The following is a 72,089-nucleotide window of genomic DNA, read 5'->3' on the forward strand; positions in this document are numbered from 1 at the left end:
AGCTGATGTCGACGCTTAAAATATTGACAGTTCTATCTATAGTTACACTTGTACTCAATGTATAATGATAGCGTAAAAGCTTGCTTCAAGTGTGCGAGTTATATTGATAATGGTGTTTTATTATTACAAATAAATTCTGCTACACACACTCCCATCTGTTTGCCATACTCCAATCCCAAGAAGAAGTTTGAGGTACTAAAACTAAACCTACTAATATGTTTTTTTTATTATTTATTTATTCTACATAACTTAACATTTACCAGTTATACAAGGATGTTAATACAAAATCAGTATCTGTATGGGTTAGTAGTAGTTTTTTGTAAACACCTCACTAGAAGAACCTGTGTTCGCATGTTTTAGGAAAAGTGTTATTATGCCGTCATATTATCTTTTATTTATATCAACAGGAGACAGCGTCATGCAGCAAGTATTATGCGGTTTCAGATTAATTCTGCACTTCATTCAATTAAAAAGTTTTAGACTGAGGTAGGTTTGCTTTAATGTCGCTTAAAGAAGAAGCTCAAATAATTGTCACACTGCGCACTTCACCAAGGAGACCATTCACAAAAGTAGGTATTTTTGTACGCTTTTATCATATTTCATTTCTATTTGTACAATAGACTTATTGTCGTAAGAAAATTGAAAGTTTTAAGAATACTTGGTTTAATTTCTTTTATTTTTGTTAAAAGACAAGGCGATTGCTTTTTTAAGAAATTGAAAGTTGTGTGTTATGTAATGTTTCATTTTTCAGAAAGCCAATTCCAATTACATGTTGAAGACGACGGTATGTGAAGAGACGAAAAAATAATGCACCTGGAGCACACCAAGAAGATGGAGTGTACATTCAGGTTGATGGAGGACGAGTCCAGGGCCAAAAGGAGTCAAAGACCAAAACAAGGTTGCTTTAGGAAGAGTCCAGAGACAGTATTCAACCAAAGGAACTGGAGTCACAATCTGAAATAAGGTTGATGGAGGAGGAGCATAATATTATAATGTTGATGCTAAAAGATGGAAGGAGCATTAAATAAAATTTATTTGTAAATAAATCAAGTTGTGTGTTCATTATAATTTTGTACTTTATTCATCTGTTATTGTTTAATATGTATTTGTATCAACAGGTACATTATATTGAAAAAATACGTTTTTTTAAACAGAATAATACAGATGGCAAATTAAAAGATATAGATTCACATTTATGATAGAAAACAGAACAAGCGTGAGGGTACAATCATGTCAGTATAATCTATATACAGTAGGTAAAGGAGTACATAAAACTTAATTTGGAGATGATTTAATTTAATGTTGACATGCAGTACCGTGTACTGTACAGTAAAGTGTATACGTAGAGTCCAAATACTAATACTGTCGTATTACGGCCGGTATACGCAGCAAGCATGCGTGTGATTATGACGCTAATTTTTTCTACTAACCCGGTCTAATCCCCCCGTATTATCTATTATGAGTAAGACGGTTAAAGTATATTGCTCGTGTGAGACTAGCTTAAAGCTAAATAAGTGTCCTTCACAATGAATCTAAATAATAAATATAATAATATTACACTTCCACAATGGCTAGAGATAATTTTACTATATATTTATTTATTTTTATTTTTTTTAAAAGAAAGACAAACATTCCCGGGTTACGAATAACCTGACAATATTTAAAAATCTCCTACTACCACCACAGTAAGCTGAAAATGTTGCTTGTGTTGTGATGGAGGACTTAGCCAGCCAAGAAATTGAACACACTACGCCTGGGTGGGACCCAAACACGATGCCAACTCGGCCACCGACCGTTCAAATATGTTGGCAAGTCAAAATGACAGGATTGAATACTATTTATTTACCAAGTGAATAAAACATATTTTAGTATGCTAAGAACATTTTTTAAGGTATCAAATCCCACAACTTGAAAGTAAATTTTAACCACGCCATTGGGCAATTCCGGCGCAGAAGTGGATTAACACAGTAATTTTTAGAAAACATTGTCAAAAATCTAAATAAATTGTACTAAATATACATTTACGTAATTATAAGAAAAAAGAAAACACAATATCTGGATAAATTTTTGATATATTATACCTTGAAACATTTTTATATACATATAAAAGGTACCTTTAACAATTTACAATTATTTAATAAAATGCATATGCAGTATTTAGTGTAATATATATTCTTATCCCATTAAAAAATAATACATATATGTACAAATTTATCTTTTACATGGGTTTTTCATAATGTAATGAAAATATCACTTACATAATTATTACAAAATTACACTTAAAATTCGGAGATATGTAATAAATAAACGTAAATTAGGTAAACTGTTGAAGTCAACAAGATACATATCTGTGAAGTTTGGAGATTTCTTAGTGACTTATACTAATAACACAACCTGGTGATTTAGTAAAAACTAAATTTTGTTAGTTTGTTATTTTATATAATTTTAAAATAATCTTTTATTAGTTTCTGTCGCAAATCTTCAAAAGTTTCTGGTGAAAATCTCCTACTATCAATGTTGCTTATGTCGTGATGGAGGACTTAGTCAACTGCGGAATTCAACTTACGACAGCTAGGTGAGAACCAGATGCGATGCCATTACAGCCAATGACCGGTTTAAATACTTCAAAAGGTTATTAATATTCAGATGAAAAATGTTAGCATACCAAATACATTTGATTACCGCACAGCACTAATAAGGATTTTAATTTTAATTTAGTTTTTTTATTGTTTTTAAGATGGAAGGGTACTTCCAAAACCGGTAAATAAATATTTATGCAGTAAAAATATTAATGTAGTTTAAAATAAATATATGTTACCTACATAAAATTGAGTTGTTTAGGCCTTAACAGGTTTCAGTATCGATATTGATTGTAAATTAAAAATCTTTACAAAAATTATAAAATAAGATAATACATTAAATTTTATAAAGATAAAGTCCATCCGCTCACAGCGCAGCTGAAAAAAAAACCAGTTGGCAACTCAACTTGGTATCCTGTGTATTTCAATGGCGTCAGTTGTCAACGGAGGTTCAGTTGCAAGTTGCCAATAGATATGTCAGTTTTCAAGAAATTTGCGATTTGTCCATGCCTCTGTCAGATTACGGTATGTCCGAGCAGGAAAACATTAAATTTGTTCAGGAAAAAATTCACATGTATTTACAACTATAGGCTTCCTGATTATCTAAGAAAAGAAAATAAAAAAATTGCAGCTTCATCATCACTTGATTCTGCAAACATTTTTTAACAAAATATGATAGTGAAAAATGACAGCTGAAGTGTTCTTCTTCGTTCTAAGGTTAAACAAACTTAGATAAATTGTGAAATCGTAATCTTGAGTTGCGCCGTGAGAGAAGCTCGATTGCCAACCAGTTTGGTACCGGCAGTTGCCAACCAGTGTCAGTTTAGTTTCAGTTGCCCTGTGAGCGGATGGACTTAGTACATACAGATAATTGTGACTGGTGATTGTAAATTTATATCAATTAAAAAATTGAGAAACCAATAGGTTTTTAAACATTAAAAAACTTTTACAGCTTTCGTCCTATCGTAACATTTCAATAGTGGAAATACATCCATTATACAATTACATCTATTATTTTTGACAAAAAATTATAAATTGATATGATGACGATATTATGTCAATATTATGACAATTGTTATGTCTTCTTGTAATGTCGGTGTACAATTCATCACATCGGGGTTTTTTTACTTCAATTGACTTGGTTATTGTCTTATTTTAAAGAATGCCCTCTATCGACTAGAGTACAACAGTAAGTTGTATAATATATTTGCCCTTAACCTCTTGTTCGCCAGTGTATCCTTAAAGATACTACCAATAAATCATTTCTCTGAATATAACTACATAGCTATTCTGGGTAAAATACTTATGGTAGATTATATACAATTTATATAAATATATAAACACATTATCAGGTAATACAGCACAATTTAAAAAAAGATGATTTTACAAAAAACATCATTATGGCGAAATCACAGGGCGAAAATTCAGCATTGGCTATCAAGAGTAAAAAATTCATTATAAATCACAATATTACTTTTAGGGAAATCACCTATTCAAAATTAGAGTTATAATTATGGTAGAACTATTATATAGAATATTTTGAACAAATTTACTAACTTGGGCGTTTCGAAAAAAAAGAAAAATATTGAGTGACTATTAAGTACGTTTGACTTAATGGATTTGTATTATTTTTTAATAAGAGTTTAAATGAATATTTAGCACCATTGGTTTCATCAAAATACGATTTATGTTAACTTTGTAAATATATTAAGAAAGTTATTTTTATTGAGTATCACAATTAATAATGCAATTCTTAAAATTTAAATTAAATCGGTGAGTAATCATAAAAATTCACTGAAAAATTACCATCATTACATTGCATGATTTTGTCTTTTATAATTTGTACAATACCCCACAACGGAAGGTAGATATCAGACTAGTGCAAATAATATAGTACTGTTTTTGAGTATATGATAATCAAGTTAAAATTTTGATATCAAATATGCATATAATTACAAAAACAGTAGGATGTTTAGTTATTATGCGAGTGTTCCTAAACAAACAAACAAAAATGTTGGTTGAACCAGAAAATTGTTTGTTAGTTTTTTTTAATAATAAAGGAAAATTATGATTTATTTTACTGTTGGCTTTTTATTTATTTTGTTATTATTATATTCTGATATCTTGTCTTAATATTTGTGGACATCTTCAGTTACCACCTGAATAATAACTCCATTAAATAATGGTGTTACCTGACTTGCCATGAGCAATTATTTGTTTTTGAAATAAATGTTATATATATATATTTTTTATATATTGTCTTATTAGAGGTAAAATCCCAAGGCAGAAATACATAATTAGTTAATTTTTGATAAAAATAAAAAATAAATTGATAAAATGTAAACCGTTGATTTCCCGAAAGATAATAAATCAATAAATTATGCATGGGGTCAACGCTGAGTAACAATATACCTATATGTACAAAAATATTATGTAGCTCCAAAATCTCAGACAAATCTAACTGAAAATCAAAGTTTCACACATTATGTTTTTTTATAAAAATAAACTATAAACCCTATGATTTATAGTACCAACCTTTTCACTAAGCATAACTTGTATTTAAAAGGGAGAAAGGCAGTACCCACTACAAGTATTAAACTCTATCTGTCCGCTAGCTGAGCTTCCTAACCACAGCGCCGTTGGTCATTCGTAACTGCAACTCCATATATAGAAGAGATTTCTCGTATATATATCTGTCCTAACGTTTGGTTGCAAAATGACATTGTGGTTATTATTCATATGTATTAGGTGAAAGAGCACAAAAATATATCCCTTATAACATCACATACTGGATAATGCTGTGGCATTCCAGTGGCTCCATTTTCTTACAACTGAGAACAGCTGTTTGGGGTCTCCCTTGAAGTTCCGCCCAAGGAGCGTGTAGTTGGGGGACAGCTTCTGCCGCCAAATACACTCGTCCAAGAATGATTTGATCTCCTGCAACTGCCGAGATGACGGCTCCACGCCTGAAAAGTTTCCTGAAAAAAAACAGTGATGTTTTAATTTGTTTTTGAACCTTAATTTTATGAAATGAAATGCATTTTTTGTCTTTTCTAACCATCGTGTTAACACAGGTAGGTAGTGAAATCTGGTGTTTCTCTTCATCTGGTGTGATAGTGCAGATTTTTTGAAGGGGCCTGACGCGGCAAATAAGCACTTCAGTGCTAACGTAAAAGCATGAATGTAATGTCGCTATTGGTTACCTGTTAACCAATTGGAAAGAAACGCAATGAACCTCCTACGAGCCTATCATGAATACATAGTGTGTCCATGTGCTTGGGTTTAATCCTTATACCACTTTCAATGTTTGACATAGAACGTATTATCAAATTTATTTTTTTGTTTGGCCTAAAATAAAAGATAATACTAACCTATTGCAGCAACACTAATAGCGTTTGAATTGAGATTTGAATCCAAATCACCTGCCACATCCCAACCTCGTCCTTCGTAGGTCAAACCATCCCCACTGATCATAAAATTAAATGGCAGGTCTGTCAGATTGTATTGTGGGCTTTGGTACAAATCCTGGAACAAAATTAGTTTATATTGTAAAGTAAAAATTAAGGACAAAATTTAGACAGGTGGAAAGGATTGCAGATTTGTCTAATAGCAGACAATTTGAACTCGATTGGTCCGACCCTTTTGAGTTTCCTCAACTAAGCCAATGGCCTGTTAAATATAGGCATTTCTTGTCATGTCAATCGCATTTATTGTCCAGTTCCCTTTCTTTTATAATAATTAAAACACAAGGACGCTTATGTCACAAGCTATTTAGAGTACAGTTCGAAAATTTTGAAGAGAAATAATGCATCATAAAAACAAAAGAATAATGGTTACTACGGTAAAGGAGAAATCTACTAATGTTGCTCTGGTAACAAATGGAAGAAACTAGTTACTGTGGTAAAGAAGGAATCCACTATTCTTGTTATAATGATAAATTAAAAGCTGAAGAGGCATCTATTGACATTATTATATCGACTTCTAGAGATTTCTGTCTACAACTCTGTCAAGGCATCATCAATCCCTTCAGATTAAATATCAAATGACTCTATTCAAAACTTATAACCATGATCACCAAAAACTTACAAGGTGATACATAATTAAATCCCATCGATCAATAATAATGTCTTACATTATATCAGCATACCTTAAAAAAGATCTAGAACAGTTCCCCTAGTCACCGGGAGTCCAGTGGATGTTAAGTGGCCCAACTTTAGTGGGTCACATACATGATTACTAGAAGTCATGATTTTGATGTTCTATATGGTCACTATCAACGTCCATGATACAATAACAGTCTATTAACCCTTTTTAAGCTTTCTGATTGTTTTACCAGCAGAAATATATACAGTGAAACCTCTATCTATTGGTTTTAAAGGGACCTATCGAAATAAACGATGAATGCGGGAAAACAATAAATGCGGGATTAAGAGGACAAAACACAAGGAGATACGATCCAGTAAAGATACCGTCCTCCCAATCTGCATAACCGTTGGTAGATTAAAATTATAAGAAGAAAATAAGTTTTAGATGTAAATAAATGTATTTATTTAAAAAAAAATACAAAGCTAAACAGAACCAAGTTTATTGCATTGTAAATACATAATCTTTCATGGACATTTGTTTTTTTACTGTTTTATTTCCGCAAGTCAACAGTATATTTTCAGCTTTGCAAATGATATTCTTTTCGGCATCAGTTATTGAGTGTGCGTAGTAGAAAGTTTTCAATCTTTCAAAGAGGGTGCATGCTTCTAAAAATGAAGGTACAGGCAGCGGCTCCTCTTCATCAATATCGACCTCTTTTGTTGTCTCCGTCAATCTTGCGTCACACAAGCTTTCGATAGTTTTTATCCCACAAGTTGGGATATTGTCGTCGAAAGTAACAAAATTGTTAAAATTTGTCAAATTTGGTACCAAGAGATAAGAATTTTCTCCAGTTCGCTAAACTTTGATTCTTTACTGGTTTTTCTAGTTTTCGAAGATTTTCCGCACTTTTGAATTTGCTCCTGAATTTCGATTTTTTTCAAGAAAATAGAATTTATCGTGGATGCCGCGATTCCTAAACGCTTGGCTATATCGATGCGTTTTTCAGCGGGGTTTTTTTCCACCTCTTCGATAATTTTCAATATTTCTTGAAGAGTACGTACTTTTTTCATCAAACGGCTCATTTCGAAAATAGTTTAAAATCTCAAAAAGGATAACTGCAAACACTCCACTAAGTTCGGGTATCTAGCGACAACTGACGACAACTAGCGACTGATGGCGGCGACAAACTGTTATTCTTTCTCTTTCTCTCTCAAAAGTTTCGCGCATCGTAACGAGTGCCGTCTGGCGCCGTTTAAACATAGACAAAAAATATCAAATACGCGACGTAATTCCTACGATGAATGCGGGAAAATGGTGGACATAGAAACGATCAATGCGATCTATTTTTGTATGAAATGAATTCGGACTAGAAGAAATAAATGATACATCCGGGAAAACGATTATTCGAGGAACGATAGATAGAGGTTTCACTGTAATCTCCAGACTGCTTTATAAAAAGTGCAATTTTTTAATGTTTTGAAACATTAGATGATAATGGGAATAGTGCAGTTCCACTGAGCTGCTCCAGGAATAAGGAAATGGGGTATAGCGGACAACGCACAACCATTAACTATGCATAATGGTCCAATATTATTAAGACTGTGACAGTTGAGCTGGGTAGGCATTTTAGCATCCTTGGATGGCCATGAAATATGCTTCGATATAATAAGTTCGCATTATGAAGGAGTATTAGGAAGGAAACCTAAACTAAGGAGACGGCAAGAGATCAGTGTGAATCAGATGAATCATTCCCCGATAACCATTTTTATGTAATGCAGTGGCAGTTTATGGGGATGAAATGTGGGGATGCTCAAACATAAAACAAACACCCACCACTGATTTACATAAGAAACCACCATTGCATTACATAAAATATAATATATACACACTAACAAACCACGTTAGTGGAAGATCAAATCATTGCGATGATCTTTCATAGCAGCAAAATAATCGGTGATCTAAGTAATCCGACCGCCACAACATGGGCTTGTGCCAAGTTTTGTGTTTGAAAAATGCAATAAATAATATATTTTGGAAGTATGGGTATCTTTTTCCTCTATTTTTTTTAAAGTAGGTACTGCCCCACCTGCGTCATTGCACAAACCACCACTGATGTAATGAGATCGTCTTATAAATTAACAGAATACCATATTTTATACCTGCAGTCCCTTAACAACGCCGATGCACGTTGTATCATCATAGCATGGTAAAGAACCCGTGTGCGTCAGTATAACATTGGATACTGGTTTGTGGTCCGTTGGATGGAGCGGCCGCTGGGGCGCCTTGGCCCCCCATTGGACCCTCGATACCATCTCAAATGGCAAGTTCACGGGCCATTGTCTATCTGTAATTCAAAATACAACACATTGTAATACATCATAATAGATGGAAGATAATCTCGGTCTGTCATTACGCAGTACTTTTCACTAGGTAATTAGAGTTGATACAAAGCTTAAATTGCTTGAAATTGGTAAGTTTTGTAACTAGATCTAAATATGTATCCGTGTAGGTAATCCCCTAATATTGAAAGTGTCACCAACCCAATGACTACATGACCAAAAAAATAAACACAAAAAAAAGTTATATTATAATGCCAGAACTACGCGTTCAGCCAGACTTTTTCTGCAGCGAGGGATTGCTACCTCTTCACTCTCGTATAATGCAGTAGTTGCTGGATTACTACTGGCTGTGTAGTTACTGCATTACTCCGTTAGCGGTAGCTGAATCACATTATTAATTCCCTTCATAGTAATGGTTTATCTTGTTTCTTTGGACATTCAAAAACCTACACTGAACATAACGCAGGTGTCCGCGAACTCTTGCTCTGGCAACAGTGGGATAATCTAACTGAAAGTGGGGAGTAGGCATAAGAGTTTATAATATACCATCCTATGTCTGCAAATAAGTATTGTTCAATTGATGTTTACCATAACGAATAATAGGAAAGAGAACATAATAGAAAATTTTGCCAAAATTGTAAAATATAATGGTAAAATTTTATTGTATTTCTAACTTATATGCTTCGTAATGATGTCAAAAACAAAGAATTTTTACCATTGATAATAATATTGTGCGTATACATATGTTCATGATAACACAGCAATATACCTATGAATACGCCTCAACTCACAGGCCAGCAATTAATCATTGAAATAATATGTGAGTATGTAAAGTGGTTTTCCCTAAAATTCATACAGATTTACCACTTCCAGAACAGATAAAACAATAGCATTTAAATGACCATACTCTGTTTACTATAACCTAATAGGTATCACAAATTAGAATTCCCAGTTTACAAAGTATAATATTATTTATTTATTTATGCATTTACTAATGTCAGTTTTTTTACTTAAAACAAGTGAAAATTAATTAAATTACATAGTGCATTCAAATTAACTTAATTATAATAAATAAATAATAATATTTTTATTCCCAGCTACATGAATGGGATTTGCAATTCAAATATGTATGGCAAAAAAAAGAATATAAAAAAACAAGACAGGAATAAAATGAAATAGTGTAATACACATCAATACAAAACAGAGAGAAAGAAGAGAAAAAAAGAAAATTAGTTAATATGTTTATTACAAAGCTTTGATATAAACAAACATCTTTCAAAAGAGATTTTGTGATGTTCATGGTGATGAGCATACCATCAAGTAAAATCACCAAATTTCACTGAAGGAGTGGCGCAAGTCACTTAGATTGTGATTTTGGATTAATCACATCGTTCGACTCCAGATCAACGGATGTACTTGTGCGAAGATATAGAATAGGCCGACCACCATAGGACATAAAGTGGCTAACAATGATGACAATGCTTTTTTAGCACTTGTGCATATACAGTACCCCATTGCGAAACCAGATTAGCCCAAAGACATATTAATTTTATTGGCCCTGAAATTTACAAATTACTACTTGTCTCACATCATTTGAAGAGACCGTGTTCAAAACATAACTTGAAAATTTACTGAAATAGATATAATTATAGTCATCATTTATAATTATTATCTATATGTATTTACTCCTGAACAGAATTTTATTTTTAATCTATTATTTAAATTTTATCTCACTTATAACTCAATTTTGTATATTTTTTTAGAGAAAACTAAGACTTTGTTTAATATTTTATGTATATTTTGAAATCCTAAATCATAGAAAAATGTTAAAAATATATATTGTAATAACAATGCCTTTGTGGGATTTTTTTGTTCTTTGTATTTTTAATTTATTTTTTTTGTATTTTTATATTATTACCCTTTATTTTATAACAGTTCCAATATAACTAAAATATACAAAAAAAAATCAAGTAATAGTTGTGTCATGTAAATACACTACCTTGTTCCATGAGAAGAAATAGGCTCACTACAATGCCGAACACGAGAATTGCGAGCATCATTGATACAAGTATTGTCGTAATGGTGGATCTTCTTCGGAGGGGGTAGTGGCGCAGAAGCGGAGTATACTCCTGGGGCTCGCTGGGCGTGTCTCCCTCATAGTCGTGGTTTCTCGATTCATGATCTAAAAATATAAAATCACAAGTCAGGCATACCGACAACCATCGCATTAATACAATTAATTAATACAAACGAATCAGCAAACGCTTCACATGTCATTAACGCAAATCAGTAAGAAATTTATAGATACATTTGGGACAGTCAAACGCAAATTATTACCACAATGATAAAATTTTGATTAATCAATGCCAGAAATTTAAGTCAAGGGAAATAGAACAATAATATATTAGTGATTAATAATTATGAATTATTAAAAATCAGAGTATCACAAATCTTATCCACACAATCTGAATACTTTCAAGGTTCTGTTATGACAGATATTGATAAGATCACCAAATAAATACGAAAAATCCACAAAACTCTTTCAATATTATATTACAACAGTAAATCAATTTCAAATTTTTGTAAAAAGAATTAAATGAATTTTCACTGCTATTTTCATTGTACAATAAGAATGTCAATTGAATGCCAACGAGGTAAGAATACTTTTTACCGATGTTAATTTTCTCTGTTGAACACATTGTACTTCAAATGTCAATTAAGTCACCAGTTAATAATTAAAAGTGTATTTTTATTATTCGTTAAAGCAATCTAAGCAACAAGTCTTCATCACTTCAAAGCAGAAAGATAATATAGGTAAATATAACTATGTATAATAATTTCTTTCTACACATGTCACATCACAAACATACATATCTTCACAAATTACAACACTGAAATAAATGCAAAAGCCAAATTCAAATTGAATATTGTTTCCAATTTTGTAAATGATTTGTGTTGGTTTATGAATTAGCACCTTGCACTTTGGCTCGTAAGGAACATCATTAATTAAACAAATATTTAACTAATACTGAAACTTGGGGACAATTGTATATTATTAAGAAAATGGTAATTACTTAATAATGCAAGATCAACAAACATCGTGATATAAATGCAAATGTTGATGTACACTGTTAGCAAACAACGCATGTTTTGTTAGTGTTTGACTGATATGGCACCAAGCTAGAACGTTATATGACTGGACAGTCATCAATATAGAATAGAGCGGACTTTGCTGCACAGTGAATGACACCAAATGAGTCAGTCTGATAAGTATGGCGACAGGACTATTACCACTGAATAGACAATCCCAAGAATTCTGATCTTAACCGATTTTTTTGTGGGGCATTTGAATTGGCCTTGCGTGGGCATGATCAGACAAAGGAAGCTGCAAACCCAGGAATCTTTCGTGGATGGATCAATTTCCATTGACGTCGGTAGAGAGTGAAAGATTATTTTTTTTTTTTTAAATACAGTTAGTCAAGATAGACTCAATTCATTATCAGTGCTAAGCATTGAAAAACGCCTAATTCAATCTATACCGGACTTCAACTTTAGGATCCCCAACGTCTTTGCCACTCAGAGAAAATGGGGGATCATCCTAATCTACAAATAGGTAGAAGTAATTTATTTTAATTATAGTAGGTAGATGAATACGTCCTAGATTTTTAGCGCACCACCCATTTTTGTGAGCACCAACCACTACCGCTCGTAGGCTCCAGACAGAGCAATGAAATTGATAATTTATTGACGAAAGAAGTTTGATTATTTAAAATATTTGAACGATTTCGCAATACTCTATCGAATTATCCACACTGTACTCTAGCATCACAGACTCCTAAGTAAACACAGAGAGCGGTCATTAAATTAAAAAATAAACTAAAGCATGCTGATAATTGTAATATTTATTCATAATTTTATTGATGGTCGCCATTCAGGCATAAGTCACCAAACCACAATATAAATTTTTGCGATGCTACAAATTTGAAAACTATATACGGTTGTAAAGTATATGTAACAGAAAATTTTAAAGTTTTGTTTACTCGCATAATGGTATAAAAAGTTAAAAGCATTCAAATAAGAGTTATAAATCTGTATATTTAATAATGTGTAAGGTATACAAGTCTCAGACACCCGCAGGAAACATGAATCACATAATTATTTGTGTTAAAATGAGACATGAGGGATGAACCAAGAAAGAGGTGTAAGGAGAATGTACGACTTGTAAGTGAATGGTTAAAGAAGTCGAGGACGCCCGTGGAAGACATGACACAATCAATTGAAACAAATACTTACTGCAGTACAATAATATTATTTTCAAAATGCATCAGTTGTCGGGTACACTAGAAATTCCCCAAGCAACGCCGAGTACACGTCAGCTGGCATATTATAAATAAACATTCAAATTCGGATATCTTAAAACTTGTGCAAGTCTTTTGGTGACTTTCTTTTGCTGAAGAAATAGGAATGCAACATTTTAATATTTTAGGCAGTTGACCAAGTTTTTTTTTGAGGTTTGATTTTCACATTTGTACGAGGGTGGTCTGAAAAGTTTCCGACCTCAACGCAAAGATGGCGGTACTCGTCAATAAAAGCTAGTGAATATAGTTGTGCATCTTTCGACAGTTACTCACCAAAGTTTCGGCCATTTTGAGTTTGATGACAGTCGTTTGAGTGTGTGTTTGTTTTTATGAAAAAGAAAAATTGAGTATCGAGCTGTTATTAATTTTTTTTTATTTTTGAAATGCGATACGCCTACGCAAATCAAAGATATGTTGGACTCTGTATATGGGGACTCTGAACCATCATTTACCACAGTGAAATTTTGGGCTGTTGAATTTAAACGTGGCTGTAGGAGCTTGGGAGACGATGAACGTTCGGGACGTCCAAAAACTGCAACTACTGACGATAACATTGCTAAACTTCACCAAATAGTGTTAGGCGACCGCCGAATTAAAGTGAGAGAGATAGCAGAGGTTATGAAAATGTCCAAAGAACGTGTCTGTCACATATTAAATCAAGATTTAGACATGAAAAAGCTGTCCGCGCGTTGGGTGCCGCGTTTGCTGACGTTAGACCAAAAACGTGTTCGAATGAACATTTCCAACGCTCTGTTGGCGCAGTTTAGGCGCAATAAATACGAGTTTTGGCGCCGATTAATTACTGTAAATGAAACTTGGATACACAATTATACACCCGAAACAAAAATATAGTCAAAACAGTGGACTTCAAAGGGGGAAACGGCTCCAAAAAAAGCAAAAACTGTTTTCTCGACTGGGAAAGTGATGGCGACTGTTTTTTGGGATAGTCATGGAGTTATCCTAATTGATTATCTTCAAAAAGGAAAAACTATAACACAAGCATACTACGCATCATTACTTGACAAGCTGAAGGCAGAAATTGCGGAAAAACGGCCATATTTGCAGAAAAAGAAAAACCTGTTTTACCAAGACAATGCGCCGTCTCACACCTCAGCGGTTGCCATGGCAGAAATCCATGAATTACGGCTTGAACTGCTTGACCATCCGTCTTACTCACCAGATCTAGCCCCAAGTGATTTCGTTTTGTTTCCTAATCTAAAAACTGCGCTCGGAAGACAGAGATTTTAGTCAAATGGGGAGGCAATCTCTTGATACTTATATTTATTTATCTTTATATTTATCTTAGAAAAACGCCGAGTACTATTTGGATGGGTTAGAGAGATGGGAGCATCGCTGGGAGAAGAGTGTAGAGTCACAAGAAGACTATGTAGAAAAATAAATAAAAAAACTTGTTTCATTGTTAGGTCGGAAACTTTTCAGACCACCCTCGTATGTATGTATGTATGTATAACCAAAAATTATGTTAGTACAACCAGGTATGGTATTTTCATTTGCCAAAGATAAGAATCAAATAAAAAAAATAACAGTTTTGCGGCTACAAAATTATTTTCCATTTCCTAATGGCGTGCCGTGTGAGGTGCATCTAGTTTTCCTTGGTCAATGCTTAAAGCGCATAACCTATGAAGTACATATTATATTATAAACAATGTTTGAGGTGATTAAATGACAATCTGATTTTACACTGAAATAAATTAAATGAATCGATTAATAATCCAATTAATTAAGTTAATTATATCTTTTCCATTAACATGAGGTGAAGTGGTCTGCTGCCTCACTAACGGTGCTAATTGCTAAGGAGACAATTTTTCAATGGAAAAGACCAATAATTATTGTGAGTTTGAATTAATTTTAACTATACATTGCTAATGTGTATTATACTATTTGACAATATGCACTATGTTTACCGGATGGAAACCATTTTAAAAACGAAGTAAACAGTCATAAAGTGTTTGTAATGTTGAGTGAAGAATACTGCACTTAAAATACAAATTTCGATTCCAGGAGTAACCTCGATACATGCTTAGTCCTAGTGAGGTTGATTTTTATGAGAAAAAACAGGATTTATGTATAGTGAGATGCAATAAATAAATAAATAACTCAAAATAATGACAATTCAACAAACCTTTAAAAAGAGATATAAAGTCATTAAAAGCATTGAAAAAAAAAACTAACATTTAAATATGACATATTTAACCTAGTTTTTGTTTCATCACTTTTCATGACTTATATCACTTTTCAAAGGTGTGTTGAATTGTCATTTTGACGAGTTATCTGGTCACCACAAATTTCAAATGCCAATGACAATAATTATAAAGACGTTCAATTGAATACTTTTAAGGGGACTGGGAAAAATTTGAAACAAGAGAAACAGAACAATATGCTTATTGTCTGAGTGTGACGGGAACAATGTTCGCAGACTCTCCAAAAAAATAGAAGGTCTTGGACTTAACAACCATAATTTATACGCATTCGTTTTTGTTATATGTGCATACTCCTACAGTTAAATTATTTTATTTTTACGGTAAATTGTTTCCTTAGAGACAAACAGTTTTACAGTTTATAGACAGCCAAACAGTTTGCTTAATGGACTACGCTCACAATACAAATTCAAGAGTCAATAACATAAGCTCAGTGTGAATCATTGCCCTGTAAATCACAAAAAAATATAAAAGTTGTGGATTTTATGAAATCAGAGAACACTGGAAATTTGTGATAATACTTCATCATTAATAACACCAAGGTTTACGCGCGAAACTCATATTCAAATCCTGTAAAAAATTTCTGTAATGTGCGTACAACTCTTCTTCTTCTTCTTCAATGGCGCTACAGCCCATTTCGAGCCTTGGCCTCCTTTAACATGAGCCTCCACCGCCCTCTGTCCTCGGCCGTCGTCTTCCAATCTGCAACATGGAGTAGTCCTCTGGCATCTTTCCTGACATCGTCCTCCCATCTCAGCCTAGGTCTGCCCGCCTTTCGTTTGCCTCCCGGGTGTCCTGTTAGAACCTTCTTTGGTACACGTGTGCTTGGCATTCGGTGCACATGTCCGGCCCATCTTAGTCTTTGGAGCCGTAAATGAGTAGAGAGTCTGGGAGCTTGGTAGATGTCATATAGCTCCTTATTGTGGCGGATTCTCCATGCCTCTCCCTCTCGCACCGCTCCTAAGATTCTTCGAAGTACCTTTCTTTCGAAGGTGTCCAGCCGTTCCGCAGACTTTGCTGTCAGTGTTCCCGCCTCACATCCATAGGCCAAGACCGTTCTAATAATTGTTTTATAAAGGGTTATTTTGGTTTTCCTATGGACGTTTCGGGATTTGAACACTGGCAGCAACGCGAAGTAAGTGTTGTTAGCGGCTGTGATGCGCTTTCTTACTTCTACTGGGTCTTCGTTGTCCTGCGTTATGATGGAGCCCAGGTAGGCAAACTCTTCGACCACTTCAAAGTTATAGGAGTTTTTAAAATTCACTTTATCTTTTATTCTGCGGTGTGGGGTTCTGGTTTGCATCATGATTTTAGTTTTGTTCTCATTGATTTGCAAGCCCACCTCTCTTGCTGCAGTCTCCAAAGGGTCAAACACCTCTCTTACAGCCTGTAAGGATCTTCCAACAATGTCAAGGTCGTCTGCATATCCAACTATTTGATTGCTTTTGTAGCAAATGTTTGAGTCGGTAGCAATCATTGTCTTCCTCACGACGTGCTCCAGAACTATATTGAAGAGAGTGGGAGCTAAGCCATCACCTTGTTTCAGCCCCTGGGAGACGTTAAAATCCTCCGTTGTTTCACCTCCTATCCTTACTCGACATCGTGATCCAACCATCGTTGCTTTTACAAGCTTGACTATTTTGGGCGGTATACCAAAATTTAGGAGTATTTCATATATTTTCTCCCTATCTATACTTTTTTCAACTGTGTGCGTACAACTCAAATTTGAGTAATTATTTTTCATATTCTTTTTTTATATATTTACATTTAATAAAATATCGATATATTCTTATATTATTGAGTACATTATGGATGTTTTAATTATGGCAAGTAGCGCACGCCTAGGGTTAAAAGACTCTTACCATAAAATGCAAATAATCTGAAATCATTCTTCCAGATGAAAACTATAAATTGTCAGAGTTAAGTGGCATTTCATGAATAACATTGACACAAGGAGATGGAAACGCAAACAATAATGAAATATAATGTACAAATGAAATACACAAGAATGAAATATAATGGTCTTGGCAACATCAGAAATGATATCTGAAGTCTGGTAAGTATGTAAATGAGTATAATAATAGTGATGGAAACATCATTCGCCTCTGGTAATTATATTACTGTCGAAAATCATTAACTAAATACATATTGTAGTTTTAAGAACAGTCAAAAGTCAATATAAAATAATAAATAGACAACCAAGACCTGCTTTTCTTGTCAAAAACAACTTTTAAAAGTAGTAATTAATGGGCACCATTGTTGCTATGCCTGTTGTCATTGGGTAGAGAAAGATGCAGGGAACCTTTTTATTCAATACAAAGTTTCTAGAGATATACAAATATATGTCTAGATGATTGATTTATTTTTATTACACAGCATTTACAAATGACAAGTGTTCATGGCTAATATTACAGACAACCACAACAAAGCATTAAACAAAAGGAACTTGCTATGAAATAAATAAAAGTAGCTCACCAACGGGAGAGATTAATGGCTGCATTATGAAACCTTTCCACGACGATTTAAAACAAAAATAACTTCTCTGAAATATGAGTATCACTGAAATCAGTATCAATAAATTACGTTCTGGCTTACATCAGTTCTCGATATGAACGAACTACATAACGATTGTTTACCAAAGAACAATACATTGAAATTGTCGGACTGTGGACACCCGCGGGAAATGTGATATGTGTGTTCCTTGTAACTGTCTAATTTACCCCATACCATAATATATGTTTATTTAAACAACTACGAAAACAAAGTTAGAAAGTTACACTCGAAATAATACTGATAATTTTCGAACATGCGCAGTGACAGATTGACGACTGACAGATGATCATAAACAAACCTGACACCAGATGATGGAAAAGTAGCATAGATAATCATTTCAGAAACAAAATGTTAAGAACTTACGATAGGTGCCGCATGACTTAAGCTTTTGCTTCGCTTAGAGAATATTGAATGACCGCAACTTTAGTTCCTTTCAAAATGGTAAGAAAGCCACATCATCCTTTTTATTATTTCTGTTTACAGTACACGAATCTTTTGCGATAATATTTCTACAATACTTTTTTACCTTTAAACCAGTGATGCAAACCATAATATCTAATACCTGAACCATTTTAGCCGAGGGCCAATTTATCAATTTTCAACATGTCTGCCGACTACAGTTAGAGTACGTACAGCGTGACTTGTTAATTTTTCAGCAGGGTCGTCGGTTTTTGTTGATTTCGTACCTTTACCAAGCCAGTGGGACGAAGAGCTTACTCTTGAAATGCCCCGACTCGGGTATTGCTGTACCTAGGTATTTTTGAATTATTTGTGATTGATATAGATATATTCTGCCGTCGCACACTGGGGCCAAATACCAGAAGTTGATACAATAAACAAAAAAAATCAATAATACAATGTCGCTTCATTTCTTTCGAGGTACCTTGATAGTTGTAGAATTATTATATAGCAGGTAGAAACCCTTGACCATACCCTTCTACCTGTGACACCGCTCAGTACAGAACGAACACTCGAGCAGATAATACGCCATTTACAAGTGGCAGCATAAACCTCAAGTTCAAGTACTTATTTCGGAAACCACCTATTACCAATCCCAAAAGTGAGTATGGAACCACCATGTTCAGGTATTTATCTTATTTTTTCACATTACAATTTTAACATTATTAATTATTTTAATAAATAAAATTGTATATCAAATATATACAAAAATTTTGTCGTGGTTTTTAAAAAATTGATATTCTTTTAGAGATTAGTTGAGCTCCGGGCACCTCCCGGCTATCATTCAAACACTTTTAGGACCAGTAACTATTGTTATTTACGAATCACTTTTAAAATCTTGCACATATGTACACTTTTTTGAGTAATTAATTATTTTAATGTGATCGGTAGCTATAATTAAAATGAACAGTTTTTTTAAAAACTTGGGATCAGACAATTTAATATCACGTTAGTTACAAAACCTATCAGAATAGAGATTTATTTCAAAATAATCTTTACCGACATTCAATTTCCATTTTTTGGACTTAAGGTGGTAAAGTTTAACTCAAAGATAAAACTTCATGGTCTCCCTTCCTAAAACTGTTTATATCACATATCTGGTAATAATATAGACAGATATAGCACAATGAAATTTAGCGGTTTTTTATGCTTCGTGAAAAATTCAGCACTGCGTGAACCGAGCGGAGAAATTTATTCATTTTCTTTTATTCACACAGGTTCGAATTCTGATACCTTATTCATGACAAGACGACAATTATTCACAATAATGAAAAACTCTGGACACGTACACATTCCAGATCAGCTAAATTCGCTGCAAAAGGAAATTGAGTTGAGGACAGGATGCATCGGTGATCCCAGAAAACATATTTCGAGAAGGATAAATCGCTTCAAATCGGAACACTATTCACGATGGGTACAGCGCACCGGATTGAAATAAGATTTCTGGAGAAAAATAAAACATTTCTGGATTCATCAATTTATTTTCCTAATCTTACACTAAAACGCAGTGGTCCCGGTCGCCCGAAAATTACATTTGATCAGAGTACAAAACGAATGAAACGACAAAAGACTCTGGATTTGAGAAAGTCTACTCCTCTAGCTGAATTAGTTTATGCCACACATATGGAACTTAAAGCTACAGGACAGACAGAGGCGTCTATAGCAATCACTGATATTTTATCGGATTCATCAAGTCCCAGTAAATATTTAAAAGCTTATAGAAATTCTCTTGAAACAGTTACTATGTCAGGAGAGAATGCTGTAGCACTCGTAGTAGAAGCGGGATTATCTCGACACCAATACAATGTAATAAGATCAAATGCTCCAAAACTATACCCGTCTTATAAAATTGTACAGGCCGCATAAAAGGAATGTTACCCAGTGACTGCAAAAATCAATGTTACTTCAGTTCATGTTGATTTGCAGACAATCTTACCATTAAGCGTTTGGTCTTCCCTCATACACTAAATTCTAAGGAATTATAAAATATGTTTTCAATTTTTTGTTTTTGTCATCAGATCCTCTGCGAGCAAAAGGAAACAGCCAAAAAAAAAAAGTTAACCACACTCCCCATAGAAGCGGTAGAACTGCTAATGGCTCCATCATTACAGCCGACAGGTGAAAATTATTCAAGTACTCAGGATGATGATGATAGTGACGATTACGATTATTATGATGATCGTGATGATGGTAGTGTTGATGATGGTGATGATGATAGTGATTTTGACTCAAACAAGTCGGATAAAGAGAATTGATTTTTTTTGTTATTTATTTATTTAAATCGTCTATATATAATATGTATATAATAAAGTTTACATATATTATGTATTTAAATTTTTTGTTTTTTTTATAATCTTCCTTTCCACATTCAAATTTTCCCTTAAAAACTTCCCTGTGAATAAAGGGCGTTTTTCATCACTCTTGCCCCAGTGTGCGTCGTAAGTAAAAAGGCAGCTAGGTGTTCGCAAAGATACATCCTAATGTACTTTTTATTATAATAGGTTTCATATATCAGAATGTGACTTTTCTAAATTCCTTTTTTCATTTTGGCTTATGAGGGCAGTATTATCTACTATGTTAGACTGTAAGAAGAATGGATTTTTTTGACATCGATTAAAATAATCTTAGTCCGTCGTCCATTGGGTCGGTAAGGGTAAGGAATTGACAATGGCTGCTCTGCAAACCGTCTTCGGTTTTCGGTTTATGAAGATTCCTTACCTTACTGACTTAGCTATGGAATATTAGAGTATGTTATGCCATGCTGGCCAGTGGCTAAGCTTGTCTCTAAGTAACTCAAACTTTATGTTTGATATTTATATGATTACAAATGTCATATATTTGTTAATTTGATCTATTCTGAACAATCTTTCTATGAGGTAGAAACCGACTTCATCTATATCTAAGTTCAAACGACTTCATCTATGAAATAAATGGAAGAATGGATAAGTAAGGTGGGAACTCAGCAATAGTCATTAGCTGCTGTTCTAAAAGACGAAAAAATAAAGAAATAATGTTTATGAAAAACGACCCGAGGCAGAGATTAAATAGGATTTAGGATAGAGGAGCCGGGGAGGAATAGAGAGGCCTTCCCTAGTGACTGGTGAGCACTGTGAACAGGTAATTAGGTAATAGGTTATTTCAAAATTACGCATTCGAAATTATACTGTGACTTCCATTTCAATATGTTAATTGCTTGTGTAATGTTTATAAAGATCTGTTATTTTTCTCTAAAATAAAATAATTACAATTTGTTAAAACATGTTTTTATTCTTAATATATTAAGCCAAAGTTTTCTTTATTAAAATCTAACACGTGTACATTGATTTCGATTATTAAAAAAATATTATAATTACATATTTATAAACATAAAATGAGATGATAACCTCACTGGGATCTATTGTGCTGAGGATTTATTTACATTATATTATAATATATTTTTATGAATAATATGTAGTTGCTGAATGATTTATATGTGTTTAGTCCAGATGTGTGTTCAGTTCCACTCCATGTTGGATGTAAGTATGTGGTATTAAGGGTTGCAGTCTGGAAGTTAACCTAATGAAGATTGTTTTTATTTTCTAATTTTGTTATTTCTGGATAGATATTCAAGGGCAAGTTTTTAAAAAACCATTTATATATTAATAATTGTACATTATTTCCTATTCATTCATTCCGTCTTACGTATTTCATAATTGCAATCTTGTGAATATATCATAATAATAATATGGTAAATCGCGTAAGCTGTAGGCAATGATGATAGAGTTCCAGACAATTTTCAAACGACCCTCACTTCTTCCATCTCTCGATATAGTTCTTCATACTGCTTCCATGAGATTTTAAGGGTATATAAAGGAATAATGATGCGGGGGGTGGGGGGGGGGTTAGTAAGTTCCCCCCCCCCACCCCATCGGACTCAATATTGTTTAAGAAAAGTAAAGAAATGTACACATTGATTACATTCCTAGAAAATACAACAATATTAATTGAACCATCGCTTTTATCAATATGAAAATAATAAATGGTGTTGGAAAGAGGTCCCAAAAAACATCCTAATAAATTTTCTACCCTCCCTCTTCTCTCTGGCCCCCACTTCTTTATTAGTTGTTTTATTTTTCAATCAGCAATCACCCCGTACGATCAAACTACCGATTCTTTATCAGACTTTTAACGTAATAAGTATAATACGAGTATATTTATATGTAATTTTAAAATAAAGGGAAATGAAGAAAATACCCAACGGACCAGCCTCAAGATTAATATAATTTTCTGATTTAAATTTATTTTAATTTTAACTGTAAATTAATAATACTGTATTTTCTATTCGCGACCATGTTTAAGCAGTATACAAATCCATATAATTTTGGACTCAAAGAAATCACATCTAATCCTATGACGATCTCTCTCAAATTGGATGTACGAATATCTATAGAAATCTGACCGATAATCTTTATAAATGAAGCCAAGGTCAAGTACTTATTCTAGTGACCTTCCTGATAAACTGGGAATATTTTTAATCACTTATCACAGATAAATGCAGAACTAGGTAGGTGCAATATTTTACGATTTATTACCGCTAGTAATAGCAATAATTGGTAAATTAACCTTATAATATAAGTACTTAATTAAATGTTATCATAATTATTATACTTCCGCAGGTACTTACAAACTTACTGGTATCATATTTCATTATTCCATTTATAATCTAAGAAGGTACATCTAACATTCATTTTTCAATCTTTCACCGCTCTATGAACTTCAATCCACTTCCAGCTTTCTGAAGCTTCCGGGTAAACTATAATAGTTATTCTTGCTGGCGTTGTTGTTTTCGTCTGAGCCATTCTGGGCGACCAAACAGTTGGGGTTGATGATGTCCATTTCGTCGAGAGAAGTGATCACCGACCTCTTGCCTAAAAGCTCCCTCTTCCAGCTAGCGATCATCTCATCCAAGGGCATGGTCCCACCGTACTCCTTAGGAAGGCAAGAAGGACTTATCACCTTGTCAAGCGATGAGATTGTGCTGTGGATCTGAAAATCAAATAAATGTGATTAGTGTCGACCGAACGTCGTATTTTGTTATACTAGCACAGACCGGCACATTTCTGGTTCCATTTTTTTTACCTACAGTTAATTTAATTTGACCGCCAACACGCCCAACTATCTAACACCGAGAGATCGGAAACTACCGAATCTGGTTATAATTTGTGGAACACAAATGAGGAGAAAAGATGTTTCGATGAAGTCTACTGAGACTATCCCCTGATTGTTCATAGGTCTGTACTTACTAGTAATAATAATAATAATATATTTTAATATTGACTATTTATTTATATTTTTTAATCTTTTAATTCTTGAAGTTTAGTGTAACGGCGATTTAAACTTTACACAGGTCACATACATTAAAATTCGCCAATGAAGTAGGTGATGTAAAGTAACCCCTCCCAGGAATTACTTTCAACACTTTTATAAATTTAAAAATGTCAGCGAAGTACAAAAAAAATTAACGATGCGGATTCATTCCTGTACTATTTTTTATATATGAAATTTTACAAACAAACAAAAAACCCTATAATTTCTCCTCGAAAACAAAAAAAAGTTAGACTAATTTAACCTTATATTTCGATACTAAATATTTATTTGACGATATGAAAATAAAACCTTTAGGAAGCCATGGCATTTAGATTATGATGGTGCTGTAGAGTCTGCCCTACGCGGGCGCAATTGGAGCAGTCCGCTTCGGGCGTTCAATTGTTAAGGCGCTAAGGCTGTGATAATATCTAACACAACTAAATACATGGCTCTTGAGAATATTATTGATTACAGTGATCACCTACCTACGCTTCTAATCTATAATGGGCGACAAAAGTTTTTTTTTTCTTTTTTATGTGACACCTCACAAGAGCGTCCCTGCCTGTGCAGTGTACAGACAGGAAAACTATGTCACCACCCGGTTGGGCGGCGTTGTGAGGCGGAATAAGGTAGGGGCTGTAGGAAGGGATTTATAGTAACTCCAAGCATTTCAATGGAGTCTTTATTGGGGAGAGTGCTCCCATCAAATTGCACCAGACAGTCATTGATCTCTCTCTTTGCCGAAATCAGACACGCTTGGGTTTTTGTGACGTTGAAACTGACCAAGTTGGCCTTACCCCAGGGACAAACAACAACACCTCCCACCCCCTTTATCAACTCCTTAAAGCTATATTTTGATACTTGAGGAAATTTTGCCTCTTTCATGTTAAAAATAACAGGAAAATTTCGGTATATCACATTGTTTCCCAAACTACGGGTCGGGACCCGGCACCGATCCATGAAAGGAAAAATGTCGGGTGGCATAGGTTCTGTCACGAACGACTAACGAAAACCTGCTGATATCCAATAAACACTTCATTCTGAACTTAGAAATATTTTTTAACGGTTTTTTTCCGAGACTGCAGAATGAGATTCGTTATATTAAAAAAAACGACCGACCTAGACTTCAGGAGTTTTAATTTAAAAAAATATATTAATTATTTCAGTGTTAACATTTTAGGACTAACAACCACATTATACCACAAAAAATCTGTTATATATAATATGTACTCCTCATTCCCCAGAATACTAATGCAGGGAAATAATAATGCCGAGACAGTGGACTTCTTCATATGTTGCTGGGGCAGTTCAGTAATGTTTTAAAATAAAATTGAAAATGTGTAATTTTACTATTCATAGAGCCCCTACAAAGGCGTTAATAATAATATAATAACTAATTTATTAAATCAAATACCTATGGGCACAATTTTGGACGACTTTCATCTTTAATCTGCCCCAACTGGAGTTGCTTGACATATGTATCTCGGGCGTTTCGCAGTTGAGAGATTTCATTCAAATAACCTTCTAATAATTAATTGCAAGAATTTATTCATTCAAATGAATTAGGAACCTTGCGATATGTTTCTACATTAATCGCTTATGATTAAATTGATTGTTGAATTGTTAATCGTTTATATTTTGACTATATTTTTCTATCTCATACCTTATTTTTTGTTGTTGTGTTACTTATGTGTTAGGTATGTTTTTTTTATGTGTATAAGGGGTATGTTAAGTTTTTATAAGTAAGATGTTATAAGTAGTCCTTGGAAGGGAATTACCGACAAGGATGTCGATGAGGTTCGCTATCCATCACATCGCCAACCCTTCGGTGACGCAAAGAGGAGGACGGAACGTGATCAATGTCTAATTGGTACATGGAATATTAGAGGAGCAATGGAAAGAAAGATAAATGAACTGTGTGATACAATGATGGGGAAATGTTTGGACTTACTTTGTATAACAGAGAGTATGAAAAAGGGAGTGGTACAATGCAGCATAATGATAGGCTCGTCATTTGGTTTGGGAGACCAGATACGGAGAGGGCTTGTCAGGGTTAATGTCTCCCAAAATGGTTGAATTTATGTTGCAGTATGAATATGTAAGTCCGAGAATAATGTGGATCAGATTTGAAATCGGTTTGACAAGGGTGTTTATGTTATTTGCTACGCCCCTGTTAATTCTGAAAGCGATGAAGACTTTAGTGAAAGATGATTTTTGGACTGGTGTGAATGATCTAATGAGACTAAAAAATATGAACGAATGGATTATAATGACAGGTGATTTGAATGGGTGGGTGGGAATTAGTCGTGACGGATTTGATTCGATCTCAAGTATGTTTGGGGATAAAATAACGAATGACAACGGGAACAGAATATTTGAAGTATGTTTAGAGTGGAACCTGTTTGTGTCGAATACTTTCTTAGACCATAAAGGTATCAACCAATATACGTGGGAAATGAGATTATTGATTTTGTAGTAATTGACTCTAGGTTGAGAGCCGTTACCTTTTTCAGAGGGGCTGAGATTTAAACTGACCACTTTCTGGTAGTGTCGAGAGTAAAACTCTTTTCGCGGTTGGCGCTCTAAAGTAAAAACGGTACTAACTCCAACATGATTCAAAATAGGAAAAACTGCAAAACGATAATGTGAGAAGTAAGTATGAGAATTGTGCAGAGATGAGATTGAATTAGAAGGAAATGGACGGTCTAAGCATAGACAACACCGACTAAACATATAAAAGTGAGTCTTTGTGAATTGTGAAGTAATTCCAGCGGCGAATCAGATATGAATTATGATGGAGTGAATGTTACCGAAATCAGCATGCATGAGATAGAAAGATCGATTAAATGTATGAAGAATGGTAAAGCTGTCGGTTTCGACAATATTTCCGCTGAATATTTTAAAGGAGATAGCCTTATAATTCACACATGATTGTGCAATCGTTTTATCCAATGTTTAAATGAGGGTTACACGCCTTTAGATTAAAGGTAAAGGGTCACGTATGGAATATGGGAATCATAGGTATTTAGCCTGCTAAGTTCAGTTGGCAAGCTATATGGTAGAATTTTGATTGAAAGGGTTAGAAAGGAAACAAAGGATAAAATATGGGATATGCATTGTACAAGGCGTTTTTATGAGTAGAAGGGGGACCAGATCTTCTCATTGCGTATGCTAACTGGGAAGTTTCTGGCAAAAAACCAAAAACTTTTCTGTACCTTTGTAGATCTACAAAAAGCATATAACCGAGTCGACAGGAAAAAGCTATGAAAGGTGTTGTCCAAGTATGGAGTTAATACGAATCTGACTCAGGCAATTGCGTCTCTGTATGAGGGAAGTGTTGCATATGTTAGGGTGAACGGTGGTTTTACGGGATGGCTTGATATCACAAAAGGTGTTAAACAAGGCTGCCTAATGTCTGCGTAATGTCACCGTGGTTATTTAATCTATACATGGATAACTGTATGCAAGAATTGAAAGAGGTGGGATTGGACGCGAATTTGAGTAATCTGAAAGTATGTTGCCTTTTGTATGCTGATGATGCGGTGATGATTGCTAATAGTATGGAGGATCTGCAGTCTCTCGTGTCTAGGATGAACGAAGTATGCATAAAGAATGAGTTAACGATGAATGTAAGTAAGTCTAAAGTAATGGTGTTTGAAAGAGAGAGTGCCAAAACAGTGTGCAATATAGTTGTGAATGAGGAATACTTGGAGCTGGTAGATGAGTTTGTGTATTTAGGAAGTGTGTTTACTAGAGATGGGAAGGCTGACAGGACATATTTAAAGAAGGGTAAATGCAGGTAACTCCATTAATGTAGGACTGAACGCAGTTACCCTAAAAAAATGTCCAAAGAAGCGAAGTTAGAAGTACACAATGGAGTGCTGGTACCTACCCTGATGTATAAGTGAGGCATGGAACTGGCTGAGAAAGGATGAAAGTAGATTGAATGCAGTTGAAATGAGATCCCTAAGGCGTATGTGTGGTAAAACCATGTATGATCGTGTGATAAATGAGGAGTTCCGCAAAGTGTGCAAGGCTGATGTCAGCGTAATGAGTAAGATTAAGAAAGGGACGCTTAGATGGTTTGGGCATTTAGAGCGAATGGGCGTAGAAAGAGTGTAAGGAGGATATACGATGCAAATGTGAATGGTAGCAGAAGTCGGGGACGCCCGAGGAAGACATGGCACGATCAGAAACTCGAGTCGGGCCAGAAAAATAGAAGAGCATGTACGAGGCGATGTATGAATGTGAATGAGGCAAGAAGTGTGTGCCAAGACCTTGTTTGGCGGTCCGTCCTCTCTTGCCTAATCCTGCGGGGAAACGGCGTGATGGTTAGTTAGTTAGTTAGTTAGTTAGTTAGGTGTGTTACTTCTGATTTCTTCCATTTCCTTTTACACCAAATTGGAAGTGGAACTCTTGTATGATTCCATTAATTAAAAAAAAAAACATTTCATGCACATTATGCAATCGTGATTCGTCCAGATCATCAAGGAGATTCGCAGAGAAAACAATAACAAATTTCTGTTTTGGCTCTTTCCATAAATCCCGTTCAATGAACCCTAGATCTTTTGCATTGAATACATGCAATTTCATTTTCCAAATAGAAAGTATTTGTTTAGAGAATTCAATAAAGTACCTAGGCACCAATTGAAATAATATTTTTGACTGAAATTATTATTGCCATTCTCAAAAAATGAATATTAAAAAAAAGTTATTTTTTTAGAATGTAGACTATCGAATTTAGATGAAACATGTGAGGAATAATTTGTCACAGGTAATCCATTTAAAAAAAAAATTATCAGTACAATTGCCTAATTGCTCCCAAGCGCCAGCCAGTGATACTATGGTATCCCGATTTGTGAGGAGTGAATGAGATGGGGGAGATGAAGTGGGGAAGTGACAAAAGACATATAATAAGTAGTAATGGAAAATAAAAATTGCAATTCATAATTCATTAAGATTTATACATAATCTGGGACGGCTCTACTGGGCACTGGGCAGGGTGTGAAAGGAAGCAGGCCACTAAAGATACATTCTCATTTTATACTAATAATAATATCTTACTAATAAACGTGTTAAAAATTTTACACATCTGAGATAAACTACCATTAATGTATAGTCAATTGTTGTTTACCAGTGTAAATCTTTAAAAAAATTATTAGTAAGGGGTTTAAGTGTTTAATTCGTAGAACTCCATTATTTTTTTTATACTTAACGAAAAATATAATTAACAAAGTTTTGTATCAAATTTGATGATGGCCTCGAACGTCTAAATAGCTACCACAATAATAAAAAATAAAAATACATTATAACTTCATAATATTTAACTTTTTTTTTCCGATTTTACTTCCGGGTTTACTTTTCCACAAATGATCATCTAGTCAATCAACATTATGCAAGTGCATTGTATAAGCAAAATAAATACACAACAATACAAGAACAACACGTCAACTCAAGATCAAATGGGAAAATAATTCACCGACTCCAGATATTTTCATAACATGAATTAACATTAACAGGGCCTATAAATCCTACTGATCTCTCAACATAAATATTTAAAAAATCATCGTTATCCTACATGTATTTAAAATGTAGAATGTATTATACATTTTTTGATAGATCTAATACGCATTAATTAATGACTTCAAAATTATTTGATATACATTAATTTTTTTAAAAGACCTGTGGTTACATTTGAAGATATTATGAATAAATACTTACAGTCATACGGCTGATGATTTTTGGAGACATTTTTGACTTAGCGAATTCGTACACGTACTTCACAGTCTTGGATACGTTGAACAAGTGAATTTCTTTGTGCCTCATTGGTGTCGATTGCTGAAAAAGACAAAATAAAAACAGTTCTACACAAATTCAAATCAATGTTATTAATTCATGTACAGTCCTGGGACATTTACTGTTTATCGTCTATGTAAATAACATATTCATCAAAAAACTTAACGGGAAAAGAATGTCTTATGCTGACGATAATATCATTTTTTTATTTATTACAAGATAATACATTACAAAATGATAACAAAGTAATAATGTATTATTCCCAGTGAGTTTATAAAACTCATTTCGGGAAAGACAACATTAGATTAAGGACAAGACAAATAAATAAAATACATTAAAATAAATACATTATAAACGCAGATGTTATTATGGCGTTCCAGAGAAAGATTGTGCTAGTCATTAATGAAACTGCTGGGGAAATAGCTTTTAAGAGCTTTTGCCAATGTTTTTTTGTTCGTTGCTGGAAGTTTTAAATTACTAGGTAATGCGTTATATAGTTTATGTGCAATGTATTGTAAGGAGTTAATTCCAAATTTGGTCGTGTAAGTAGATGACGATAAATGTATTTGATTTTGTGATCGTGTTTTGTGCTGGTGTATGTCAGAATTAAAGACTGGTTTAGTGTTGGTGTGTGAGTAGTGTTGAATTATTTGTAGAATGGCAGTTGTGATGTTATACTTTGGCAGGACCGTAAAAGGAAGTATTTGTGTCTGTGAGTATATATCTTCGACATGTGTATCATGATAATTTAAGTTAATGACTGAAATACTATTAAGTTAATGATTTGAATGCATCGAAAAATTGATTCGATAAAAATCACTGTAAGAATAAAATAAAATAAAATTCAGATAATCTTAAAAAACCATCAACATTTTCTTCTAAAATCGTTTTATAAATATTCAAACTACCTACAATAGACAAAATTTATTAAACATATTCAATTATTCAGACTTTTAAAGAAAAACAGTTAAATGATTAAATTGTTTTTTCTTAATCTTATTTTTGAAAACATATCGCGCATTTTTCTTATTTATTTATTGATATTTACAACATTTTATTACTTATAAAGATAACTTTATTATTTGAGCATGATGAGATGGTTTATTTATTAAGAAAAACTTTTATTTGTTTTTTCTTTATCACAAAAAAATCATATATTAAATTAAACAAATGAAAAACTCCTTTATATCCATACTTTTACATTTGACAAATTGATGTTATAAAATGATTCGAAACATTATGACCTTTTTACATTCAATGATTGAAAGATGTTACAAATTTATTTCATCACATAAACCTAGTGTACTTACTTGCTTACTTATCTCTAAATAGTATAAAATAAAGTCACCATCCGCGTCTGTATGTATGTGCGCTAGTTCTTTTAAACTACGGATTTTGATAGGGTTTTCAAAAGCATTTATTAATTAATTTAGAGATATTCTTCCGAAAGGTTTACACGTAAATAATCCGTACACATAATATTTATAGAAAGTAAATGTTTTGTAATCAAGTCGTTGGCTAAACCTTATGAGATTCCTCAAAATAATGTAGGTAGGTACTACAAATTTGCATATAAATGTTTTGAGACTTTTTGATGAAATTTTGCACACTTGACGTCCAAATTAAGAGGAAAATTATTGTCTATATCTGATTTCGATAACTCTGCGTTAAGCCTTTGCAACATTAGGGACTTCTGATAGATTTATGTATTGAGAGAAACAGCACGTACCCGAATAATTTTAACAAGCGATTCCCGAGCATATTTGGAGTTAAAAACATTGAGGTCACATTGCTGTCCGATGAAATATTTTTTAAATAATAATAAGAAAACTTTCAAATTGCTACACGTGACGACGGGATCACGTGTTACGCTTGTTTTCTCGTTTGTTACCATGCTGCTGGTACGAGACGGAACACGTGACTCCCTATGCTTTATTCAACTAGGTACTCCGTTGCTAAGTGTGGTGGAATAAAATGATTTTTTTTTAAATTTTGTTAAAAAATCATCGGACAGCAAAATGACATCTTTATTTTCTCCAAATTTTTTGACATCTTTATTTCTCAAAAACAATTGAACAGTTGTTTTGCACAATAGTTCAATTGTGGTAACAAACAAATATGACATATTTAAATAATGGTAAGTTTTTAGATTCTCACGGCCAAAAGCATTTTTGTTGTTTGTTTTTGGGGTGTTATGCCGTGTTGCGCTAACTCCTTCTTTAGCCGACGTTTCGGACAGCGTTGCAGTGTCCATCATCAGGGCAGATCGCGCAACACGGCATAACACCCCAAAAACAAACAACAAAAATATTTAAATAATAATTGTCGTCCTTATCAGCTTTTCTATAAATTCTGAAATTCCAATTATAATACAATGTTACATTAGAAATATCATATTACTTACATAAGTAGTCAGACAACTTTATGTTCGTGCAACTTTTTCCCCATTCAAATGCGTACATGACCGATTCATACACGTTAAGTGGTGACCAGATAAATCATCACAATGATAATTCATCACATCTTCAAAAAGTTATATTAAGTCATGGAAAGTGATGAAACAAAAATTTTATTAACTGGGTTAAGTAGGTTAGGTTAGGTTAAAAAAAAATCTTCGTTCCTAATGACTTTATATCACTTTTTTAAAGTGTGTTGAATTGTCACTGTGTTGAGTTATCATGGAACCATTAAAAGTATATAGATATTAATGAGTTTTTTTATAATTATTAAATCCCAGTTTTCAATTAAACCCGACCTAATGATGTATAACGAATGCGAAATACTCATTTTCCAGCCCGCTTTTCGAATGACGTATTTGGTCAAATATTAATTAGTCATGAACGTAAAATTATGCAATAGCAATAACTACAAGCGAATTGCAAATTATAATAAATTTATCTATGTATATATTAATACAAATGCAATTGTCTGTGGCGGCTGGCAACTGTAAACTAGGTAGCTTTCTGCTTGAGATTTAGAAATATCTTTCGCTTTACCTTTTAATAATAATAATGATTGGATTATTTGTATAGCGCCGTTTTCGTGAGAAAATCCCCTCAAGGGCCCATCCATTATAGCAGTGTTTTGATATTTCTTGATCATCTAAATCTGATTTCGTAAACGGAAAGTTTACGAAACGGAGATTTTTCAAACTCTACGGAAAGCCCTGGCAATGATGGTATGAATGTAGTATAGTATATTTTAAGGCGATGCACTACGTAGTAATGCAAAATCATGTGTTTTTGTTTTGAAAATTTGGTCGCCTAGAAATGTTTCAGATGCTCAAGTTAAATACTGCGAGTAGGATAAATCTTGGCCTTTGAAATAATCGAGTATTTTCTACATAAGTCTTTTTACAAGCCCAGAAAAAAATAATGTATAAGGCCTATGAAAACTGCTTTAAAGTTCAAAATCTCCTACTTACGAACCTATTTTCTGTTATAATGTGGCAAAATGATCGGAAAAAATTAAATATTTATACCTGAACATCCACAAAATAAAATAAAAGGCAATTTTTGGTCATGTTTTTTTCTTGCATAAATCAAAACAGGCGGATGGTGTTAAGCGGGAATTTAAACCTTATCGCCATCTACGTAAGGGGTGTTATTGATAGCGGCTCAATTTAAAATATTACACGACGTAGTGCTTCGCCATTACGTATTTTTTTCACAGAAAATCTGTAGATAGCTTCTAAACTGCTGAATCCTCACACGACCTGACTAATAAATAATTTCTAAAACGATTTTTAATATTTTACCGTAAATAACATATTTAGGTGTGTTGTTGATAATGGAGAATGTAGCAAAACTGAAATTAATCGAGAGGGAGGGATAGGGACATGACGAAAGAGGTGAATACTGTATATTCAAATCTGGTTACCAAAAATGATAAAAATTATTTCAAGCAATATAAGTTTTCAATTCGATATTCAAGACAATCAACCATTCATGTCATTCATCTTTGTATCTAAAGAAAATTATCCAGCATAGTAATAATGTTACAATTTTATAATCTATGTATGATAATTCTGTAATATGTGGTTATTTTCATTACTCTCTGTTCCAACAATTCACAACACACGGAGTATGAACGTAATTCGAACAGTAAACAAGCAAAACAAATAAGTTTTTAGATTCTCACGGCCAAAAGCATTTTTGTTGTTTGTTTTTGGGGTGTTATGCCGTGTTGCGCTAACTCCTTCTTTAGCCGACGTTTCGGACAGCGTTGCAGTGTCCTTCATCATTACACATCTTCGGATCTACCGGATCTGCCCTGATGATGGACACTGCAACGCTGTCCGAAACGTCGGCTAAAGAAGGAGTTAGCGCAACACGGCATAACACCCCAAAAACAAACAACAAAAAAAGCAAAACAAATGTACATAATGTACCTAATGAATACTTAATTTTTTTTTGTCGGAGTTCTAACCAACTAAACTAAACTAACTTTCTTAAATTTAGTTTTTTTTTTAATTAAGTAGTCTTTACAATGTTCTATAAGTAGCATCGTGAATCCATTCGAAAAAACAGCTAAAAAGATAACTTAAAAAAATATGTATTTAAAATATCATTTCGCCATTTTCATAATGTAGGGATTCGACAAGTCGGTTCCAGAGATGTCTCAATTTTGTATACCTGAAATCTGTATAATTTTTTTTATCAAATGAACTAATTAATTGAGTCTGGATTGATGCTTTAAAAATAATTTTAAACATTCGACCTTTGATACGATAGCGGCATTCGGTCATAAGTCTACCGTTAAAAGTGTCAATGTATCACAAAAAATCTGACAACATCGCGACCGACACATATACTGCATACATTAACTAAGTTAAGTTAATTAATGCTTCAGTAGTAATTCCGGATGGTCCAAGTGAAAGCATTTTGGGTATGAGAGGTTTTTAAAAAACTGCAGTCAAACATTTACTTTTAGCATGTCATCCCAACTGATATATAAATATGAAATATAAAATAATAATAATGAATATTGATTTGAATTTTCCACCCAGTACGCAAGCGCCGATTCGGCTAGACTTGCAGAAAAAATCTGAACGCATAGTTATTCGCACAACCTACCGCAAATCTCTCGAAGGTGTCAAGTTGTAAACAGCGAGTGTTCGATTCTGATCTTACGGCTTGTAAGTTGTTTTGAAGATGGTTAACGATATTAATCCGCCGCGGCCGATGTGAAAAGTTTAAGGAAATTTTATTATTAATTATTTGCGTGTCGTGTGGAGGGAAATTGTCCGGTGGGTTGTGATTTGTTTCCGTCGGTCGTTTAGCGAGACGCAACAAGCGGCCGATCTCTGAAAAACACGGGTGTGGGGTGGTGTTTGTTACTGCTTGGCAACTGTCAACAGCTGGTAAGTCTATCTCCATTACATACGGAATGCGTTATGCACATTCATATCTGGCGAAAGTTTTATTTTAGATAGAGTGTGTCGTGATAAGATATTGCAAAGCAAGTCGATGTGTAACCGCAGTAAGCTTGTTTATTACCATTTGGCGAGATCGGTTCACTTTTTTCCCACTTTTTAAATATAAAGCCTAGCTATAAAAAGCGCATCTCCTCACAAATAATATTTCTCCATATCAACCAACATTGACTACCAAAATATCATTATAACTGAATTTCTGTTCTTGACCTTTCCACTTTTTCTTATTTGAATACATAATCAAATGTCTAAATCTCCATTTTGAATACTCAAAAAAACCGTCGTATTTTATTTGTTATTTTCCATTTGCTATTTAATTGACTAGATATTTTCTATTTAAGCTTAGCTTTAAAAATGCGCATCTATCAAAGTCAAAATGTACTAATCCTTTACAAAATTGTATAGAAATTAACCGCTGTTAGTTATTCTAATTTTTGTGACTTTTTAACATGATCTTTTCCACTTTTCTAACATGAAATCTGGCTGAACAGAAACGCGTTTTTTTTCAAATCATATTTTTCAATTACGTAATTATTATATTTAGCTACGTTTATTGTCAATGTATTTTATTTGTGGCTTTTGTGTTTTGTTGGAAAATCGATTCAAAAGCCGAAACAGTTTTTTTGCAAAAGCATTACGCAACCTATCATATTATAAGCATAAATATTATTTTTATTAAATATTTCATTTTAATTTGAATAAATCCAGCATGTGCCAGTAAATTTTAATGGTGTTGTGATGTGAAATGGCATTAGTCATGTTTGGTGATCAGACTTCTACCTTGCTTTATACTTGCCTGCCTTCCTCTTCCCCCTGTCTTACTCACTCCCCATTTCCTCCAATCTCTCAACATCCCCTAATTAGGTATGTCAATATACTGGCTCAGTTGGGATCAGTTGGGTCTCTTATGCGGTATTCACATGAAAACAAAACTAAAGTACCTATAATACTTATTCCTCGATCAGTTTGACGTTATCTTTGAGAGTTTTCGAGCGATGAAGAGGGAATGTTTTCATATCTCTCACAAAAATACATTTACATTCTCTCTCAACAAGTTTTGTGATACATTTAGGACCGGTATTTCAGTTTATTTTTAAGCTTGGCTTAATAGATATATTATAAAGGTTCGTCAAGTTGCTATCGGGGATGTTTCCTGACAATCCAATCCGAAACGTAACATCCCTGAGTTCCTGTGTATGTGTACTGAAAAACTTACCGTTCGTCATGTGATAGTTGTACAAGAGAGTCATTGGGCCGGTTTTTCAGTAAACGCATGAAAGGTATTACTCGAATTGGATTATCAGTACATCTCAAGCCGAGCTTAAAATAACTGAAATACCAGCCCTTAATTATGAATGTATGGACGGGTTTTTTTTTTTTTTTGTTAATATAGTTACACCACATTGGAGTCGATTTGGTAGTATAACATAATTGATTTGTATTTTCGTTTTTGATAAATCGAGTCCAAAGAAGTAATTTTATGATTTCGATTTGAAAAAAAATTCGGTCGCTATAGGTTTAATAATTAATGTATTTTAAAATTTGTCGAAGATCCGGCCCAAAAATCCTTTAATTTTTTAAACCTTTAGTTTCCGAAATAACAAAGTAAAAATAAAATTTAAATAAAAACGAAAGAAATAAAATAAGTTTTGTGCGTTCTTAATGTGAAGTAGATTTATCAGTTTCTTGTTTTTTTGCTTTGTTAGACCCGCTTGAGCACCGTATACAATTTGTACAGATAGTTACAAATGGGGATATGTACCCTAATTAGATTCCTTGATTAGTAGTGGCACTTTTTTTAAATTTCAATGGGGCACCCCAATTAAATCAGAAAAAGAGTTTATTATTTTCGGTAATTAAAATAAGTAATTTTTGAAGAAATTTAAAAATCTTTACATTCGGATATCCGGATTTAGAGTTTCGAAAATGAAAATCTAAAAATTTTACGAAATTTTTCAATACCTACCCTACACTTAATTTTGTGATAGTGTAATTTTATTTATTGTGTAGGTAAGAACCTACTTATAGTACTACAACGTGTCATATGTATAATAGGATTCACACTTCGTCTTGTCTCGTTTGAGTAGCGCAGTAGGCCCATGGCAACAAGCAACTTTTAGTCACAAATATGGCTACCTACGTATCGAAGAAGTAAGCAATTGCAATACAGTATTGGCACATTGCTATTGTATTGGCACATTGCTAGTCAATCCAAGGGAGCCTGCTATGCCTCAATACAAAGGACTATTCCATCAAAACCGTGGTTTCAGCAATTCCCTCATTTTTCCAAAAAAGAAATTTCTTCACTCATTCGAATGAGGATCGGACATTGTTCCGTTCCTTCCCATCTTTTTAAAATTCACGTTGTTGACTCCCCAGATTGTACATTATGTGGTCTAGAAGTGGGAACTTTAGATCACAAATTTTTTGGTTGTCCCTCTCTAAACAAATATCCTCTCTTCTATCAAGCCTTATCTAAAATTGCCTCCCCTCCATTCAACATCTCATCTCTTCTAAGTCTGAACTCGACTCCAATTTTCATTATAATTTTGAAATTTGCCTATTTAAATAAAATTAATATTTAAATTCACCTTTCATTTCTCAATAATTTTAAATGATGGCCAAGAACACCCTTGAAGGGTGAAAGCCAGAAATAATAAGAAGAAAAAAAACACTTTTACTTACGACTTTGACGATGTATGTCTTAATTTTCCTTCACTAATAAAGGATTAAAACAATTTAGAAGAACTATTAGAGAGTTGCAATTGAATAAATAAGTGAAGGTGTTATACCTCTCCGTGCTTCAAGATGCGAGCGAAGATGCTCGGAGACCAGCATGTGACGTGACTGGTGGACAGTCCACCGACATCGGCCACATGCGTGAATCCCAGCACCTGGTTGCCGTCGTCCTCCAGAAGGGTCTCGTAGGTCAGGAAGTGCACGCGCGCCATGTCCGCCGAGGTGTACTTCATCGCGTTGAAGTTCTCTGCAAAACGACGGTCACCACCAACAACCTTTAATCGTATTGTGTGCAGAATGCAACCGTGATCGCCAATTTAACAATCAGAACCAATCAGGGCTGATCAGTTTCAATCAGAGCACGTCACGGGGAATTCAAATTGTTTGTTCGAAGGAAATTACAGTAAATAAGAAACTTAATTACACGCTTAACAAGTAGATAAGTTAATTGAAACGCTCGTAAAAAAAACACAAATTTGAATTTATTTATTTTAGCTTCTAGGCTATGGGATGTGTCGCTCTTCCTCACAGTTCTTCAGCCAATGTTCCGGACAGATCTTGCAAACCTTTCTGCGGGAAAGGTATTCTGCAATACATAAAAATGTAAATTAATTTATTAAGTGTATCTTTGTAGTTTTTGTAGTACTATAGTATATATAATACTCAGTGGCGGTTCGTGCAAAGAGGCAGGGGAGGCTGTGCCTCTCTTACTATTAGTGGAGAAAAAGGAAAAAAAAGATACACTTATCCATACTTCCAAATTAAAACATTAGTCTTAAAGTTATTTCAATTTAAATATTACACATTTATATTTTCGTATTTCAAAAGGACTGGCTTGCTTAGTAAAAATAACATAATAATATATTTTTTTAACTCTTCATACCGGCTGGCAACAAGAGGATTTCCGCTCACCAATCTAAATTTGGCTACAGTATAAAATACACTAGTTATACAGATGTACGGTCCGCCTCTGAGAGCCGCTGATTTCGTGTAGGCGGAGGGGATGGGGAAGTCACACGAAATCGTAATGAACTGTAACTGACATTACCGCGCGTTGTTTAGTTTGAGGCGCGCCTCCAACACTTCCGAAATATCACCGATCATTGCTTTTCTTTTCTTTATTCAATTGATGGTTCTTCATTTTTTAACATAAAAGGTATTGTGTTGGTCGGATTATTTTGCTACCGATCGATGAAAGATCGTCGCGTTGATTTGATCTTCCGCTAACGTGATATATCGGCATATAAATATGTATATGTAATACTTAAAAAAAGTGGGTGTGTCAAGCCTACGCAAGACAGAAGTGAAACTTCTAGTTTCAGCTGATGCTTGGCGTGGCGCAGTTCGCTGGTGTCTGAGAGAGAGGAAAGAAGAGAAGAGAGAGAACGTTCGTGAGCGGCTCCCCCACCTCAACAAGGTTTCACTTCAAAAATGCCACAGCCGAGAATCGAACCTCGCTTAACTGATTGAAAGCCAACCACGCTGAGCACCAACTGTAAGCAAAGCCGCATAAATTGATTATATTATGTAGGTTCTGAAAATATGAGAGCTTGTTATGTTTTATAATGTTACCTACATCACACCCAAAATATAATATATTTTTAAAAATAATGTACAATGTACAGAAATAGAATCCCACACAAGATCGCGTAGTGCGCTCTAGCGAACGGATATTTTATCAGAGGGAGATAGTTTTAATTTTTTTTTCTGTAAATTATTACATATTATCAAAATAAATAAATTAATTAAATAAATGTAATACAATTATCATAATATACGGATTAGATAATAATTTTAATCCAACACAATAACGCAAAGCGCGCTCTAGCGGAGTAATGTTTTATCACAGTGAGATAAGTGTTTTTATTATTTTGCAATATTATTTTCTTTTAAAAAATGTTCTGACCTACTAAAAAATAAGATATTGAATGAAAAAGGCGTTAAAAACAAAAAAATAATGTGCGATGGCCGAGAATCGAACTCGGATCAACTGCTTGGAAGGCAACTATGCTGACCATTACACCACCAACGCCAGTTGTCGGGATGAGCTAAGAAGCATTTATATGTTACTTCAAAACTTTGACTAGATCAAATGAACTTTAATCGGTGGTGGGGGTACCCGCATTTTCGTTTCGGTCATGAGTCGGTTTTACTCCGGTCCTCGAAATTGCATGACGCGCGTAAAGAAGTTTCACTTCAAAAATATGTCTGTATGCCCACTTCTCAACCCCACAAACCGCCACTGATAATGCTATTGACAGTGAAAACCTTAAAACACAGCATTTTATGTGTTAGTGGTTTGTATTTACCCAATTATCTATCTGTATATAAATATAGTGGGTAAGCAAAGTAAATGAGTGGAGATTTTCATTGCCAAAATTATAATTGTGATTTATTTTTGGTGTATTATGCCGTGTTGTGCTACCTCCTTCTTTAGCCAGCGTTTCGAATAGCATTACAGTGTCCATCATCATATCTGCCCTGACGATGGACACTGTAATGCTGTCCGAAACGTTGGCTAAATATATAAATAAATCACTTTAAAAGTAAATTAGTATTTCCGTTTTCTTTAAGAAAAACCTTATTTCCGATAATATTTGAACATTGAGTCATTGAGTTACTTATGGACCTAATATTTATCGAGGTCACGTGTGAGACTACTTATCACTATCTAATAAATGGGAAGGTATACACAAAACATTGCTTACTACTGAGCCATTTAGTTCTTAGTCGAGTTTGAGAATGAAGAGCTTAGCGAATCTGAAGGTTGTTGTCGTGAAATGCGTGTTATATCATATAGTTTGCAGTTTGCACTAATCGCCAAATACTGAAAAATAAGTCTGACCCACTTTCCGCACTACGCAGCTGACAACGTGGGCATTGTTGTAACGATAACCTATTGACAGCATCACGCTTAAATATAAAATCTGTGAGTAACACCACCAAAAGACTTTAAAAAAGAATAATTCGTCATTAATTTATTATTGTATTGCCTTAACACCGCCTCGAGCTAGGAATACCTACAGTTCAAAATTACACTTTGCCATTACACAATAGAACTTGGCATCATTTACTATTACAGAAAATATTCTCGACATAATACAAAAGTGAAAGGTATTAATTTTTACTCCTTCGTTTATCCGAGATTTTATTTCGTAAATAATTTTCATGTAAAAACAAGAAGATTGCGTGAATAACTTGGGTTTAACTAGAAGCATGCGTATTTAAATATTTAGGAAATTGTGTAATAACATCTGATGGCTTTAAATAATTGAATAATGTTGTTGAATACGTCGTCGAGAAATAGGTTACGTCGATTTATCGGTTTTATGTTCAATGGGTTCATTCATTAAATTGAAAAAGACTCCTCTATAGGCCTAGCCGCTCGTCTTAAGTTTAAGTAAAACAGACGGTTCATGAGAGTAGGTCTATTGTTCGTGATCATTATGAATCCATTGACCCTGAGTGATTTTAGACCTACATTAGTGAAGATTTTCATTTCGTTTGGAATTAATGGATTTAGACCGTACAAATTACATTTCAAAGCCTCGTATGACGAGTTTATGTCAAATGTTATGTAAAGTTTTTTGTATTAAAGTAATATCCAGGGGAGGCATTTAATTCCTCTTAAAGCAAACACTACTTTATGCATGTGGATAAGTAATGAGGTCGTATTGCCATTTGATTATGTCCGAAAAACCGTAATAAACCATAACCATTTGCCGTTGCTTAGTTCCTTTCCCATAATTCGAGGCTCATAATAATTTACACGTAAACTCTCCTAACTTAATAATATATTCATGTAAAAAAGAGTACCTGCAGCGGTGGACGGGCAGGCGGCGTGGTTTGATTTTTAAGCAAATCTACAGTATTTTTCCGGGATTGATGAAAGTTTGCTCACTTGACTTCCAAAAGAAGGTCATTGTCTACATGTGCTATCGAAAAGCCCGGACAACGCTGGGGACTTCGGGCTGGTCTATCTATCTACCTATCTATTCAGATATGTCTGTGGCGGCCAAAGTTTTATTCCAATATTGATGAATTTTTGCACACTTGGCCTACAAAATAAGACGAAGGTCACCGTCTACATCTGATTTCCAATTTCTTTGTGTAAAAACTGGGAAATGTTGCCCGGGATGTCGATTTTTTTTACGTCAGGGACGCATATTGTAAAAGAGATGAGAGAAACCTGAAAAATAATATTATTTTATAAAATTACGCAGTTATACATAAAAAATATATTTAAATCACATATATAATAATGTCATATACATAATATACATCAGGGCCCCAAGCACACGCACACCGTTAAAGTTTTACGATTGCAGATTACCAACGAACAAACAATAGTTCATATCGGCTAAATTAAATATATTTAGTTGGCGTGAACTGATTTTGTTCTTTGGAGAAGATTGAAAAATAACCCATATTGTCGATAAAACTTGTATCGATGTGCTTATGCTACAAGCCCCGATCCTCATTAAAAGTCGCCCACGAAATCGCCGCCACATTATTGACAAGAAAACGTAAATCGCATTAGATTCGGATTCGCGTCTCCATCGAAATAAACAACCAAAAAGATAACTAAAAATCTGGTACTTTATGAATATGTTTATTTGGTACACGCTTGCCGAGAGTTTTTGCAACAGTCTGTCAAGTATACAACATTCAGGTCAATCAGTGCCATAATCTAAATCGTCAATCAAGTAGGGAAAAAAATCACGAAACTTAAGCTAACTCACTTAAATTTAAGATAATGTTTTCTGTTACAAAATTTGTGACAGCCTTTTACATCACATAGAGAAACTTTTTTTTTCTGATCTGTGAATTTCAATTTTTATTTTGGAACAAAGGGGTTGAAAATAATTTTGGAGTCAGATCTACGCTTTGATGCATTTTATAAGACACTAGACAACAGATATTAAGCCTCAATAGACCAACATTTTTTTGTATAATTTGACCTACAACATTGTACCCAATTTACTCAAAAACGAAAGCTCAAATCAAAATAATTTATAGTAAAAAAATCGACTACAATTTGATTTAGATTCACAAGTTATTCACACTAATTTCCAGATACCATGTACATAATTTGAAAATAGCTTACAATTTGATGCAGTATAATACAGTAATTTTATAAATTCACGTAATAAGGTAAATATTTCTCAATTTGCTCTGGATTGAGTAAGAACATCATAAGTAAATTAACAATACGTACATATTGTACGTAAAATGCATACGTATTATCACACATCGACCAAGTATATCACAAGTAAAATAACAATACGTATATATCACTGCTACGCTGACGATCAGCAAGTTTATTTTTACTGCGCTCCAGACGAAATCAATAGTCTCAAGATCCGTAAAACTGAATTTCTAGAAGCAATAACTCGTTGGATGTCTCCAAACAAGCTGAAGCTGAATCCATCTAAGACTGAGTTTCTCTGGGCGGCCACAAACAAACGTCAACATTTCATAGACGATTCACCTATTTCTCTTTCCGGCAGCGATATCATCCCAAAAACAACAGTCAAACTTCTCGGTGTCAATTTAAATTCAGAATTTTCGTTTAAAAGTCAAATAAATAGGACTGTAAGCACCAGTTTTTTTCACCTAAGACAACTCAAATCTGTCCGAAGAAATCTTCCTACAGAAGCAAAAAAACTACTTATCAACTCTTACGTAGTCTCACGTCTCGATTACTGCAACGGCATTTATGCCAGCCTTTCAAAATATCAAAATTGACAAACTTCAATCAGTGTTTAATGCAGCAGCACGGCTCATAACCGGGGTTTCAAAATATTCGCACATTTCAGAACACCTTCGTAACCTTCACTGGCTCAAGTGCCCTGAAAGAATCCAGTACAAATTGTGCTAGATGGTGTTTAAATCCATCAATGAAATGGCCCCACCCTACATCTCTGAACTATGCGTCCCGGAAAACACTGGTCTGAGACAGTCAACTCTTAGAACAGCAACATCATCAGCTGTAGGCAGACTAATGGAACCTAAGCGCAAGCCAAATACTAAGTTTGGTGATCGCGCTTTCGGAGTATCTGGGCCGAAGGCTTGAAATAAACTCCCTCCGGAACTAAGATCCATAACAAGTCCAACAGAATTCAGGTCTAAACCAAAAACTAACCTTTTAAAGCTGTCATACACTTAAATTAAATATACCATTCCTGAGAGAAAGTCCAGTTATATCCAATTATGTCCTAAATCCTGTATCTAAATTTCGCTAATAAACAATTAGTTAATGTTAATTAAATGTAAATCTAAAGTGACCCACCAGTTAAGTATTGTACTTTATATTATCTACATATATAGTTAGTAATAACATAGATCATTGTAGAAATGTATTATATATTTGTACAGCGCCCTTGAGGTGATTTTTGCACAAAAACGGCGCTATTAAAAACATCCTAATATTATTATTTTTATTATATCGTACGTAAAATACATACGTATTATCACACTTTGACCAAGTATATCATAACTAAAATAAAAATACGCGCAAATCAAAAATATATACATATTATCTTAAAAGTAAAACACAACTTATTTTATGTACAGCGAATCCAATTAAAATGTGTCCTTTACTAATAATTGTTACATGCTCATTAGACATACAAAAGTTGAATTTTCAATTCTGTGAAACTTGTGGCCATCATATTTGAAAAAAAAAATTATAGTGGAATTTGTAATTGGAAATTTTCATTATAAACAAATGCCAAATAACAAAAGTTTATTCCATTCATTTAAATTTTTGAGACAAAGAAAATATATGAAATCGATTTTCAAGACTTGTACTTACTGACGTTGTAGAAAATGACCCTACGGCCGTGGCTGTCGCGGTATGGGGACACGAATATGTATCTGAAAAAAAATAGGTAAGTGGTTAAAAAGTGATGATTCAATATCATTTTCGAAGTTAGATATCGAAGTACTGTAACAGAATAAAACCTACTAAAATATTGATTCCAACCTATGTATTTATATCAGTGGCCCACCACTTGTGTCTGGTGGGTTATCAATTTTAATGTCGCAACATTAAAATTCCAAAACAAATAAAATCGATTGATTTTATTTTAAGCCAAGATAGATATATAGAGATATATACATGGATAGTTAAAATATTGTTATTTATTATTAAAATGTACTTTAACTACAAAACGTAACATAATAATAATAAATAACAATTTGTATAGCGCCGTTTTTGTGGCGCTTTACAGTTGATGCAGGTATTACAAAAATAAAGTGAAGTTAATTATAATGTTTTAACAAATAATATCTTTTTGGACGGACTATAAAGGAAAGAAGTTCGAAGTTTGAACGCATCAATCCTTCATTATAATATTTTGTCTTTTTTAATACCGTATTCACTTGGCTAGCAACCTATTTGTTGAAAGTTTTATTATTTAGTTTTTGTGAGGTAAGCACTTTCCCTTCGTTCGCAATATATTATGTCCGGAAATTATTTATTTTTATTTTTTATGTGAAACCGCACAAGGGTCCCAACTGCTCCCTACCATTTGGAGCCAGTGAGACTATGGCATCCCCAATTGGGGTATGTTGTCAGGCTGAAGGTAGTGAGAATGGTAAGAGGAAGGTGGGGAATAACCTGGCTATTCAGATTTGATCACCAAACACGGCCAAAACCATTTAAAAAAATGTTACAATTCGGAATGTGTGAAACTTTATTTAATTGCTTGTCGCCGATTGATTTTAAATGCTTGAAACAAATACCCACACACAAGAGTAATAAGTCTAAATATTAATATATGTTATTACAATATTATTAACTTCTTCTTCTTCTTCAATGAAATATTACGTTGATGGGTTATTATAATTAACGTTTTTATTTTTTTATCAATAAAAATAACATTAATATCGCTCATATTTTATCAAAATAAGTGTTCAGTTATATCATACATGGTTACTAATTTCGGACAAAATATATATTATGGAGGAGCGCAGACTCTTGAAGAAATGGGTGGTATTATAGAATAACACAAAATAAGTGTTCAGTTATATCATACATGGTTACTAATTTCGGACAAAATATATATTATGGACGAGCGCAGACTCTTGAAGAAATGGGTGGTATTATAGAATAACGCAAAATAAGTGTTCAGTTATATCAAACATAGTTACTAATTTCGGACATAATATACGAGTATATTATGGACAGCTCAGTCTTGAAGAAATGCGTGGCATTATCGAATACCGCAAAATAAGTACACAGTTATATCAAACATAGTTACTAATTTCGTACATAATATACGAGTATATTATGGACAGCGCAGTCTTGAGGAAATGCGTGGTATTGTAGAATAACGCAAAATACGTGTTTCGTTATATCAAACATAGTTACTAATTTCGGACATAATATATTATGAACAAACGCAGACTCTTGAAGAAATGCGTGGTATTATAGAATAACCCAAAATAAGTGTTCAGTTATATCAAACATAGTTACTAATTTTCGGTCATAATATACGAGTATATTATGGACAGCGCAGTCTTGAAGAAATAAGTGTTCAGTTATATCAAACATAGTCACTAATTTCGATTGTACGCGTTTTGCTTTATTCTATAATGCCACGCATTTCTTTCAGAGTCTGCGCCAGTCCACAATAAATCAAACGGTTTGTTGTGAAGTGATTGCAGCAAGAAATTTGTATACGCATACCTTTAATTTGATATCACAGGTCTTACAATACAAGTATTGGGAAATGTTGCGCCATCGTATCACAAAAGGGCGTGAAACCTTTTTGTAGCATATTGAGAAATAAATTTCACGTTACCATGTTTATTGATTATTTCTTCTTTTATGTTGAAACGATAAATGATGATCTTTCAGTAATTATGTTATGTGGATTTAAGACCATGTAACCTTCGATATCAAGTACTTGTTATTTTTTTTAAGTTACATTTATTATGAAGCAGGGGTTTGCCCATCTTAAGACGTAAAAACACACAGGGTAACTTTGTTATTAAAATAAAAAGAATGGGACAAATAAAAAAAAATGATTGAACTATTTTTTAAAAAGAAATCATTTTTATTTTTGCCTTTTTAAGGAGTGTCAGACATAAAATGTAGGATTCCTATCAAAATCGGTCAAAAATATTGATTTTTACTTTCATAAAGCTGACTATATTGCTGTTTCAATAAAAAAAAATAAAAAATGGACAACAATTTTTTCGTAATGTTTACTTTTAACAACAAAAATTTTTTATGAGTATCTATACATTTTTATATTTAAAAATATTTGTTTTGCTATCTGAGGTATATTTATTTTTTATTTACCTTACGTGTAAATTATTTTCCTGTTCTCAGTCTCACTGGTTTGCCACAAAAATGAATAATTATATGCATATACGAATGTACAATGTACATACCTACTTACTTTATATTTTGCTCTATTTACAATATTAGGTGTTATTATTTGGATTTGATGTTAATCTTAGTATTAGAATTTGATTTTTATTTTTTTGTGCATAGTGCTATTATCCATGTATTATGTTACACTTACATACATAATTTGTCAATTTCTTCTGTAAAAGCCCGATAGAGCGTTAATGAATAGTAAATAAAGAAATAAATATACAAATAAATTCTTAAAGATGTACGATTCAATTTATTTCCGAGACGTTTGAACGAAACAAAGTTTTTTTTTTTAAATTACGCACTATGCAACGGTTGCATTTTGTGCTTTCGACTGAAATGTAGATTGTTTTTTTCGCTGGGGCGTACCACTTTTATTTTCAAAATGTATTGTTCTTTTCAACAACTGCAGAACACAAATGTTTTCCATCGGTCACGGAAATCAAAAACACTACGACTACGCCCCAATGTAAAAATGCGTTGTGTAAATATTTAAAAAAAAAAAGTTTTGTGCATGAGAAACCCGCATTGATGAGAAAGCAAGATATTGTAACAACAACACTTTAATTTATAATTTTCAATAAATGAACTATAAATTTATTTTTTTAAGTTTGGAATCATGAAAAACAACAGTGGAATTTGTGGGTCAAGTGATGTCATTATTTGCTACTCCAGTCGGCAGAAATCCAAATCCAAGAATCCATTTAATGTGAATGACACTTGGATAGATTAGAAACGTACAGCGCACGCATGGGCAGTATAATGATTTGAAATAAAGGTTTCAACGCCTTCCAAAAATACAAGACAAGAAACTGTATCAAATTCTTAAAGATGTGCGAACATGGACAAGGCAACAAGTCTGTGCCAAAGGGAAATTTATTGTCTTTCAATCTTCTATCCGCTCTGAGTACGTTGTCTGCCAATCCATCGATGGATTCAATGAGCTGTTGTGTATTTTATATGAATACCGCTCAAGAAGCCCAACTGCTCTCAACCGTCTGGAGCCAGTGAGACTACGGCATCCTCTATTGGGGTATGCTGTGAGGCCGAAGGGAGGAAGAGTAAAAGGAAGGTGGAGAATTGGTATTTTTGTTTCGTCACTAAATACGCCTAGAGCCTTTTCAAACAATGTTTCGGTTCTGATTAATGGTTTTTCACCAGGGAGTCAAATTGTTTGATTGCGTAAAAAATCGTGTCGCTTAAGCATCGATGACACGGGGCTAGTTCACGAGCTGCTAGTCGACGAGTCTATAAGCTAGCGAGTTAGCGAGTGTCGATGACACACAAAACTTCCCGCTCGCTCAGTAGCGAACTAGCTAGCGAGTTGGAATCACGTGTTATTTTGCGTGACGTGTTGTTTGCATTCTATCGTTTATTTTTTTAAGCTGAAAAATGAAGTGGAACACGCGTGATATTACAGAGTTTTTCAACATCTACGAACAATACCCTATTTTATGGAATATAAAAGACAAAGAGTATTCTAACACAAAAGTAAAGGATGAAATTTTCAAAAACCTCTTAATTAAACTTAACGAAAAACAACTAATGGTGCTGCCACACGCAAAGCTCACATCAACAGATAATATAAAGCACAATAGCGCTCGCCATACAATCCCATACAGACCCGACACACGTAAAAAGATAACGCGCTATAAGTGTGGTTCTGAACTTCGCTAACCGAATTTATTTTACGTAACCGCTCCCGACGCGATATTTGAAAAGTTATGCGTCCCCCTCTCCGCCGTAAAAAGGAGAGGGGGTCATTTTAATTACGGAGCTACCGACTAAGTTCTGTGTTCCCTTTGACAGCCATGACATAAGCAGCCTAATAATGCATTTCTTATTTATTATGTTAGCTCATATCGTCATGTGTGCTAGTAAATTTATAAACATAAAAAAAAACTTTATTTGGCAAACATACTTAACATATATTTAAAATATAAATATAATCAATATTTGAATTTGAAGTAAACAAATTTTAGCCCTTTCAAAATTAATCATATTTTTAACTCAGTATGTTTATTTGGTAATATCATTCCGTTTTTTGATAAAGTTGGACGGCCCGATACCTACATAGAGAAGCTTCTAGTTTGTTCGTTTGTTGATTGTTTTCCTGGGTAATCTGGTTTGCTCTCGTCAGCTCTCGTGCTCTCTTCTCGTTCCCTGCCCTGGTGTTGGTCCTTGCCGCCTTTGCCTTCGACATTTTTGGAAATCGACGTGAGCTTATTTTACAATAATTTATTATATGTCGCTTTCGTCGATCGGCGTGCGAACTGCGAATTTCCTGATTCGACGGAGAGGTTATGTCAGGTTATGTGAAAATGCGCTATTTAGGCGCAAATTGTTTAAAATCTAAAAAGTTTATAAATAGCATTTATAATTATATAGTTGGCGGCATCATCATCTGAGGATGAGCTGTCCAACAGATCCAGCAATAGGCGACAAGTATCATCCATTTCGAAAACGTGCTCAAGCTGTCAGTAAGTAAAGTTGTCACTTTGACAGATGAAATTATGTTCCTCGGCCGCTCTCGAATTCAACTGACCCCCTCTCCTACCATAGGAAGAAATATTTGATAGCGTCGTGTGTCGGTAAAAAAGATGATGCGCTGTACATTAACTTTTGATGTGAGCTATGCGTGTGGCAGCAGCTTAACTGTCGGTATGGATGTGTATCTTTTTTTTTAGCATTTCATCTACCATCTGCAGTAACTCATCAAATTTGGAACTGTTTAATTTCAACATATTTCTATAAGCCAATGGATCTTCGTCCTTTAACTCTCTCAATAAACGGCTGGAAGCACCATATTCATCGCGTTTTTCTATCCATGATCTTGGCCATTTTCTTTTCTGCTTCAAGTTTTTCTTTAGTTTTCGTTGTAAATCCTTCTTGATAGCATAACCTAAAGCATCGATGACACGGGGCTAGTTTACGAGCTGCTAGTCGACGAGTCTATAAGCTAGCGAATAAGCGAGTTAGCGAGTGTCGATGACACACAAAACTTTCCACTCGCTCAGTAGCGAACTAGCTAGCGAGTTGGAATCACGTGTTATTTTGCGTGACGTGTTGTTTGCATTCTATCGTTTATTTTTTTAAGCTGAAAAATGAAGTGGAACACGCGTGATATTACAGAGTTTCTCAACATCTACGAACAATACCCTATTTTATGGAATATAAAAGACAAAGATTATTTATTGTTTTGGTGTTTAATTCGTAGAACTCCATTTAATTTTTTCATGTTGTTGACTATCTCAAACCAAATCCAGAAAACTTAAGATAAAAAGCGAGTTAAGATCTTTTAAAAATAGTGGCTACTTAAGGGGTAATCCTACAGAAGTGTTCGATGGGCGTGTCTTTTTTTTTTTTTAATATAGCATAATGAGAGCATATATTTAAAATGAGTAGATACAAGTGTTATTACGTTTTGTTAGGTTGAATTTAGTTCCTAGCTAGGCAGATTGCCTGTTCTAAGGAACCAAATGTTTGTGAAATGCCAATATGCTCTTTGTACATAAAGTAAGTACTTCTAATGAAATCGATCAATTTTCAAAAAAGTATCGTTTTTTTTCTTTAGCACTTACCTGCCTACTCAATTTAAATTTTAGACTGCGTGGGTCTTTGAAGACAATAGGTCTGCAAATGGGTTCAGTATTAGTGGCGCTTACAGGTGAAAGGATAAAAACTTAAATGTGAAGTCAGGGACGTCGCCACTGTACACACATTATTGGAAACAATAAAAAATTACGTTAGTTTCTATTTGTCCTCCTGCGCGTAGTGTAAAACTGTAATGAGTGTCATCTCCAACAATCAAAGACTCCAAATGGAAACATTAAAAAAATTAAATGTGTTTGTACTTTAAATAAATTTCCTGTGAAACAGTAATGTTCGGACATTATCTGATGTCTGTTTTTGTGCAAAATTTGATATTGTTGTATTCTGGTGTCGGTAGTTTGTAGGTAGGTACCATTATCTTCCGTCATTTATATTGTTTCGTATTATATGTTTTGTTATTAATATGTAAACAAATAAAAATTAATAATTTCACCAAATGTAAGGGTTTTTTTTCTGGCATCAGGAAGAGACCACAAAACGCTTATAATATCTGTGTATCTCTTTGGTTATTGTAACGGAACTTCGGCCGCCGAGTTTCGGCCACTCGATAGCGGTTGTTAAAATTTTAGATTAATTGGAAGGAAATATGAATGAGAAGACGGAGGAGGTAATATAAAAATGTACCGAACAACTACAGTCAGGGACGGCACCATGATCTGCTATGCATAACACGAGGTATGGCGCTATTAAATAATGTTTACAAGGTTGTTGACATCAACAGTAAAATTGAAGAATTCAATGGGCATGTACAAGTACATGCCATAAATTACTCATTATAATTTGTATTTTTATTTTTTAACGTGGTTTATGCTACATGTGTATTGTAAATGTATTAATGTAGTTTACTTTACATGTGTGCTTATGTAACTGTATTGTAAACGGACACATAGTCTGTTATGCACAAAAAATTGTAGTAAAAATAAATGATAAGGATATACTCGAAAGAACCATGAAAATAATCTCAACCGAAAAATTTTATTCAAATGGTGATCTTTCACCAAGGCGCTACTGAAAGTACAATGATGATAGCTTACCCGTCATTGATGATTTGCCTGGTGCTCTCCTGCAGGCAGTCCAGCCCCCGGCACATGTCAGGGAAGGTCTTGCGAAGGTGTAGCCATTTCAATATCATCTGCTGCGTCATGGGCACACTGAACTTCTTGGCGCGTAGGAACCGCAGCATGAACCTCTCGTCTGAAAAAAGATTTCATATCAAAAATACTTTAAATAATTTTAAAGGAGGGAGGTAACACACTTCCCCGAAATGAGAGTTTTGTTCTAGATATAGATATTATTTAATCTCTTCTTCCATACGTTTAGAAAAACTATTCAGCAATCGATCTGAATTTAGAATTAAGGTACATAAAAGAAGTACCTATACCTCCTACAACGGTCATATAAATTTTCAATACTTTCCCGGCACAATTTAAGCTAAGTTTCTCGTGAACTCTTTAAGTTTTTAAGTAAAAAATATATATGTTATTTTTAAAGATAATATCTATATACTTGTTACGCCGAAAATTTAATTATATGAAATTCATTCGATAGAAAAAAATCTCAAAGTAAACTACGAAAATATTTAAAACACGTTTTGTTCTGTTATTTAATATGTTTTAGCCGTGAAAAAAATTAAAGTGTATCTTTAAATTCATCTAAAGCATTTGTCGAGAGGTTTTTGCTATATTTCAAACGATTCGTGTTTTATTAACTATGTTCACCAGTTTCGTTTAATTATTATCGTTTTTTTTAATATTGGCGCGCTCCCTCTAACTTACTCTATTTACATACCTCCCCTTCAAACCATCTTTAAACGCTTACTACGGGGCCTTAAGCTACAAACTAAACATGTGTACGTTCTTGTTATACCTTTATATCGTAGGTAATAGGCATTAAAATCGCTCGACAAACGGAGCCTAGAAACGTTCGATTTCAAGCACAAAACTGGTTTTTATTTATTTTGTAAATAATTTTATAAGAAAGCACAGAAGTTAATCAATTGTCACAAATAATCTTAGCTATAATACTGTATATTAGTTGTTTCCTTTACGCGTTCATACATTTCTATTGTGAAAATATATTTTTTAGTAGCTTACATTTATATTTATTATTGAGTAATTTATTCTTTTATTTATATTTTACTCAAGCGAAACGAGAGGAAAACCTTAAATTTATCTAAAGCATATTTTTTTGTATTCATAATGTATACCGATTCGTTATAATTTATTTATTTTATTTTATTTTTATTTTTTTATTATTATTATTTTTTATTATATAAGTACATTTTTGTTTATTTGTTACAATATATGATCAAATATTTCAAGACCCCTCTTCCATAGAAGCATTAGCTTGTGGCTGGAAATGGAGTGTACATTGTTTTATTACAGTATGTAGGTAATTAAAAATAAAATGATTTTAAACTTATTTGAAGAATGGGATGTTACTTAAGGAAACTAATTGAGATGAGTTATTCTTAAGATTAATTCAATTGGAAATATTTTTATTTTTTGTAAGTTTGTCTTTAAAATATTTTTTCACGGTGTTTTTTATTTGGATGTTATCAACAATGTTTCTAATTTCTTCAGGGGGCCTACTCTTTATCTTTCGAATCTTCCCTCCAGCCGGTTTAGCCACGTCACAAACCGTATTAAACCTCCCCTTACGGTGTTCAAAAATTCCTCGTCTTCCGCTGCTATGTAATCGGTAAATATTTATATGTTGTAATTACTTATTGCAATACATAAATTTATTTCTGAGGAATGGCTAAAATTTGAACTCTGTGTTTAGTATATTTAGATAGCACCGGCAAGGAAAGGTTAAACCACGAACCTACAGGTTTGTTAACCCGAAAGATACGGAGTAGGCCCCCAGGTAGTCGATTGAAAAAAATTCTTGCCCGGTAAGTGTAATAATTTTGTGCAAAGGAAGTGTTTAATTTTGGGCATGGAAAAATACATTTAAGTCGAGTACGGTTTTCAGTTAGAAATTGATACTTTTTCTTTTATGATTTGAATTAATGCATTTTTAGTATAAAGATCTTTAAATGAAGGCACTTGAAATTCTTCGAATAATCGATCCGTTGGGTAATCGGAAGGTTTTCTTAATAATTATTAATCAAAATAGTGATTTGGCATTAAGCTTCGCCTTAAGTTCTTATAATCCTTCGTAAATTAAGCGTTAGGTACATAACAAGTTGTTCTTGAGCAGGAATTTTCTGATTTAAAAAATCTCTAGAATTCCAGGTGTTGTACCAGAAAATTCATACAATTTAATTTCAATTTTTATATGAATATTTTCAGGATCGTTAGTTAATTAAGTCATGTGAGACACAGCCCCACATTACTCCCATATTTAAACATATTTGACTTGGAATGGGAGAGACTAGTTCCAGCCGTACTCTCTCGACCCATCGGCTTGCACCGCAGTTAGAGGGATAGATTGATACGTCCGTCACTCCTGGACACATTTACTCTTAGTTTCTTTCCCACCACTTATACCTTTTTCCTTCCTAGAACTTCCTCTTCTTCCTTTCCATAAAGGGTCCCTCCACACAGCTTCCCCAAAGATGTTATAGGCCCTGAGGGATTTATTTTGCTATAACTTGCAGAGAAATCTAAATCCATTTATATCGCAGCACAGCGAAGACTATTCCAAATGCCATACTTTTAAAATCATTATTCAATAACTTGTTGTGAAATATATTCAAATTATGATACACGCCAATAATATCAAATTTATTCCAAATAAAAACATGACTTCGTCGACGTTTTCTGTCTTCATGAATTCAAATCGATTTTATGTGCGAAATTAAATTCAGATTATCATGATGTTTTTCAATATCTAGGTCAAAGAACATCAGCATGAGAACGATGGCTTTTTCCGACCTGTTATGTTATAAATCGGTTCATGTCTCTTGGTATTTGATTAGCATTTTCATAATCATCGTTCCAATCCCTCTTCCCAATCCCGTTCTAATGTCGTAGAGCAAAGAAATGTAATACTTTTAAGTGTTACATAAATAAGGACTTCTAACTTGAATATTATAGTATGAAGTAAGTACTGAGATTTTTTGCAGTCAACAATGAGATACTGATAATGATAAGTAATTACAAATGTTCGAAAACTAGGACATATTAAGTCATTGGCGTGAATACTGCACAAGTCTCAACTGCTCCCAACTGTCTTGAGCCAGTAAAATTTTGAAATCCCCAATTGTGGTATATTGGGAGGCTGAAGGTTGTGTGGATCGGAGGGAGATGGTGAAGAGGAAGGTGGGAGAGTAAGGCTTTTCAGATCTGGTTATCAAACACAGCTAAAACCATTTTAAGCAATATTTCAATTTTGAATGGTGGTCTTACACCAGGCCGATACTGAGAGAATATTTCACTCTGGAACGTGCCGCAAGTATACTTTTCAGTATACAGGATGTTATTTCGAGTAAAAAATGAAAATTAAATTTTTTCCTTCAGTGAATTTTTTTATGTTTTTTGTTTTCTTTTCTACAAAAACATAGAAAATCAGTTAGTATTGGACATTTAGAGTCGATGTGAAGCGTTACTCAGCTGAATGACCTATGGTAAAATTTAAAAAAAATACAGTGTGTGGCAAGCCTAAGCACGACGGAAGTGAAACTTTTAGTATTCTTCTCTCTCTCTCTTTTCATTTCATTCTCTCTTTTTTTCTGTCTATTGACATATTTATAAGTAAAAAAACAAATCGTTGATAAAAAAAATTAAAAGTTATAAAAATATGGGATTCGAACCCGGGTCCTGCATAACGAGTGTCGAACGCTCTGCCTCTAGACCGCGAGGAGAGTCAGGAATCACTGGTTAATGTGAGTCAAGTAGGTCCCTTAACACCCTGTTAGTATTTTTAATTAATAAATTGTGAAATAAAACGAATTAATCCAAGCAGGATGAAAGATACAAGTGACGTAGTGAACTTTTATCGGTTGATTCATAAAGGTAAGTTGTGCAAATGTATTCGTCGAAATTTCACAAGAGCTCGAATAAAATATCAAATCCATTAACACTGCTAAAATCGAAATGGTGAAACCTGTATCTTGGTCAACACAGAAAACAACGTTATTTGGGCGACTCATCTTCACGTTTCTTCCGGACTTTAATATGGTATTTTAGAACCATCGTTATAATATAAATTTCATGGCCTCGTGTGATATATTATTTTTTTTAAATCCTATTAGTCAATACCGCCAATTTCTCTCCGAACACAAAAATCAATACAACAGAAAAAAGTAGAATAATTTAATAATGTATAGAAAATATGTACGGTATGGAAATAATATTAACTACGTTCCATAATAATTCAATTTATTTTAAACTGCCACTAACCCCAAGTATTACCACGAACTTGCCTTGCCTGTGTGGGACTATTTGTTTTATAACTAACTCTGACATGGACATTTTTTCGGATTCACTGCCCAAATTTAAACGTGGCATTATGTCAATAATTTAAACTATTCAATGCGCATACACAAACACTCACACATACATTACAAACGTCACACACACACACACCTATAAACTACACACGTCACCTGGTAATTAAGGAATAAAAATACCACTTAGCAGACATTACAAGGAAATATATCATAGGTACCCAATATGAGGTATCTTAGTCGTGTATATTGTTTCATCTCTGTACATCGTGTACTGTTTGTTTCTATAATATAAAATAAATAAATAAATAAGTTTATTTCTCAGTAACTTTTTTTTTACCGTTTACAAAAACAAAATAAGCACTTAAACTTGACTAAGAATTTAAAGAAAAAACAACTACAATGATATTTACATGAGTCCAGTTTGATAGTAGAACTCTAAAAACATACATATTTTTTTAAGCAGACTATGAATAGAGATATCAAAATAAAATATAGGTTTTATATGACCGGCGTATCTACATGATAAGCTATTATACAATACATACAAATATCCTCCAAGAAACAATTTGTCTTATAATAATAGTCATATTTGAGTAAAATAAACTAAATATTTGCAATGAACAGCTGCAGTACATACTGCTTGAAAGTGTTCATGTTGAAAGGAAAGAAGAAAGGTTTTCTATGTTATAAGCACTTTTTAAGCGGAATATTCGGAAGATTATGAAAGTTTAAAACTTTATGAAATACTTAGGTTTATCAAAAACGACGGTGATTTATTATTGAATGATTTATCTTGAACCTGTTTTTCACACAGCACGGTGAAATGTATTGGAACTTTGATAGTTATTAAATTATAAGAAATGACTGCATGAAATCTTTTTTTTACCTATTAGTTCAACAAGCGTTACAGTAAGCTGTATGAACACTTGTGCAATGATAGAGGACAGCTGGATTTGTGTGGCTTTGAAAGTTTATACGCAAACCAATAACTTTTTTCGGGTGGTATCTACCACACTAGATTTCTAATTGGAATAGCAATTGCCCGTTGCCAAATGAACTACGATGTCTAACTAGTATTGAAAATAGGAAAAGTAATGAGATATGGACAAAGTCTGGATATTCAGATCTAGTTACTAAACATAGATGTAAACATTTCGATTATGAATGGTGATCTCTTAAAAGAGCAAAACTTCGAAATAGAATTAAATTGTATTATCTTCTACGTCAATGATATAATTGTAATACACTCCAATAAAATCATCGACCGACATTGCTTGTGTGTTTGCGAAAGATTCGTCAAGGTTTGTGATTTTTTTATATGAAACGAAGAAAACGTGAGGTGACAATAAATTTGTAATAAGTTTGTGTAATTACCCGTTTTTTTTAATTTCGTACAAAGTGGTATCTTTACAGTACCTATAAATTTAAAAAAATCGATAAGCGACTTAAATCAGAATTTGAATGCAAATGTCGTATTTGTAATATTCAAATTCTCTTATTTGCTTTCAAAAACAGTATTTTATTTTGGAAAACGTTTAAAAAATACAAATCTCTTTGAAATTGAAGGTCAACCTAGAATATTTCTTATTAAATCATGAATTTGATGACAAAAAAATCTCAAAATTAATCAATGGTTAATTATTTACCTGTGCGTACGTTCTTGATATCGTCATTTTTCTCGATCCACTTCTTGATCTGCTCCAGGCCGTGGTCCCTCGCTGCTTTGGTTTCCCGAAGCTCGGACTTAGCGAGGTGATCCACGCGGTCCTTCAAACAGCCCTCGGTGTCAGCGTGGAACTTACCCCCGAAGTGGCTACTTAGTACCAGCCTTACAGTCTCCATTGCTTCCTTGAATCAAAATATAATAATATGATAAATAAATCGGGTTTTTTCCTTCTAAAGATATACAGTAACCACTTACATTATCCAGGTTATCCAACTACCATCAATATAAGAACAAAATGTTGCACTTAGCTAAGATTGAATTCGCTACGTCTGGGTAGAAATCCATAACTTTTAACTAAACCAAAGATTTTAATTAATAATGTTTTAAATGTTAGTTAGATTATTAGATTTTCTTACCCGCAAATAAATATCATTAAAATGGAATAGCGCTACAATCGTTTAAATGGCAACACCAGGATCAGGACGGTTAAATGGTTTAAGTATGTAACATATAAAGAGTACCTATAGTGGTGCATGTGTAATTCTTTCACATTATGTCACACAATATGTATGGTGTTCTTATACATATACATTCCACATATATACATATATGTGAAATTTATATGTATAGCATCTATATAAACTGCTTGCTTCAGATGTCTTATAGTGTTGGCTAACGGATGTATTATTTTAATGAAAAATGTTATTTTTAATTGTCAAGTCTCTGACAGCCCTGAATTGTTGAAGCTACTTTGCCATACCCTCCGGCCGTAGTGGCCAAGTGGAGATAAATTTGATTGTAACAATAAACTCACTACTATTTGCGCTATTATAATATTTTGCTAGATTATATCTGTTGGCAAGTCACCTTTTCTGTATATTTTATCCTGTTTAAATGAAGTATTTTCTATTATTGTAGCATTCTATGCCTTAAGAAAATTTCAGCTGTATCACATTCAATGTCGTTTTGTATACATATTGTTGTGTTCTTAAATGTAATACTAATATTCGCCTATGTACCACTGTGTACTTATCATCTCATGTATCACATTATTGTAAAAGCCTTTTATGGTGTTTAATAAATAAATAAATAAAAATATTCCGAAACTAATGGTACATGCATTTACATGTGTGTTTTTAATGTATTTTTATATCGAAAAAACTATTTGCTAGATGCTAAATCAAAATAAATACTTTTACTTCCCCACATTCCTCTACCCCATCTCAATCCCTCCCCACACCTTCAGCCTCACAACGTATCACAAATGGCCATAGTCACACTGGCACCAGATGGTTGACTCTGCTACGGTACTCACATAAAAAAGCGGCAAAGTTTTGTAAAACTTTAGTTGTAACATTTTTCCTGCAAAAGGTAAACTGTAAAAATTAGGAATCGAGCATAACCTCGGTGCCGTCATTATCACTGTCAAATGTAAACTGTAAAATTCGGGAGTCGAACATAACCTCGGTGCCGTCATTATCACTGTCAAATGTAAACTGTGAAATTCGGGAGTCGAACATAACCTCGGTGCCGTCATTATTACTGTCAAATGTAAACTGTAAAATTCTGGATTCGATCATAACCTCGGTGCCGTCATTAGTACTGTCAAATGTAAGTTCCACTTTATTAAATTTCTATATTTTACTGCATAATACGGGATAATGAACCTAAACAGTGTCTACTCAATTACTAACTATTTCCATTACTTCCTTGAATCAAACCACTATCACAATAACAGTGCTGCAAAGGTAAATTATTTAATAGTACTGACAATTAGGGTATCATTACGTATCAAAAGATAGAAGGACGTTAAAAGGGCATTATTAGAATAAGTGAGACCAATCCCGTGCGTAATAAAAGATAATAAGCTTCAATATTATTATCTAGTAATTTGTATTAAACTAATCTCAGCGAGAGATCATAAATGACGCGTCCTTTCTAGTATCTTCTGTCTTTTTCGTTTTCAAACAAGAAGCGTGAAAAGGAAGAGGACATCAATGACGTCCGTACGAGAGTTTCGCTGGGACTAGTTTAGTTTAAGTATCTATATCAGTACGATCTTCCGTTTTACGATATAGTTTTTTCGGGAGTTGTGTGTACTCCCCTTAAACTTAAAAGATCTATTATATCAGCTTCAGTCAGTTCAGAAAAAAAAATTTCGTGTTGTCAAAAATATGACATTTAACCCCATTATGGGGGACTCGGATTTAGGGAACCTCAGAATTCAGTAGACTCCTTTGGCTAGTTAAAGCAATCCCACAAGCTGGAACTCGTAAATATCCAAGGGCCCTGGTGTACTAGTCTTCAACTTACACTGAGACATCATTTAAAAATGAAGCTAATGCGCTTTTGGCATACCTGAGGTTGATTCCAAAAGGCATGTGTCAACAGTTTTCCAAAAAGAGGAATCGAGAAATAATAAAACGGAGAATATTTTCAACGTAGGAAAGCAATCGGCTTATTTTAAGTAATTGTACTGAAAAATCACAGACAATCTGAGCTACTACTTGATCAAAGTAAGCATAATCATTATATTTTCATCTTTATTAATTCAATTTGCGTTGACATTTTAATTTAATATAATTTCTTTGTATTATTCAAAGTGACGTGTTTCGAAACCGAAGGTTTCTTTGCCAGGATAAATGTGTGATTAACTATTTTTCGTTTTACTTATTTTCAAATCTCGTTTGGCACAAGGAGACTTGCCACATGCTTTTTGGAATTAGGACAGTCTCAGGAATACCAACCGCGCATTTGTATCATTTATAATTATCATTAAAGTAAAGATTATACTTTATTATATGACTTGTCACTCACATTAAGCCGACTGCACCGTGCCTGTCCATACGAGGCGATTTGACTGGCGCAGTTAAACAAGTCCGGCGTGTGCTTACGATGTAAGCACGAGAGAGCGAATTGGATTGTTTGTAGTGAGTTTAGTACCTCTAAAACTACGAATTTCTAATCAAATCGCATCATGTGGATATGCACTACGCGGAAACAGTTCTACCAAGTTGTATTGAAAAGATATCTGTCAATCTGCAGGGGACCGACTAAAGAACGATGATCCCCGATGATTTCCAAACGGAACGGGAGCACCGAGCCATTGACAGGAAGAGGGGGCGGATGGAAGCGCCCGCGGGACTGAGTCACCGCCCGGCTGAACTCGTTTATCCGTGCCCCAAATGTGAAAGGGTTTGCGGTTCTAGGATCGGCCTCTTTAGCCACCTCAGGGCCCACAGAGTTAGGGAAGAACGCGAAAAGGAATGAGGTATTTATCTAATAAATGAATATCTCTAAATGTGTTTCTATCAAGTTCTCAAATTCACCTATCCGCTTGTCCCCTGCTGATTGTTGTGTGCTAAAACTGTTACAGTACTTAAATTATCAAAACAACCACTATGCTAAGTTTTCAAAAACGTTTTGAGCGATTGCTTGCCATAATGTGCCAAATTAGGTTGGATTCATTGTCTTTAAGTCGCAATGAGCAGTTTCATAGGATTTCATATTAATATTTTTAGGAATGGTATAAATTAAATAAAATTAAAATATGTATATTTATATATGAGACATCGCTCGAGTCGATAAAATATTATTTATATTGATAAGATCATCACACTTAAAATAAAAGACGTTATTTGGAGTACCGTACCAGATTCACAAAAACCTCAGGTTGTTTTTCGCATGGGCAAGCAAAAGATTAGACCGAAACAAAATGACCGCGATCAAAGTAAGTTTTTATTTCATTTGGTCCTATGATTACCAATGTATTCGGTTTCAGCCATGTAAATAAATATTTCGCCCTCTAGTATCAAAAGACCACCAGCCATCATTGATTTTAATATCCATGAGCTAACCATACTGTTATCAATTTCTCACAAGGCGAAAAACTCTCGAAATTGGCACCTATAAAAAATAAAGTATTTATTTATTTACGCTCCAGTAGGCTTTTACACGAAGTAAGTAATACAGTTGTGTCACTCGGTATTTGTTTTACATTGTAACAATGGTAAAACAAGTTTATCAATGAATTGTATTGATTTATGAAATAAATAAAGTTACGTTTTTCCATCACTTTTAAGTTTAATATTGTATTACTGCATATATATTTATCGCTGCATCTGCTTTCCAAATGTGGGTATTTGAGTCCAATCTTCCAGTCTATGGTTGGGTAGTGTCACAGAATTTTAACAAATCATCATGTTGGTTTTCAAGTTCTTTAGAGGTTTTATTCAAATTTCAGTTGTGTGAAGTCCCTGGACAGTAATTATATAACAATAGAACTTGAATAGAACCTTAACAGAACTTGAAAACCGACTTTGAAATTTTAAGAAATGTTCGAATTCCGTAAAACAATCCATCCTTAGGCTTTTTAAGACTGCGCGCCATACCGTATCGGCAACAACAACAAAACTCCGGATATTACGCCAACTTACTCAATTATCATTGTAACAATAATTTAGTCGACTCATCTCGTAATTTAGGTTACATTTCTAACAGACTGATCTAAATCTGCATTGTGGGTGTTGTAACAACGTCCAACACCGAGGCAAAATAGAGTTTTCATTTATCTTGATTGCAATCGCACTCGCCTATGGCATAATCCTTTCACGATAAATTACTGCTAGCAAACGTAATGAGATAATCTCTCTGCTAATATCAAATCTACCGCAATTCCATTACTTCTTCATACGCGGAAATTTAAATCATGAATCTCGCTTTTCTGTGTACCTACATGATACATTGCAACCCTATTATTAGCTCGCGTAACAATATTCAATATACTGACAACTTTTAAGTGGGTATTTAAATGAAATCGTTATTTGCTTCACTTAGATAAGGTGGCTTATGTGACTGAGGGTTATTTCTTTGTAACTGTTGTGTTGTTGTAACTGTTTTTCATAAATAAACAATAAAATAAATAACCAAATCCTTTATTTAAATGAGCTGATTGCGAATTTAATTAAATTATCAAACATAAATACCAATTTTCTTCCTGGACAAAAAATGGTGGAGTTATTTTACAACTATTGAAGTGTTCTGTCTAATTAGGCTGTACAGGATTCTCATTACGTCCTCTTTTCTTGTGAAAAGTGGCTCCCTTTACAAAAATAACATAATAACAGGTCGCGTTGGCTTGAATAGCTTCACTATACTTCATAGTAGATACATAATATATTCGAATCAGTCTTACGATGGTTTTAATGAATAGAACCATATTTGATATCTCGCTTTCATCGAATAAATGTAAAAATTGGATGAAATGGACACATTTGAAAATGATATTATTAATCTGTTATATAATGGCGCAGACCCGTGAAAAATAACGGGATGGGCTGAATTCTTGACAAATCAATTTCAATTTTATTAAATGAAAATTAAAAATATTATATCATAGGTAGGTACTTTAGCGCTTTCCTAAATTCTTCAAAGAACTCTTCCAATTTTGATAATGACATTCAAATAGACAAGATTTCGTTGAATCAGAGTTACGTAGGATAAACAAACACACTACCAAAATTAGTATTTTTGATTTGATTACATGACTAGGTACGTGCCCAATAAAATATATTGTAAATTTAATGAATATAACGAGTTTTCCAGTAAGAACAAACACAGATGTATGCAGGTTAAGTATATTGTTATTGTGAACATGCTATTTATTATCCCGGTGTAAAAACGATTAACTCATTGTGAGAATAATATTATAAAGACACTGTTGTATGAATATTCTAAGCCGGTCAACTTTTTCAATGAGTCTTCTAATTATTCAGTCAAACAAACGTACATACTCAGTCAAACAAACGTACATACACCATGAGATGACAATATTTCAACAGAATTGTCGTTCCATGTAATCTCTGTTTGCAAATTGAAAATTAATGACAATATTCATTAAAAATGCTGTTTTGGAGTATAATTTTTTTTCAGAAAATAATTTTGCAGCAAGTGCATCTTAAACGAATTAAACAATGTTAATTTCCTTTACATTGTATTATATGAAGGCGACATTTTAAATAATGTAAATTATGTGTTAAAAAAATTATGTAAATTTTTTTTCAATCGATAAAGTTCCTGCCTATGGTTTATTTATTTATTCATTTATTTAACGCCCAGAGGACTTTTACATGAAGGTGGTACAATTTTAATGACAGTTTTGAAACATGAGAAAGAAATATTAAAAATAACAAGAACATAAATTAAAAAATACAGCGATTTGACTTGCTTACAAAAATATAACTTCCATTTAGGAATATGTAATTATAGTTTATATTTATCTAAGTCATTATTTTTATTCTATATTTAAAATATGGTCGGATTTTACTCTTATACAACACAACATCCAAAAAGATGACATAGGCCCTGAGAAAAAAATATTTTCCCTTGTGGAGATAATTAAAATAAAACCACATAGTAGGTAAATTAATTTCCGGTGAGTTTTTCATCGGCAACAATAACAATTATTCAAATTAAAGGCAAATTACTTTCTTTAGTATGAATATATGTAATGGAAAAAAATAATCATTTACAGTTAGGTAGTAGGTAAGGTTAGGTGGAAATAAATTTTTAAAAAACTATATATCTTACCTTTTGGTTTTCCAAAAACACAACGATAAATCTTTTCTGTGAACAATTAAGAAAAGTGGAAAACACAAGTTTATTGTTGAAACACGATGGTACAAACGAACCCACAATGAAGCTCAGCACTAAATGAACGGCGATCAGCTGGCCGCGTGCTGACAAGGTGCCTTACCTCCATCCAAGTCAAAGATATCCCTTCCGCAATAATTTAATGGCGTAATCCTTTGGTAAATACTCTCTCGCTTCGTTGCATCTCCATCGGATCGACTGAATACTTCAAATATAATATTATATGTGTGATCCATTATAATTACTTTAAGACACTCGTCTTATAATAATTGAAGACCTCGCAACACGTTATGTCATTTTTTTCATGTTGCGTAAGTGATCTATTCGCACATATTGAATATTGACTAGCAGGATATTAAAATGTTTACTCAATAAATTAGCACACTTTCATTAGGCTCATTGTTTTGATGAAATTATAAATTTTTTTTTTTTTTTAAACGATTTTCTTATTCAGTTGTTTTTTACATTTGTATTTTACAGCGTCTTACAAAACTGAGTAGTATTAAGTTTGATTGTAAGAAATCTCTCATTTTTACAATTTTTCAATATGCAAGGTATTATCATTATTTTTTTTCTAACTAATATAATTTTAATATCATTTAAATCTTTTGTTAAGTATCTTTCCCTATAATGGTCGGATATTTTGTTAGTTACAATTTAGGTATTATATGTAAAATTTTACATTTTATTATTATTTATGGGCTAATATACAAATAACCCAAAATCTATCAATAATGTTAATAAGTATAAATAATATTTTAAATTACAAATTAAACGACATAAGCTCCATATAGTAATGATATGAGCTCTATATAGTAATTATATAATCTCTATATATGATGATATAATTTTTATATATAACGATATAATCAAGAAAGGGAAGTCTTACATATTTTTTTTTCTTTTCGTACAGTGATTATTATTGATGTTTATTATAGGTCGCTCAAATAGAGTTGGAGCAAACAACACAGACATAGGATTGTTTCTATTGATACATATGTAGGTATACAATTTCGACAGCTTTTTTTTATTTTTTACGCCTGATTTTGGTTATTACGACAAACGGACAACAAGTGTATACGATGATCGTATTTGAATATTCGACCAGTTTTTAACAACAAAAAGTTGGACAGTGACTTATTTTTTTTATAATTTACTAGCCGACTTGTATCTGGCGTTGCTCGGGCTTGTGAATGGTTTGGAATAAGGTTCTGATTGTGTATTCTAGTGTTCCGATAAACTGGGTGCGTTTTAAAGATGGTAATAATATTATTGTAAAGAATTTATAAAAATTACGAGCGTCCTACCATTCACTACATATATTCTACTTACACCCTTCTCTTCGTTCATCACATACGCATTTTACCACACATACGTATTTGAATCATTGTATCACGCCATGTCTTCCTCGGATGCCCCCGACTTTTTCTATCATTCACTTTATATAGTATTCTGAAATCCACATTGTTGCTGTTGAAAAATTACACTACATCGGCTTTAATTCGACTCATGCCTCATTCCAGTGCAGAGATAATCCGTTAAGTCTTTCTCAGTCGTCCCCGACTTTTCCTACCTTTCAAATCGCTTTTTATATACTCCTGGCACTAATAAGAACAAAATTTCAATTTTTTAGATACATATTTTTGAAATAGGTTTTGAGTCTGTAGGGGACGAACAAATAAATATACATTTTTATATTCAGGTTGTTAAGGGACGTACTTGATTTACAACCAGTGATTCCTGTCATTGTTTGTGCTCACATTTCACAAACTCCTTGCTTCATCCACGGGCTGAGCGGCCTCTTTCATACAAAACTTACTCTTAGATTTGAGGCCAAAATACCTAAGCAACTGATTTTTTTTTACTCAAAGGTATATATAGGTATATAGGAAGGAGAGGAAGTTCTGGTAAGGAAAGGTATGAGGGGATGGCAAAAATCTCTGGAGCAGCGTTTCCAGGAGTGACTGTCAGATAAATCTATCCCTCCAACTGCGGTATAAGGCCATGGGTCGAGAGAGTCAAGCTGAAGATTTCAAATGGCCTCCCTCATCCAATCTCGATCCGACCCGCTACGCTGTTGGTGGGAGACAACCAAGACCTATACAAACCCGACAAAGGTCGCCACACATTTTTAACCTCTTGGGGTGACCTGTGGAAGAGATGTTGGTTATCCAATAAATGGTTTCCGGGGCGGCTGTACCCATACCCGCCTCCCAAATTTAAATGGCGTTAAGAATTTATTTATTTGAATATGTATTTTTTACAGACACGATTATATCTAAAGTGTCCGAGAATAGTTGCACTTATTATACCCGAGATAAATGAAAACAAGGAGAAAAACTACAAGAAAAATAATATAATTTATTTACATACCTTCCAACTGTTGCAATTTATAGATTTGATATGTTTCGTTCCTTCATAAGTGATAAGGTATAGAATTCTAATAAAATAGCTCACACATATTTACAGTGACGTCTTTAATCTGTGGGAGTTTTGCCATAAACAATAGATATTAGGTAACACTGTCACGGTTTTCCACAACTGCATATGGTCGATATTTTCATAGTCAACGATAATTAATTAGAATCAAGAAATAACGTTGTCGGCACAATTCTCACGGCAGTGTCGCTTAATAATTATAATTTTCCGAATGAATTGCTGTTTCACAATGTATGCTGTGTTGGAGAAAACTAAAGTTTATTGATTTGAATGTAATATTAAAAAAATAACCAGGTAAAGGAATAATATATTAAAAAATTCAATAATATTGAGAGTCACACTTTTATTTTACATTTAAAAAAAATTTAAGTTCGAGTATGAAACGCTTTTCCGAGGAGAAAAAAGTAAGTCTCCACTTACACAATAAATGAAACGACTATTTAACATGAAAGATCCCATAGCGATGAAAAGCTTTGGTGTCACCAAATATTTAAAGATGCTGGTGGCCTAAGGGTTGTGGCGCCAAGTGGCTTGTATATTCTAAAACAGACCATTATCCGCGGGCTAGTGTACATCGAGCGGGGAGGGGGGTCAGAAAAGAGCCTGTAAATTCACTTGCGATTAATGAATCAGTCATAAAATCCGCAACTGAAAAGTTTATTGATAAGTTTTTCATGCGTAATCGTATCGATCAAGGGTAGCCTACCCGCGGCCACCTGGGTGTCTACTCGTGGCCCGCGGAGCATAGGCACACATTTTTTTCTTTTATTGTAAATAAAACCACCAAAAAAACATTCCAACGTGCGTAGTCCGTATCATTTCTCATACATGGACATATCTCAGTACATTGATTCAACTATCGTGACAATTTCTTCTTTGGTATATTCGTGTTAAAAACTATTACAAGGCGTGTCGAAGACATTGGAAAACATATTGAAGATAATTTGAAAAATCGAGCATTTAAGTTCTTATTTTATGCCTCTAGCATTGGATGAAAGCACAGACCTAACATATTTTTATCAGGGGTGTTGAGGTCCATTTTAACAAAATTAAAAAAATAGCGGCACTGTATCCACTTACTTACTAGGACAATACTTGCTCACGAGATTTGTTAGGAGCTGTTACATCGACATTGAATCGCTTTTCTTTACAACTCAACAACCTATCGGGTTTAACAACAGATGGTGCTCCAGGAATGGTTGGGAATGAAGGTTTAGTAAAATTGATTGAAAATGAGGCCTGCAAAGTTGGTAATACTTCGGAGCTAAATTTTAATTGCATTATTCATCAGGAGAATTTATGTTCCAATAAAATGGATCATGAAGGTGGTCATCAAAACTGAGAACTTTATTAAGTTGAAGAGTTAACCCCTTCACCGTCAGTTCCAAGAGTTTCTCAAATCTTTAGATTCAAACTTTAAGTTCAAAAACCCGCGCCAAAATGTTTAAAAGAGTATTTGATTTGAAGCAAGAAATACAATCATTATTTGCAAGCTAGTCAAAAAGTCTCCCAGTATTTTAAGAGTGGGAAGGTATTTGAAGGAGTGGGTTAGCGATTTTGCTTTTCTGGTCAATATAGTTAGCCACCTAAATGTTGTTTACAGGGAAAGATCAACTAATAAATAACATGTATGATCTTATTTCCGCATTCCAAATGAAACTTGGGCTTTGGGAACAAGGATAAGGACAAAAATCTTCACTCACTTTCCTTCATTGTTATTGCAGCTAGACAGATACGCTTTTTTGATATCCGACTTGAACCTGGAATTCGAAAACCGATTTCAAGATTTTAAAAAGCATCGTGTGCTTTTTGCTGCGTTTGCAACGCCATTCTCCGTAGACGTGAATTTATTGCCAGTAATTTTACAAATCTAACATTGTGAAATGTGTTGTGATGCACCGTTAAACGAAAAGATCAATCAGGTTGGTTTGGAAGAGTTTTACAAACATATTTGGACAAGGGGAAATATCCTGCATCATGATCTTGACACAAAAAAAACATTACACAAACAAAATTAGGGTAAGGATTAAAGAAAAAATAAGTGTGTGTTAAAAGAATATTACTTTATTTAATTTTAATTATATTTATAATTTAATTTTTTAATTTAAATTTTTATTTTAATTTTTAATTTTATTTAATTCGTTTAGTTAAAATAAATTTAATACTGTAAATTTGTATTAACATACATAATTTGTCAAATACAATTGTAAAAAGGGCGCCTCAGCACGGGTAAAGCACCCGGTGAGGCTCACAGTGCCAAATCATATTTTATAAAAAAATATTATGATGTACAACGAAAAAATTGCACAATTTTGAATCAAAACTTTTCTCAAAAAAATTTGATTTAGGAAAAAATATTAATCGTAGGTATATAAGTTCTAAAAAAAAGTCGTTACATAAATTAATGAAAAAGTGACATAATCTCTCTATCGATGGGTCGGGAACATGAGATGCTGCTAAAGTAATTAATATCATACATAAAGCTACACCTCGAATAATCACACCAACTAGACCGCACCTTAAGTGATTGCAAAAACTGTCACCCCCAATGCAATTCTTAAATAAAATTCTTTTTATCATATGGGAGGTACCTACTGTAATAATAAACTAAGTCATGTAAAATTTAATTATTTTATCTAAGGAATGTATGTAACCTTTTGATGATTTTCATAATTTTAAATAATTCTTAAATAAAATTTACAAATGATTTTGCTTTAATGCATTTTTATTATATATTTATCCTTAATATAACTTAATTCAGTAACAAAACAGACGTGTCATGTTACTCATATATATTTTTTCAATTGCCAGATTAGTTTTATTTCATTATTTGTAATTCGTGATCGTCCGTAATGTGACGCATATCATATAAGTTTATTTAAAGGCGGACGTGACTTTCTACGCAGATTATACTTTTTGAAAATTGATAATATTATAATTTAATATCAAAGCAAACGAACGATGATGCGTTCAAATTCAACATTTTTCTGTCTTTTCGGTATCATTCCATTTTTTTTAAAGTTCACCTAACTAACTAACCAACCATCACGCCGTTTCCCGCAGGGGTAGGCAGCGGCCGCCAAACAAATCGGTCTTGGCACACACTTCCTCATTCACATTCATACATCGGCTCATACATACTTTTCTATTATTATGACTCTTAACATGGCCCGACTCAAGTAGCTGATTCAGTTGATCGTGCCATGTCTACCTCGGGCGTCCCCGACTTCTGCTACCATTTGCCTTTGCATTATGTATTCTACTTACACTACTTTCTTCGCTCATTCGCTCTACATGCCCAAACCATCTAAGCGTCCTTTTCTTCATCTTACTCACTACGCTTACATCATCGTTGCAGTCTTTGCGGATCTCCACATTTCTCACACGATCATATATGGTTTTACGCCTCAGGGATCTCATTTCTACATCATTCAGTCTACTTTCATCCTTCCTCTAACAGTTCCATGCCCTACTTCCACACATCAGGATAGGTACCACCATCACTCCATTGTGGACTTCTAGCTTCGCTTCGTTGGACAATTTTTTGTTAGCGCTAACTGCGTTCAGTCCTCCATTAATGGAGTTACCTGCATTTAACTTTCTTTCAATATCTCTGTCAGCCTTCCCATCTCTCGTAAACATACTTCCTAAATACACAATCTCTTCCACCTGCTCCAAGTATTCTTCATTCGCAACTATATTGCACACTGTTTTCGTACTCTCTCAAACACCATGACTTTAGACTTACTTACATTCAATTCTTCATACATACTTCGTTCATCCTAGACACGAAATACATGAGATCTTCCATACTATTAACAATCAAAAAGCTCACCTGTGATGCAAGGAAAGTATATATATATATATTGTAATATAAGCCATTTTAGTCTCTTCATGCTCTTTTCCTTTGTCATTATTTGTCAGATATGTCGAATTCGATATCAAAGGATACGAAATAACATCGCTGTTTTTTCAATCTGCATATTACATTATTTTGCTTCAGTTTTCGTCAATTTTATTTTGCCAATTATATTCCATTATTATTTTTGTAATAAGTGAGCATTTAGAATATGTAATGACCGCCCTGCCTTGTATTATATGATATCCTAAGTGTGATTATTTTCCAGAAATCTCGGGATTCCATTCCCTTGACGGCTCCCGGCGCCCGGCGCCCGGCGCCCGGCAACCCGGAAACCCCAGCGTCTAGCGCCTAGCGCCTAGTCATCCCAGGCGCTGCTACCGTTGCAACTTGCAATCCTTGTACGCGTCGCTCTATTTGCGGCTATCGATCACGACATGCGCAAATGCATTTACGCCCAGCGAACTATCTCGGACTGGGTCGCTCTTTGCCGCCCTGCTTCACGCGCAAATCGGTTGATATTTTAACCACTTCCAATTGACAGTAACAAAGAACGGACTGTGCGTTTACACATTTGTTAGTCAAACGAGTCGGTGATTTTTATCCCGTTTCTTGTGCCGAGTGCTACGAGTGCAGTCAATTATTCCGGAATAAATCTGCCAATACAAACGTTTGTATCTACCAGTAGTGTTCAGACTTCTATTCTAAAGTTCTATTGTCTCTGCTCGGAGTTTCGTGTAAGTACTTATCATTTTTAATCTTCATTACGTAAATACATTTGTGGTTTTCGAATGAATTGGACTCAATACTTTGATCACATTAAAATATAAGTACGAACCTTTTGGATGAAACAAGATGGCTCTTATAAGACTTTTTATGACTCTTATACGAATTTTCCTTGGGACCTTGTACAATATAAATAAATATCAAATTATTACACACATGGCTGTTAAATGGTAGGATTATCTTGTTTTCACAGATAATTAGTATAAGAATTGCGTTTGTAGCACCTACTGGGTTGTATTTATCAAGTGTGAATAACACATAATAGGTATGAAGACAACCTATTAGTTGCATTTACAGCTGCGAAAAGATCACTCATTATATGTAAACATGTTTAAATACAAACGTGTTTTCTTACACAATTAACTTTTTCCAGATTCAG

The 72,089-nt window shown here is 33.7% G+C and overlaps 2 protein-coding genes across 2 annotated transcripts; both read right to left on the reverse strand.

Annotated features, from left to right (window-relative positions):
- Window positions 1-1,091: 1,091 nt before the first annotated feature.
- LOC149412224 (peptidoglycan-recognition protein SB2-like) lies at window positions 1,092-18,402 on the reverse strand. The gene is made up of 5 exons (XM_089646160.1): window positions 18,057-18,402; window positions 11,004-11,186; window positions 8,825-9,009; window positions 5,951-6,104; window positions 1,092-5,557 (listed from the first exon to the last, which is right to left on the reverse strand). The coding sequence occupies exons 1-5, from the start codon at window positions 18,079-18,081 to the stop codon at window positions 5,361-5,363; spliced, it is 744 nt and encodes a 247-aa protein (XP_089502286.1). The 5' UTR covers window positions 18,082-18,402; the 3' UTR covers window positions 1,092-5,360.
- A 4,946-nt stretch (window positions 18,403-23,348) lies between these two features.
- On the reverse strand, window positions 23,349-58,151 carry Cralbp (Cellular retinaldehyde binding protein). Its single transcript, XM_089645688.1, has 6 exons — window positions 57,956-58,151; window positions 51,946-52,105; window positions 44,726-44,787; window positions 37,962-38,155; window positions 29,661-29,777; window positions 23,349-23,618 (listed from the first exon to the last, which is right to left on the reverse strand). The coding sequence occupies exons 1-6, from the start codon at window positions 58,149-58,151 to the stop codon at window positions 23,349-23,351; spliced, it is 999 nt and encodes a 332-aa protein (XP_089501814.1).
- Window positions 58,152-72,089: the final 13,938 nt, after the last annotated feature.

The sequence above is a fragment of the Hesperophylax consimilis genome, chromosome 23 (genome assembly GCF_061612785.1).
Source record: "Hesperophylax consimilis isolate HC1 chromosome 23, BYU_Hcon_1.0, whole genome shotgun sequence".
Taxonomy (NCBI): domain Eukaryota; kingdom Metazoa; phylum Arthropoda; class Insecta; order Trichoptera; family Limnephilidae; genus Hesperophylax; species Hesperophylax consimilis.

Coding starts and splice junctions, on each gene's coding strand:
- LOC149412224 (XM_089646160.1), bottom strand. CDS start 18,081: ATGCAGCCATTAATCTCTCCCGTTG. Junction 11,187..18,056: donor GCCATTAATCTCTCCCGTTG/GTGAGCTACTTT, acceptor TTATATTTTTAG/ATCATGAATCGAGAAACCAC. Junction 9,010..11,003: donor ATTTCTTCTCATGGAACAAG/GTAGTGTATTTA, acceptor TTTGAATTACAG/ATAGACAATGGCCCGTGAAC.
- Cralbp (XM_089645688.1), bottom strand. CDS start 58,151: ATGGAGACTGTAAGGCTGGTACTAAGTAGCCACTTCGGGGGTAAGTTC. Junction 44,788..51,945: donor AGGCAAATCATCAATGACGG/GTAAGCTATCAT, acceptor ATTTTTTTTCAG/ATACATATTCGTGTCCCCAT. Junction 38,156..44,725: donor GGTCATTTTCTACAACGTCA/GTAAGTACAAGT, acceptor GTCGTTTTGCAG/AGAACTTCAACGCGATGAAG.